The sequence below is a fragment of the Engystomops pustulosus genome, chromosome 3 (assembly GCF_040894005.1).
Source record: "Engystomops pustulosus chromosome 3, aEngPut4.maternal, whole genome shotgun sequence".
Lineage (NCBI taxonomy): Eukaryota > Metazoa > Chordata > Amphibia > Anura > Leptodactylidae > Engystomops > Engystomops pustulosus.
In genome coordinates, this window is record NC_092413.1 from 222,254,217 (window position 1) to 222,326,305 (window position 72,089).

General features: G+C 46.1%; 3 protein-coding genes across 14 annotated transcripts in view; 1 reads left to right on the forward strand and 2 right to left on the reverse strand.

The window, feature by feature from the left end:
- Positions 1–761: 761 nt before the first annotated feature.
- LOC140122970 (taste receptor type 2 member 110-like) lies at positions 762–1,679 on the reverse strand. Its single transcript, XM_072144218.1, has one exon. The coding sequence runs from the start codon at positions 1,677–1,679 to the stop codon at positions 762–764; it is 918 nt and encodes a 305-aa protein (XP_072000319.1).
- Positions 1,680–10,761: 9,082 nt separating this feature from the next.
- CCDC25 (coiled-coil domain containing 25) lies at positions 10,762–23,011 on the forward strand. 3 transcript variants are annotated; one of them, XM_072143885.1, is made up of 10 exons: positions 10,762–10,893; positions 11,934–12,015; positions 12,244–12,291; positions 12,392–12,431; positions 17,628–17,679; positions 17,893–17,968; positions 19,137–19,240; positions 21,566–21,768; positions 21,991–22,036; positions 22,887–23,011. In XM_072143885.1, exons 2-10 carry the CDS (start codon positions 11,991–11,993, stop codon positions 22,914–22,916), a joined length of 624 nt encoding a protein of 207 aa, XP_071999986.1. In that variant the 5' UTR covers positions 10,762–10,893; positions 11,934–11,990; the 3' UTR covers positions 22,917–23,011. The 3 variants fall into 3 exon arrangements, with proteins under 3 accessions (XP_071999986.1, XP_071999987.1, XP_071999988.1); XM_072143886.1 differs by having other exon boundaries at positions 10,848–10,925; XM_072143887.1 differs by lacking the exon at positions 10,762–10,893 and adding an exon at positions 11,289–11,490.
- Positions 23,012–70,147: 47,136 nt separating this feature from the next.
- Positions 70,148–72,089, reverse strand: part of SCARA3 (scavenger receptor class A member 3) — a 49,490-nt gene continuing 47,548 nt past the window's right edge. For 4 of the 10 annotated variants that reach the window (XM_072143892.1, XM_072143891.1, XM_072143889.1 and 1 more), the window contains exon 6: positions 70,148–72,089. This exon is cut by the window's right edge and continues 1,762 nt beyond it. The gene's annotated coding sequence lies outside the window, so the exon portion shown is untranslated. The other 6 variants (XR_011854364.1, XR_011854363.1, XR_011854367.1 and 3 more) reach the window with 6 other exon arrangements.

Sequence of the window (72,089 nt, forward strand, 5' to 3'; positions counted from 1 at the left end):
CTACAGTAAGAATAGAGGTGCTGGAGTAGAGAAGAAGGGGGTATGTGCTGTGGTAATCTTCTCAGTGTGTCAGTGCCAAAAAAGATTATCATAACATACGCCCCTTCCCTGCCCCTTCTCTACGACAGTGGAGAGGATTAGTACAATAAAATCCCCTCCTCATTTTCTCCAGCACCTCCTCTCTGACAGTGGAGAGGATTATAATGGTCAGATACTGGGACTGATATCTCAACAACAACGGGGGTTAGAAAAAAATGTAAAGTGCCCCTTACTCTGTGAAGTAGCCCATAGTAGGAGGAGGTGCTGGAGCAGAGAAGGATGGGGTGTGCTATAATAATCTTCTTTGACATGGAGAAACTCAGAAGATTGTCATAGCATCTGCCTCCCCCTCCTCCATACCAGCACCTCCTCTCTGCCAGTGGAGAGGATCACAATGGTCAGATACTGGGACTGATATCTCAGCAACTCTAAAGGCTAGAAAGAAAATTCAAAGTGCACCTGAATCTGAGAAGCCACCCCCTACAGAATGGTTGATTCCTCACCACATGTGTTAGGTGGTGGAAGATACTTTTAAAGTAAACAAGTGAATCCCATTTATAGAACTGGTGCTCTGAAACCAGCATCAAAACTGAATGCAGTTCTCAAAGATGAAGCTGAGATGCAGTTTTAACTGCAATGTGTGAATGTATCCTCAGTTGCAACAACTAAACCACATGTGATATGAACAAATTATTAGTATCGTAATGTATTATCTATGTTATCTATGTTTGATTCCCGGATCTAGATTCAACTTTTCTACCGAGAAGACATTTGGTTCCACCACGTAGAGTTGTGAAAACGTGACTTCTAAGCCGAGCCGTCATGTAGATGATATAGATAGAATGTAACAATGGAAAACAGTTAAAGACTAACAATAATTCACAAGAATCAAGAAAATAACTTCCAAACACATTGGTCGTCACAAACAAAGCAAAGCAACAGAAGGAGGTAACAGTGAATTTTATGGTCTTGATATAAGTGTCCAGGTGACCGGTCACATTGTCCTCACGTCTCATCCGGTACATGTGACGGCACAAGGAGCCCAGAAGAGGAAACAAAGAGATGACATAGAAAAGGAAGGGAATAAAATTCCACACTAAAAACAGAAGAACCTTAAACGTCCTTCGTTGAACATTGTGAATAGTTGAATTTTTCCTAAGGTCTACATATTCCATCATGACTTCTACTGATGAGCAACCAATAGACAGCAGCACAGACACAACAATCACCCGAAGAAGTCTCTGTGAAATAATCTTCTTCAGATATAAAAAGAAGACATTGTAGAAGTTGCTTATCTTCAGGCTGTAGAAGACCGAGAGGAGAGCCGAAAGCCAAATGTTGCAATTTGTAGAAGAAATATCCAGAATTCCGACTACAATTAAAAAAGTTGTGGAAAATGTCTGATTGAAGGTTATCCAGAGGAGGAAAAGTAATGAAAGGAACTGAAAGATGATCCTGGACGTTGCGATGGAGGTGATCAGGAGGTCAGCGGGGGTCAGTGGTCGTCCTTTCAGTCGGTCGATGACACTGACCACTACCATGAAGGTCTGGATCATTAGTCCTATCATACACAAGATGCCAGTGATACTGACCAGGCACAGCTGCTGGATGAGGTCTGTGCTCACCACTGAGGTGCCCATGTCAGCGTAAACCGTGAAGGAGGACAATGTATCTGTTACACGGAGTAATCGCTTTTATCCCTATAAGCAATGCAAATCACGATATAATACCCAAAGTCTATAAATCTCCATACCAATCAGTAAAAAGCAGAATATTTGCATCAATGTCCCTGGAAACTTTGATTGAGCCACAACAAGAGATTTGTGATTGCAAAGTCTAGACAAGACCAGAACGTAAGCTGTCTCGTAGAAAAAAAGTCTTAGCAAAATGTATCAAAGGTGCAAAACCTAACCTTTGGAGAAAGTAGAATGGGTGCAGAGGATTTACATTTGTTGGCAGTTTCCTACAAGCTCCAAAATGCCTTGTGTGCACCTCCTTCTAATAACAGGTGGATGTGATGAACAAGGGAGATCGACATGTCAGATATTGTCCTGTTCATTAAAGAGAACCTACCACCACGAATCTACCTATAAAGGTAGATCGGGTGGTAGGTGGATGTAAGGGACGTGAGGATAGCTCTTTTTAGAGCTAATCCTCACGTCCCCGCTGATTTTAGGTACACTTTATTCCCCTGATATGTAAATTTAGTTATGCGGCTACTGGGGCGTGGAGTAGCCGGCACGAGGCTACACAGCGTGGCTACTCCACGCCCCAGTAGCCACATTACTCCTCCTACCCGGTTGTGTGCGGCGCGCAGCTCCTCGTAGCTGCGCGCCCTCGTCCGTCACGGCTGAGCAGTCCCAGCTCCGAGGCCGGAGCTACTGCGCATGCGCAGTAGCCGGCTTGTCGGACGAGGGCGCGCAGCTACGAGGAGCTGCGCGCCGCACGCAACCGGGTAGGAGGAGTAATGTGGCTACTGGGGCGTGGAGTAGCCGCGCTGTGTAGCCTCGTGCCGGCTACTCCAATCCCCAGTAGCCGCATAACGAAATTTACATATTAGGGGAATAAAGTGTACCTAAAGTTAGCGGGGAAGTGAGGATTAGCTCTAAAAAGAGCTATCCTCACGTCCCTTACATCCACCTACCACCCGATCTACCTTTATAGGTAGATTCGTGGTGGTAGGTTCCCTTTAAGCCACAACAGAACAATCCTTAGTTAAAAACAGAAGAAAACTTTTATATACTATGTATATATATGTACAGTGTGTACTGTATTGTCTAGTGTGCCCTCCCTTAGGGCAATTAAACATAAAATTTAACCTGTGTTGCTATTTTCCCTCGATCCACAAACCCCAACGTCTGTGTCTTGGTTACATACATGTTATCGGTCTGGTTCCTCACCCTATATAATGCTGTTACGGAGCGGGTCTATAATAAAGGAGAACTGGTGGAAGCTTATTTGGTTTGATAAGCTTATGTTTCACTGAGGCTAGTGAGAGGGGTCTTATAGCCATTCAGGGCTGTGATTTATTGTTGTGCCATATCCGGACATTGTGTGGACAACATTAAATCACTTCCTCCGCCTAAAATACTCGAGTGCTCGTTATTCAAGTCGAACTTTTCCCGATGCTCGAGTGCTTGTTTCGAATAACGAGCCCCATTGAAGTCAATGGGAGACTCGAGCATTTTTCAAGGGGACCAAGGCTCTGCACAGGGAAGCTTGGCCAAACACCTGGGAACCTCAGAAAATGATGGAAACACCACGGAAATGGACAGGAAACAGCAGGGGCAGCATGCATGGATGCCTCTGAGGCTGCTTAATCACACCATTATGCCAAAATTATTGGCAACAGCATGGCCATGACAGAGTGACAGAATGAAGCTATATAGCATCTAAAACATGCAATAATTGACCCTGACACTATAGGGGACGGCATGCAGAGGCAGCGGCAGCAGCGGCAGGCTAGAGAGTGTCATGACGACATACCCTAAATGGACTCAGGCTTCAAACCAATGGGTGGCAGAGAGGAACCAAAGGAGGTGAGCAAGAAGCGCTGAAATGATTTCCTATGTCAACAAAAGGTTGACAGTATATTTAGTCGATAACACAGCATGGTGGCGACATAGTGACCAAGTTCCATAATGTATCTGGTGAAACACCCGAAAAATGAGCCTGACACAGTTTGTTTGCTAAGGGGACGACATGTGGAGGCAGCTATGGAGACAACGTGTGGTGGCAGCTATGGAGACAACATGTGGAGGCTGCTATGGAGACGGCGTGTGGAGGCTGCTATGGAGACAGCATCTGGAGGCAGCTATGGAGACGGCGTGTGGACGCAACTATGGAGACAGCGTGTGGAGGCTGCTATGGAGACGACGTGTAGTGGCAGCTATGAGTGACCCATATAAAATGTCAGAAAATCACAGCCGGCAGAAGAAATCAGAAAGCAAACTGGAATGCGGATTGCTGAATGTCCCGATACTAATGTGAACATATTTGATTACGCCACACGTGACGTACAGTACACTTCACTGGCAGAGAAAATGTGGACTGGGATTTCTGGAGACTAGCTTGCTAAACAGTAGCAGGAAGACTAAGCTAGATGAAATTACATTTGCACCACTGACTGCACACAAAAGGATTTTGTGCTGTGACTTTCACTTTCACTTTTGAAAAAAAATAAATCAGCAGACTCTGCCTAATTCAATCAAACCCCTAATAAATTGTCCCACTTCGGTGTTTGAGGTGGATATGTGTGTCACTAAGAGCCAAAAATAACGTTCGCAAGTCTCCCTGCAAATTCCTCACAATATGGTACTAGCTGCACTACTAATGCCAGCAAGCCCAGCCACAGGCAAACAAAAAAAAAGTAAAATAAAACGTTATTGTAGCCCTAAGAAGGACTGTTGGGTTCTTGTAGAATCACTCCTGCCTAACACTATTCTAATAGAACAGCCTAACGCTTTCCCTGACCAGCAGCAGCTCTCTCCCTAGCGGCATCCAGACACAGAATGATCCGAGCAGCGCGGGCAGCGGCTAGTCTATCCCAGGGTCACCTGATCTGGCCAGCCAACCACTGCTATCGACATGTAAGGGTACCACGTCATGCTGGGTGGAGTGCAGAGTCTCCTGGCTTGTGATTGGCTCTGTTTCTGGCCGCCAAAAAGCAAAACGGCGGGAGATGCCATTTTCTCGAGCGGGCGAAGTATTCGTCCGAGCAACGAGCAGTTACGAGTACGCTAATGCTCGGACGAGTGTGTTCGCTCATCTCTAGTCAAGGTTCTTTGATTTATTCAAGGAAACCAATTCTGGAGTCCTTAGGCGAGCCATAACTTCTCCTCTACTTCATGAAGTCTCAATGTAGCATCTGTGTCGGCGCCATCCTCTGTCCTTGGTTTGGTGCTGATTTCACCTTTGTGTCTTTCTCTACCTCTGCAGTGTGGACAGGGGATTAGCCGGCTGCACTGTCTGGATTGATTAGTATCACACCCATCTCTTTCCTGCAGCTTTAGCTCTGGTTCTTGGTTAGTTAACCCATTGTGATTGACAGATTCTCACACTAATCACCTGCCCCGTTTTGTCCGGACCTCTGAGTTCTGGCCCAATCCAGTCTCTGAGATCACATAAGAATCCTGCCAGCCCTTCTTAAGGTGCTGTATATATATATAGCAAAGTCTCGGAATCCCTGAGACGGCCAGATCTACGCGTTTCCAACCATAAGGTCATGGTGAGTATATAGCGACTCTTAGCTCCATGCCTTGTGTGGGACTTTGTTGATTGTGTTTTTGGCATTCTGACCTTGGCTCCTGTTCAGACTTCTCTTCTATACATGTGACTTTGTACTTTGTTTGCTCTCTGTTGTGACTCGGCTTTGGCAACCATTCTTATCTGTCTTCAATGTTTTGTTCTTGTCTCTGTGTCAACGTTGTGTTTACAAAACGCATGTGTTAACCCGATGTGAATGCATGTGTTAGTGTTTTGTTAACATATATATATATATGTGTGTGCTTCATAAATGCATCATCCTACATATACTTAATAATTATTTTCATATTGAATTCTCCCTAATTCTATCCCATTGCAACAGCCGAAGAGAGATTTGCCTAACTAAGCAGCTGTTAACATATGTGTACAAAATGCAAATGTTAACACTTATGTTAGTGCATGCATTAACAAAGTGTTCACAGTTCCGTTTTGTAAACTAAAGTGTTAACAGCTGTTTGATGAGGTAATTCTCTCTTCAGCTGTTGCAATGCATTAGACTCAACCTGTAACTGCACCATCATATATAAATGTAGAGCTCTCTGGTGCATTTCTTTATTAACAGCGCCCTAATGACATTATTTACCCCAATTTTATTGTACTGAACCGCTCAAAGGGACTTTTATGGATTTCTGTTCCTCCTGCAGTACTACTCCCGGCCAGCAGATGGCGCTGTGTCCTGTATCTGCTCCTCCTGCAATACTACTCCCGGCCAGCAGATGGCGCTGTGTCCTGTATCTGCTCCTCCTGCAATACTACTCCCAGCCAGCAGGTGGCGCTATGTCCTGTATCTGCTCTTCCTGCAGTACTACTCCCTGCCGGCAGGTGGCGCTGTGTCCTGTGTATCTGTATCTCCTACAGTACTGCCCTGGACCGCCAGGTGGTGCAGTGTCCTGTTTATCTGTTTCTCCTGCAGTCCTACTCCCGGCCGGCAGGTGGCGCTGTGTCCTGTGTGCTGTTTCTCCTACAGTACTGCTCCGGACCGCCAGGTAGCGCAGTGTCCTGTTTTTCTGTTTCTCCTGCAGTACTACTCATGGCCGGCAGGTGGCGCTGTGTCCTGTGTATCTGCTCTTCCTGCAGTACTACTCCCGGCCAGCAGGTGGTGCTGTGTCCTGTGTGCTGTTTCTCCTACAGTACTGCTCCGGACCGCCAGGTAGCGCAGTGTCCTGTTTATCTGTTTCTCCTGCAGTATTACTCCCGGCCGGCAGGTGTCCTGTGTCCTGTGTATCTGCTCTTCCTGCAGTACTACTCCCGGCTGGCAGATGGCGCTGTGTCCTGTGTCTGTTTCTCCTGCAGTACTACTCTCAGCCGGCAGGTGGTGCTGTGTCCTGTGTATCTGTTCCTCCTGCAGTACTACTCCTGATCAGCAGGTGGCACTTTGTCCTGTGTATCTGCTCCTCCTACAGTACTAGTCCCGGTCGGCAGGTGGCGCTGTGTCCTGTGTATCTGTATCTCCTGCAGTACTACTCCCGGCCGGCAGGTGGCACTATGTCCTGTGTATCTGCTCCTCCTGCAGTACTACTCCTGATCAGCAGGTGGCACTGTGTCCTGTGTATCTCCTGCAGTACTACTCCCGGCCGGCAGGTGGCGATGTGTCCTGTATCTGTTTCTCCTGCAGTACTACTCCTGATCAGCAGGTGGCGCTGTGTCCTGTATCTGTTTCTCCTGCAGTATCACTCCCGGCCGGCAGGTGGCACTGTGTCCTGTGTATCTGTATCTCCTGCAGTACTACTCCCGGCCGGCAGGTGGCGATGTATCCTGTATCTGTTTCTCCTGCAGTACTACTCCTGATCAGCAGGTGGTGCTGTGTCCTGTGTATCTGTATCTCCTGCAGCACCACTCCCGGCCGGCAGGTGGCGCTGTGTCCTTTATCTGTTTCTCCTGCAGTACTACTCTTGATCAGCAGGTGGTGTTGTGTCCTGTGTATCTGTATCTCCTGCAGTACTACTCCCGGCCGGCAGGTGGCGATGTGTTCTGTATCTGTTTCTCCTGCAGTACTACTCCTGATCAGCAGGTGGTGCTGTGTCCTGTGTATCTGTATCTCCTGCAGCACCACTCCCGGCCGGCAGGTGGCGCTGTGTCCTTTATCTGTTTCTCCTGCAGTACTACTCTTGATCAGCAGGTGGTGTTGTGTCCTGTGTATCTGTATCTCCTGCAGTACTTCTCCCGGCCGGCAGGTGGCGCTGTGTCCCATGTATCTGTTCTTCCTGCAGTATTACTCCCAGCCGGCAGGTGGAGCTGTGTCCTGTGTATCTGCTCTTCCTGCAGTACTACTCCCGGCCGGCAGATGACGCTGTGTCCTGTGTATCTCCTGCAGTAACACTCCCGGCCGGCAGGTGGCGCTGTGTCCCGTGTATCTGTATCTCCTGCAGTACTACTCCTGGCCGGCAGGTGGCGATGTGTCCTGTGTATCTCCTTCTCCTGCAGCACTACTCCCGGCCGGCAGGTGGTGCTCTGTCCTGTGTATCTCCTTCTCCTGCAGTACTTCTCCTGGCCGGCAGGTGGCGCTGTGTCCTGTGTATCTGCTCATCCTGCAGTACTACTCCCGGCCGCCAGGTGGTGCTCTGTCCTGTGTATCTCCTTCTCCTGCAGTACTGCTCCCGGCCGGCAGGTGGCGCTGTGTCCTGTGTTTCTGTTTCTCCTGGAGTACTACTCCTGGCCGGCAGGTGGCGCTGTGTCCTGTGTATCTGCTCATCCTGCAGTACTGCTCCCGGCCGGCAGATGACGCTGTGTCCTGTGTATCTCCTGCAGTACTACTCCTGGTCGGCAGGTGGCGCTGTGTCCTGTGTATCTCCTTCTCCTGCAGCACTACTCCCGGCCGGCAGGTGGTGCTCTGTCCTGTGTATCTCCTTCTCCTGCAGTACTTCTCCTGGCCGGCAGGTGGCGCTGTGTCCTGTGTATCTGCTCATCCTGCAGTACTACTCCTGGCCGGCAGGTGGCGCTGTGTCCTGTGTTTCTGTTTCTCCTGCAGTACTACTCCTGGCCGGCAGGTGGCGTTGTGTCCTGCGTATCTGCTCATTCTGCAGTACTACTCCCGGCCGGCAGATGACGCTGTGTCCTGTGTATCTCCTGCAGTACTACTACTGGCCGGCAGGTGGCGCTGTGTCCTGTGTATCTGTATCTCCTACAGTACTGCCCTGGACCGCCAGGTGGTGCAGTGTCCTGTTTATCTGTTTCTCCTGCAGTCCTACTCCCGGCCGGCAGGTGGCGCTGTGTCCTGTGTGCTGTTTCTCCTACAGTACTGCTCCGGACCGCCAGGTAGCGCAGTGTCCTGTTTTTCTGTTTCTCCTGCAGTACTACTCATGGCCGGCAGGTGGCGCTGTGTCCTGTGTATCTGCTCTTCCTGCAGTACTACTCCCGGCCAGCAGGTGGTGCTGTGTCCTGTGTGCTGTTTCTCCTACAGTACTGCTCCGGACCGCCAGGTAGCGCAGTGTCCTGTTTATCTGTTTCTCCTGCAGTATTACTCCCGGCCGGCAGGTGTCCTGTGTCCTGTGTATCTGCTCTTCCTGCAGTACTACTCCCGGCTGGCAGATGGCGCTGTGTCCTGTGTCTGTTTCTCCTGCAGTACTACTCTCAGCCGGCAGGTGGTGCTGTGTCCTGTGTATCTGTTCCTCCTGCAGTACTACTCCTGATCAGCAGGTGGCACTGTGTCCTGTGTATCTGCTCCTCCTACAGTACTAGTCCCGGTCGGCAGGTGGCGCTGTGTCCTGTGTATCTGTATCTCCTGCAGTACTACTCCCGGCCGGCAGGTGGCACTATGTCCTGTGTATCTGCTCCTCCTGCAGTACTACTCCTGATCAGCAGGTGGCACTGTGTCCTGTGTATCTCCTGCAGTACTACTCCCAGCCGGCAGGTGGCGATGTGTCCTGTATCTGTTTCTCCTGCAGTATCACTCCCGGCCGGCAGGTGGCACTGTGTCCTGTGTATCTGTATCTCCTGCAGTACTACTCCCGGCCGGCAGGTGGCGATGTGTCCTGTATCTGTTTCTCCTGCAGTACTACTCCTGATCAGCAGGTGGTGCTGTGTCCTGTGTATCTGTATCTCCTGCAGCACCACTCCCGGCCGGCAGGTGGCGCTGTGTCCTTTATCTGTTTCTCCTGCAGTACTACTCTTGATCAGCAGGTGGTGTTGTGTCCTGTGTATCTGTATCTCCTGCAGTACTGCTCCCGGCCGGCAGGTGGCGCTGTGTCCCATGTATCTGTTCTTCCTGCAGTATTACTCCCAGCCGGCAGGTGGAGCTGTGTCCTGTGTATCTGCTCTTCCTGCAGTACTACTCCCGGCCGGCAGATGACGCTGTGTCCTGTGTATCTCCTGCAGTAACACTCCCGGCCGGCAGGTGGCGCTGTGTCCCGTGTATCTGTATCTCCTGCAGTACTACTCCTGGCCGGCAGGTGGCGATGTGTCCTGTGTATCTCCTTCTCCTGCAGCACTACTCCCGGCCGGCAGGTGGTGCTCTGTCCTGTGTATCTCCTTCTCCTGCAGTACTTCTCCTGGCCGGCAGGTGGCGCTGTGTCCTGTGTATCTGCTCATCCTGCAGTACTACTCCCGGCCGGCAGGTGGTGCTCTGTCCTGTGTATCTCCTTCTCCTGCAGTACTGCTCCCGGCCGGCAGGTGGTGCTGTGTCCTGTGTATCTCCTGCAGTACTACTCCTGGTCGGCAGATGACGCTGTGTCCTGTGTATCTCCTGCAGTACTACTCCTGGTCGGCAGGTGGCGCTGTGTCCTGTGTATCTCCTTCTCCTGCAGCACTACTCCCGGCCGGCAGGTGGCGATGTGTCCTGTGTATCTCCTTCTCCTGCAGTACTACTCCTGGCCGGCAGGTGGCGATGTGTCCTGTGTATCTCCTTCTCCTGCAGTACTACTCCCGGCCGGCAGGTGGTGCTCTGTCCTGTGTATCTCCTTCTCCTGCAGTACTACTCCTGGTCGGCAGGTGGCGTTGTGTCCTGTGTATCTCCTTCTCCTGCAGCACTACTCCCGGCCGGCAGGTGGTGCTCTGTCCTGTGTATCTCCTTCTCCTGCAGTACTTCTCCTGGCCGGCAGGTGGCGCTGTGTCCTGTGTATCTGCTCATCCTGCAGTACTACTCCTGGCCGGCAGGTGGCGCTGTGTCCTGTGTTTCTGTTTCTCCTGCAGTACTACTCCTGGCCGGCAGGTGGCGTTGTGTCCTGCGTATCTGCTCATCCTGCAGTACTACTCCCGGCCGGCAGATGACGCTGTGTCCTGTGTATCTCCTGCAGTACTACTACTGGCCGGCAGGTGGCGCTGTGTCCTGTGTATCTCCTTCTCCTGCAGTACTACTCCCGGCCGGCAGGTGGCGCTGTGTCCTGTGTATCTCCTTCTCCTGCAGTACTACTCCCGGCCGGCAGGTGGCGCTGTGTCCTGTGTATCTCCTTCTCCTGCAGTACTACTCCCGGCCGGCAGGTGGCGCTGTGTCCTGTGTATCTCCTTCTCCTGCAGTACTGCTCCCGGCCGGCAGGTGTCAGCGTAGCGCCAGCGCCGCTCTATGAACTTTTCATCAGCGATTATTGGTTTGTAGTTACGACGTCACTTCCGGTGTTTGAGCCGGGCAGGAAGTTGGCGGTTGCGGAGATCGCGGTGAGTGAGGGGAGACTGGCGCCGGTGTCATGGTAACCGCGGAGGGTCCTGCGTTTAGCGACTACAAGTCCCAGTATTTCCTGCAGTATCAGGGGTCAGGGATGGGCGGGACTTGCGGTTATCTCCTTTAGGATCCTTAGTGACCAATCATAGTTGGGCTACATTCCCTGCGCTGGGGCTGAGCAGCTGTAAGCTGCGCTGTGATTGGCTCTCCGCAGTGCTGGTCGCTGACATCTCGTGCAGGACTCACAGCTGGATTCTGTTACAGTGTATACGTCAGCGGACTCCTTACTGATACATTGTAACAAAGCTGCAGCTGTAGAGAACACCCCTGCCTCTGCCCCGTGTGCTGTCTGGTCCAGAGGGGTCAGAGACCACAATATCAATGGATTATCAGATCAGTGGGGGCCCCCCCAGACTCTAACCTGTCACTGACCATGAACACCCCCAGATAACTCTGAAATTCATCCCTCGGACACTGCTGCCCCCCTCTGGACCCCTGGCACCGCTCAGCTTGTGTGCAGAATAGGGGCGCACCCATTCCTTGCAGTGTGTTGGGCCCCCTGACACCCCGGGGCCCATAGCAGCTGCTCCCCGGTAGTTATTCCCCTGCTTCAGCTTTGTGTATTGTCCCTGCAGAGATGTGTAATCAGTGTAGCCGCTGTGGATGTTGTTAGTAGCAGCAGGACTGTGATATTCCATTACTGTAGTGCGCTGTGACACTATACTCACACTGCTGTGCTCTATCAAGCCAACCTTATTTATTGTCCCTGGGTAGATCTTTGTTAGTAGCAGCAGGACTGTGATAGATGGATCTATACACCAGGATTGTAGCCTCCCCAAGTGCCCTGGGGGTGTCCTCACACTGCTGTGCTCTGTGCCTACAGCTCTGTTCCAGTTCTCCTGGTTGGATAGTACAGCAGTAACTCGGAGCTTCAGCCCCTCTCAATCCTTGGGACCCGAGTAATCAGAACCTCTGTGTGAATGTGGAGTCATCGCCCCATTAACCCCTGATGAACCTGTGACTTGTTTTTTTGCAGATTTCCTTCTTCACCCTCTGGTTCACCTGAGAAGAGCAGAGTCCTCCGGGGGGCGCTATGGTCTTCTACTTCACTAGTAATGGTGAGTATCCACAGCTGACCACACGCAGGACACCCTCTTCCCTGAGTAGTGGGGGTCTCTGCTCTGTGACCACAAATTCTCCATCTCTGAGGTCAGAGGTCACAGGCCATTGGTTCTCCTGCCGTGCAGCATTGTGGGAGGATAGAAAGGGTCACTCCCCTGGCTCTGTGCTCCTCTCACTAACCTCAGCTGCATAACAGTCTCACCACTTCTCTGCCTCTCTTTCAGTGGTCTCCCCACCGTACACCATATACATGGGGAAGGACAAGTATGAAAGTAAGTCGCCCTCTGCTGGTGGGGGGAAGTACTGCAGGGAAAGCAAATATAGGAGAGAAATGTAATCTAAGCTCATTGTACTATGTTCTTTCCATTCCAGATGAAGATCTTATCAAATATGGCTGGCCCGAAGATGTATGGTATGTGCTAGGGGCAGTATTATAGTAGTTATATTCCTGTACATAGGGGGCAGTATTATAGTAGTTATATTCCTGTACATAGGGGGCAGTATTATAGTAGTTATATTCTTGTACATAGGGGGCAGTATTATAGTAGTTATATTCCTGTACATAGGGGGCAGTATTATAGTAGTTATATTCCTGTACATAGGGGGCAGTATTATAGTAGTTATATTCCTGTACATAGGGGGCAGTATTATAGTAGTTATATTCTTGTACATAGGGGACAGTATTATAGTAGTTATATTCTTGTACATAGGGGGCAGTATTATAGTAGTTATATTCCTGTACATAGGGGGCAGTATTATAGTAGTTATATTCCTGTACATAGGGGGCAGTATTATAGTAGTTATATTCCTGTACATAGGGGGCAGTATTATAGTAGTTATATTCTTGTACATAGGGGGCAGTATTATAGTAGTTATATTCCTGTACATAGGGGGCAGTATTATAGTAGTTATATTCTTGTACATAGGGGGCAGTATTATAGTAGTTATATTCCTGTACATAGGGGGGCAGTATTATAGTAGTTATATTCTTGTACATAGGGGGCAGTATTATAGTAGTTATATTCCTGTACATAGGGGGCAGTATTATAGTAGTTATATTCTTGTACATAGGGGACAGTATTATAGTAGTTATATTCTTGTACATAGGAGGCAGTATTATAGTAGTTATATTCTTGTACATAGGGGGCAGTATTATAGTAGTTATATTCTTGTACATAGGGGGCAGTATTATAGTAGTTATATACTTGTACATAGGGGGCAGTATTATAGTAGTTATATTCTTGTACATAGGAGGCAGTATTATAGTAGTTATATTTTTGTACATAGGGGGCAGTATTATAGTAGTTATATTCTTGTACATAGGGGGCAGTATTATAGTAGTTATATTCTTGTACATAGGGGGCAGTATTATAGTAGTTATATTCTTGTACATAGGGGACAGTATTATAGTAGTTATATTCCTGTACATAGGGGGCAGTATTATAGTAGTTATATTCCTGTACATAGGGGACAGTATTATAGTAGTTATATTCCTGTACATAGGGGGCAGTATTATAGTAGTTATATTCCTGTACATAGGGGGCAGTATTATAGTAGTTATATTCCTGTACATAGGGGGCAGTATTATAGTAGTTATATTCTTGTACATAGGGGGCAGTATTATAGTAGTTATATTCTTGTACATAGGGGGCAGTATTATAGTAGTTATATTCTTGTACATAGGGGGCAGTATTATAGTAGTTATATTCTTGTACATAGGGGGCAGTATTATAGTAGTTATATTCTTGTACATAGGGGGCAGTATTATAGTAGTTATATTCTTGTACATAGGGGGCAGTATTATAGTAGTTATATTCCTGTACATAGGGGGCAGTATTATAGTAGTTATATTCCTGTACATAGGGGACAGTATTATATTAGTTATATTCTTGTACATAGGAGGCAGTATTATAGTAGTTATATTCCTGTACATAGGGGGCAGTATTATAGTAGTTATATTCTTGTACATAGGAGGCAGTATTATAGTAGTTATATTCCTGTACATAGAGGGCAGTATTATAGTAGTTATATCCCTGTACATAGGGGTCAGTATTATAGTAGTTATATTCTTGTACATAGGGGGCAGTATTATAGTAGTTATATTCCTGTACATAGGGGGCAGTATTATAGTAGTTATATTCTTGTACATAGGGGCAGTATTATAGTAGTTATATTCCTGTACATAGGGGGCAGTATTATAGTAGTTATATTCTTGTACATAGGGGGGCAGTATTATAGTAGTTATATTCTTGTACATAGGGGGCAGTATTGTAGTAGTTATACTCCTGTACATAGGGGGCAGTATTGTAGTAGTTATATTCTTGTACATAGGGGGCAGTATTATAGTAGTTATATTCCTGTACATAGGGGGCAGTATTATAGTAGTTATATTCTTGTACATAGGGGGCAGTATTATAGTAGTTATATTCCTGTACATAGGGGGCAGTATTATAGTAGTTATATTCCTGTACATAGGGGACAGTATTATAGTAGTTATATTCTTGTACATAGGGGGCAGTATTATAGTAGTTATATTCTTGTACATAGGGGGCAGTATTGTAGTAGTTATACTCCTGTACATAGGGGGCAGTATTGTAGTAGTTATATACTTGTACATAGGGGGCAGTATTATAGTAGTTATATTCCTGTACATAGGGGGCAGTATTATAGTAGTTATATTCTTGTACATAGGGGGCAGTATTATAGTAGTTATATTCTTGTACATAGGGGGCAGTATTATAGTAGTTATATTCTTGTACATAGGGGGCAGTATTATAGTAGTTATATTCCTGTACATAGGGGGCAGTATTATAGTAGTTATATTCTTGTACATAGGGGGCAGTATTATAGTAGTTATATTCTTGTACATAGGGGGCAGTATTATAGTAGTTATATTCTTGTACATAGGGGGCAGTATTATAGTAGTTATATTCCTGTACATAGGGGGCAGTATTATAGTAGTTATATTCCTGTACATAGGGGGCAGTATTATAGTAGTTATATTCCTGTACATAGGGGGCAGTATTATAGTAGTTATATTCCTGTACATAGGGGGCAGTATTATAGTAGTTATATTCTTGTACATAGGGGGCAGTATTATAGTAGTTATATTCTTGTACATAGGGGGCAGTATTATAGTAGTTATATTCTTGTACATAGGGGGCAGTATTATAGTAGTTATATTCTTGTACATAGGGGGCAGTATTATAGTAGTTATATTCCTGTACATAGGGGGCAGTATTATAGTAGTTATATTCCTGTACATAGGGGGCAGTATTATAGTAGTTATATTCCTGTACATAGGGGGCAGTATTATAGTAGTTATATTCCTGTACATAGGGGGCAGTATTATAGTAGTTATATTCTTGTACATAGGGGGCAGTATTATAGTAGTTATATTCCTGTACATAGGGGCAGTATTATAGTAGTTATATTCTTGTACATAGGGGGCAGTATTATAGTAGTTATATTCCTGTACATAGGGGGCAGTATTATAGTAGATATATTCCTGTACATAGGGGGCAGTATTATAGTAGTTATATTCCTGTACATAGGGGGCAGTATTATAGTAGTTATATTCCTGTACATAGGGGGCAGTATTATAGTAGTTATATTCTTGTACATAGGGGGCAGTATTATAGTAGTTATATTCTTGTACATAGGGGGCAGTATTATAGTAGTTATATTCCTGTACATAGGGGGCAGTATTATAGTAGTTATATTCCTGTACATAGGGGGCAGTATTATAGTAGTTATATTCCTGTACATAGGGGGCAGTATTATAGTAGTTATATTCTTGTACATAGGGGGCAGTATTATAGTAGTTATATTCCTGTACATAGGGGGCAGTATTATAGTAGTTATATTCTTGTACATAGGGGGCAGTATTATAGTAGTTATATTCTTGTACATAGGGGCAGTATTATAGTAGTTATATTCTTGTACATAGGGGGCAGTATTATAGTAGTTATATTCTTGTACATAGGGGCAGTATTATAGTAGTTATATTCTTGTACATAGGGGGCAGTATTATAGTAGTTATATTCTTGTACATAGGGGGCAGTATTATAGTAGTTGTATTCTTGTGTATAGGGGGCAGTATTATAGTAGTTATATTCTTGTACATAGGGGGCAGTATTATAGTAGTTATATTCTTGTACATAGGGGGCAGTATTATAGTAGTTATATTCCTGTACATAGGGGGCAGTATTATAGTAGATATATTCCTGTACATAGGGGGCAGTATTATAGTAGTTATATTCCTGTACATAGGGGGCAGTATTATAGTAGTTATATTCTTGTACATAGGGGGCAGTATTATAGTAGTTATATTCTTGTACATAGGGGCAGTATTATAGTAGTTATATTCTTGTACATAGGGGGCAGTATTATAGTAGTTATATTCTTGTACATAGGGGCAGTATTATAGTAGTTATATTCTTGTACATAGGGGGCAGTATTATAGTAGTTATATTCTTGTACATAGGGGGCAGTATTATAGTAGTTGTATTCTTGTGTATAGGGGGCAGTATTATAGTAGTTATATTCTTGTACATAGGGGGCAGTATTATAGTAGTTATATTCTTGTACATAGGGGGCAGTATTATAGTAGTTATATTCCTGTACATAGGGGGCAGTATTATAGTAGATATATTCCTGTACATAGGGGGCAGTATTATAGTAGTTATATTCCTGTACATAGGGGGCAGTATTATAGTAGTTATATTCCTGTACATAGGGGGCAGTATTATAGTAGTTATATTCTTGTACATAGGGGGCAGTATTATAGTAGTTATATTCTTGTACATAGGGGGCAGTATTATAGTAGTTATATTCCTGTACATAGGGGGCAGTATTATAGTAGTTATATTCCTGTACATAGGGGGCAGTATTATAGTAGTTATATTCCTGTACATAGGGGGCAGTATTATAGTAGTTATATTCTTGTACATAGGGGGCAGTATTATAGTAGTTATATTCCTGTACATAGGGGGCAGTATTATAATAGTTATATTCTTGTACATAGGGGGCAGTATTATAGTAGTTATATTCTTGTACATAGGGGCAGTATTATAGTAGTTATATTCTTGTACATAGGGGGCAGTATTATAGTAGTTATATTCTTGTACATAGGGGCAGTATTATAGTAGTTATATTCCTGTACATAGGGGGCAGTATTATAGTAGTTATATTCTTGTACATAGGGGCAGTATTATAGTAGTTATATTCCTGTACATAGGGGGCAGTATTATAGTAGTTATATTCTTGTACATAGGGGACAGTATTATAGTAGTTATATTCCTGTACATAGGGGGAAGTATTATAGTAGTTATATCCCTGTACATAGGGGAGAGTATTATAGTAGTTATATTCTTGTACATAGGGGAGAGTATTATAGTAGTTATATTCTTGTACATAGGGGGCAGTATTATAGTAGTTATATTCTTGTACATAGGGGGCAGTATTATAGTAGTTATATTCCTGTACATAGGGGGCAGTATTATGGTAGTTATATTCTTGTACATAGGGGGCAGTATTATAGTAGTTATATTCCTGTACATAGGGGGCAGTATTATAGTAGTTATATTCTTGTGCCTTATATTTGCAGGTTCCATGTAGATAAACTCTCCTCTGCTCATGTTTACCTCCGGCTGCAGAAGGTAGGTGTAACCTCACACCCAGGACACATTTTATAGGAGGGGGGGGCAAATTGAAATATTCACTTTCTTTTCTATTCTCCTTTGTATATAAAGCTCCGCCCCTCTGAGTAGGAGGAGTCTCACATCCTCGTAGATAAGTCAGGGGGTCCTATTCTCCATGTCTTCTTCTTTTCTTCCATTGACCTTGTGACCCCTTCCCTCTCTATGTTACAGGGTCAGACGATAGACGATATCCCCAAGGAAGTCCTGACGGACTGCGCACAACTGGTGAAGGCCAACAGCATCCAAGGTACAGGGTGGCTGCTGCTTAGAGGGGTCGGCTGCGCCCCAGGACTTTCCGGCGATGCCACTGGTCGTCACATGTCACCAGGAGGTCATGTCCCTGTGATAGACATAGTAGTGGGTGGGTCCGTGCGCAATATTTGGCCTTTTAAAGGAGACTTCAATAGTTACAGGAAGTTTGGATGACCTGACTCCTCAAGGGGGCAGTCACTGTGTCACCATCTAGTCATGTCATCCTAATCAGAGGGAAACTGTCAGCATTTGGAGACATGTGTAACCATAACTTTGTGTATGTTGTTAGTAGCTGCAGGACTGTGAAAAATTGATTTATATAACAGTATTGTGGCTTCTCCAAAAGCACTGGGGGTCCTCACACTGCTGTGAGCTGTGCTCTCTGCGGCCAGTGTTAGGTATTGTTCCTGCAGGAATGTGCATTTATATTCCAGAAGTGTGGCTGCTTCCGATGCTCTGGGGCTGTATGCTCACCCTGCTGTGCTCTGTGCCCTCTGGATTTATCATCTTCATAGGGGATTTAAAGCTATAGCAGAATTCTGGTTAATAGGTTTACATAGCAGTCACACAGTGTGGGAATGACTGTGTTGCAGTTTATTGCAGAGGGCACAGCAGTGTGAGGACACTGCCCCATTGTACTTTAGAGAAGCTACAGCCCGGCAATATAAATCCATATATCACAGTCCTGCTGCTACTAACAACATATACAATTATCTGATTACACATCTCTCCAGGGACAAATACATAACTCTGCCTGCAGAATGCACAGAGCACAGCAGTGTGAGGACACACCCCCTGTACAATCCTGGAATATGAATCCATATTTTGCAGTCCTGCTGCTACTAACAGCATACACACAGATAAGATTACACATCTTTACAGGGGCGATACCATCTCTGGCTGCACAGAGCACAGCAGTGTGAGGACTCAAAAACAGTGTTCTTGGAGAAGCTACAATCCTGGAATAAAAATCCATGTATCACAGTCCTGCTGCTACTAACAACATACACAGCAGTGTGATTACACATCTCTCCAGGGATAATACAGAACACTGGCTGCAGCTGCTGACGGGTTCCTTTTCAGGACGCCGTGTGTATCTGGTCACATGATATGGGCGCCATGTCTGTTATCGCTGATGATGTGTTGTACTGATCCCTCCGCAGGCTGCAAGATGAGTAACATCAACGTGGTCTACACCCCGTGGGCGAATCTGCGCAAAACCGGAGACATGGACGTCGGGCAGATCGGATTTCATCGGCAGAAGGACGTAAGTTCCCGGAAATGAGGGAGGAATCACAGGTCCTGCGCAGGTGCGGATAATATACCGGAAACGAGACTGAATCGGGGGATTTATGATGTCACACGTGGCGCGTCACCGCCAAACTACAGTTACTTTAACCCCTTAGCGTCGCAGCCTTTTTTATGTTCAATTTTCTCTCCCCACCTTCTACATATATCCAAAAAATAGGCAGCACTGACAGAAGCGGCGATACCTCACATGCTTATGATTTAGTTCTAGGCAAAGGGGGGGATTTGAACTTTTAGGTTTTTGTTATTATTTAGACTATTTTTCAGACCCCCCGCGGGTACTTTAACCCTGTGTTGTCTGATTGATCCTTCCATATACTGCCGTAGTACAGTATAGCAGTCTATAGGGGGTTTTCCAGATTATTACAATGTACAAACTGCACATTGTAACAGATCTGCAGAAACGAGACAGCCTTGGGCCTTGTAACCTGTCATGGCGACAGATCATCCCCCCTTGATGATATTACGAGGAGCGACAATCAAAAGAAAAGATGGTGGCGCCCCCGCGCACTGTTGTCTTTTAAAGGGTTAACACCCGTGACCGGTGCTAGCACCAATCGCAGGTGTTAGCGGTGAGCGTTTGCTGCAGTGTTAGCCCTCTATGATTTGTTTTTTTTACGCTATATAGAGAGAACATTAAGGAGTTAAAAACCAAAAAGACATTAACTCCTTATACCCGCAAATGAAAAAATTTCATTTAAAAACCTTAAAGGAAAAGTAACAGCAGGATTGTAAACCCAGCACTGACATACTGGTGTGCGCCCCCCTGTGGCAGGGTCTGCTCTTCTTTTAGCTTCTTAGGACTTTTTAAAAATGATGCAAATGAATTTAAGGGGCTCCAGGCTTCATTGACATCTATGGAGCCCGGAGCCCCTTGGGCTCATTTGCATAGATTGTAAAACCTTTTTTTTTTTGTAAAAACAAGATTGTAAGAAGCTAAAAGAAGAGCAGATCCTGCCACAGGGGGGCGCACACCAGTATGTCAGTGCTGGGTTTACAATCCTTCATCCTGGTGTTGGAGGTCCTTTAAATCCTGAGGTGCTCCTCTTCCTAGAAAGGTCTCTTTTCCAAGTGATGTCTCGGCTTTGCCTCTCAGATCAGAAGAGATGGGGTGTATTCCGGGTAGTCTGGCCGATTATGTATCTTGGAATTTCTAATTGGAGTTTCTAATTAGAACACTAGGTGTCGTCCTTGCTGTGGTCACTTTTGGTGGCCGCACTTTGTGTTGGGGTGACCGTGTGTCCAGGTGCCCGGCACAGACCTAGAAGCTCCATGTATATATCTCCTGATGTGTATTCTGTAATGCGTCCAGCAGATGGCGCACAGGAGCTGTAAATCATGTTCCACCGTGTATATTATACGGACACCTGCATGGATGTATCCGATCCGATAAACCGGTTCTAATAAAGAAGAAGAATCTATAAATGGTTTACTGTAACCAGATGCTCTTAGGGGCACATTTATCACACGTATGAGGGTGCCGCCGGATCCATGATATACTGATGGTGCTGCACCGGCAGGCGAGACCTGGGGTAGAATTGCAGCATAGTCTGTGCAGGTTCCCGGCACTGATCCCCCTTAGAGTGAAGGTGGCGTAATGGGGAAAATGGGCGCAAATCTTGGCCAGGAATTGCACCTATTTCAGGCAGTATACACCACATGGTGAGCAGGAAGGGTAAGAGAACAATACACAATGATTAGTCAAAGGCACCAGTAACCTGAGGGTAACCAATCTGGACCAGGTGCAGAGGCCACCCTCCTGAGGCCTTGTGTAAGTGGTGGTGGGCTGAGCTCTGCCTACAACTCCCATCATTATAGCCCGCTCACAGGGCAGAGGGACACGTCAGCCTCACTGCATTGTCACCTCACACAATAGACCCCTGTACTGCTGCACAGACCCTGCACCCTGTCACCTAGAGTGACCCCACACATATACGCAGCGGCCTGCTCAGGGATATCCCAGGACCAGTCTACAGATGAGAGATATTAGACCAAACCCTGGAGAGGGTATTTCTACCTGTGAGACACATAAAAGAACATGATGTATTTCTCATGACTTTTAGTGGCGATGGCCGCCTCTGGCTGTCTGGTAGCGCACACGGCCGCCTCTGGCTGTCTGGTAGCGCACACGGCCGCCTCTGGCTGTCTGGTAGCGCTGACGGCCGCCTCTGGCTGTCTGGTAGCGGTGATGGCCGCCTCTGGCTGTCTCTGTACATGCAGGGCGGCAGCACCAGAGGACAAGGTTGTGATCGTCCCTTTAAGGATCTGTCTTGTCTTTTTCCAGGTAAAAAGTGTAAACGTCGAGAAGAAAGTCAACGAGATTGTAAACCGACTGGAGAAAACGAAGGACGAGCGCTACCCTGACCTGGCGGCAGAGAAGGAATCGCGAGACCGGGAGGAGAGGAACGAGAAGAAAGCTCAGATCCAGGAGGTCAAGAAGAAGGAGAAAGAGGAGATGAAGAAGAAGAAAGAGATGGAAGAGCTCAGGTGACGTCTCATCATCATCCTCCATAGCCTTTACAGCATCACACATGGGTGGAGCTAAGTGTGGGGGAGGGGCTTACAGCCAGGCAGTGGGACTGCTAAGCACTTACTGGCTGCAATGGATCTGTATATTGGGCAGGGCCTGGTTTTGGTCTTCCTGGGGTACGTGTATAATCACACTGCGGTCGCTCTCTCTGATACCTGTCATTCTTCCTCCTCCTCCAGGAATTACACCTCATTGATGAAATCAGAAAATATGTCAACTAATCAGGTAAGAAACAGCCCCGGACCTTTCCTCAAGTCGCCATCCTCCGTATATTCCAGAGTTAGGCTACATTCACACTACAGTATGGGGGACGTATATACGGCCGATATACGTCCCCCATACACTTCTATGGGCTCGCGGCGCCCTACGGGAGCGGTACGGTGCAGCACACGTGCGGCACCGTACCGCTCCGTAGCCCGGGAAAAGATAGGACATGTCCTATCTTTTCCCGTATTACGGCGCCACAGCCATACATCGCTATGGAGAGGGGCGGGGGTGAGCTGCGCTCACCTCCTCCTCCTCTCCCCGCGCTGCCGTGTGCCCGCCGTGCTACGGCGCGGCGGGCTCACGGCAGTGTAAATTTAGCCTTAGTTGGAGTTTGACAGAAGTTTGAACAAAGGTTTGGCTTTGAGCACTGATCGTGGGGGTTAACCCTTCAAACTCTGCTGCAGCAGCGTAAACTGGGGAGCAACGATCCTAGGGAAAATGGTGGCACCGATCACGGGAGTTATCAAAGGTGCCTTGTTGTAGCTCCCCAATTGGGTCTCTCTTAAACTGGGAAGATGTGAAAGGTAGGTATAATAATGTAGCCGAAAGCATAGAAACAACCCCCAATGTCCATGCTGCAGACAGGTGCAATGTGTTATTATTAGGGCTTAGCCCCTTTCCACCGTAATATTTTTGGGCTGGAGAGCACAACCATCCCCAGTATCATCCTCTCTGCTCAGATAAACTGTCTGTCTAGCCCCGCCCCTGAGGAACTGGGAAGACTGTATTTCCTTTACAGCAGCCGCACTACACACCGTAAATGGCGCAGTTTTCAGTGAAGACATTTTTTTTTTTTTTTTTCCTACAGGACGGCAACGACTCGGACGACTTTATGTAAAGCGGACTGGGCCCAATAGTCACAGACATATGGACTGATTCACATCGCTCTGGGGAACTTCTTCTCAATGCCAAAGTAAAGAGAACCTCTGCATTCAGTACCTGCTTTACTGCTCCAGCCTGACTCCTCTGCCACGGGTCCCTCCGGGGTGGATCGGCAGGGGCTCCATGTATCATGGAGAATTTGGGGACAGAGAAGTCTCTTCAGATAAGGGTGATGAGCCTGGTGACGGCCCTGTGCGTCGCGTTGTGCCAGAAGCCACCGGAAACTCTGTACATCCTGCCTTGACTCTATGATGGAAGGTTTTAACATTTTTATCCTCTCGTTCACCATCGGACATCTCGCAGAGCGTAGTCATTGTTTTTATCTACGCGCTCGGTCGCTCGTGTGGTCTTCTGGAAGATGTTCCTGGGCGTCACTGACAATATTGTCCTCTTCTCGCTGCATGTCTCTGTGTGGGTGCATGGATGAGCAAGTTGGCAAATAAACTAATAGCAGCAGCTCGCGTCGGCTCTCTGTGATATCTGTGATGTTTAGTGTTAATGGGAACCTATCATCAGCTTTTCACATTTAAGCCTAATGACTGGTGACTGAAACAATTTTCCTCCTTATTCCCAAGGTTCTTTTCTTATAAAAGTCCATTTTGCCTGTCACGTTAAAAAAAAAAAAACTTTGAAAATTTTCTTGGCTCCTTGTCGTCAAAGACAGAGTCTTGTGGGCGTTTCCCTCCATCCTCAAAGTCAAGGAGTCATGTGAAGTCATCTCTCACAGATCTCGTACCCCCCTCCCCCCTTATGACTATGATAATTAGATGTAGAATAAACCACATTGCTACTGCCCAGATATAACTTGGGGCTTTTCCTGAGGCTGTCCCTAAGTAGTCCCCAGAAATTCATCCTTTAAAGCCTTTTGCAAGGGCCTGAAGAAGAGCCTCCAGGTAGCTATGTGAACTTTCCACCAAAGGGTCCAGAGATGCCAATGCATGACATGGAGGGGGTCAGTGGACAGGCCATGGTAAGGGCAGGTAGATCGGTACACAGACTGCCGGTCAGGGAAGGAGGACCAGGGTCAATATAGTGATGAGCTAGAGGTCAGGACCTGCAGATTAGGTTTAGGGTTGGGTAAGAAGGCAGTGGGCAGACTCTGGTGACAAGGATAATCCATGACATGATGCTAAAGGTTAGGAACCTTATTGCTCAGGCACCTTCCTACTACCTTAGCCCTATTGCTCAGGCACCTTCCTACTACCTTAGCCCTATTGCTCAGGCACCTTCCTACTACCTTAGCCCTATTGCTCAGGCACCTTCCTACTACCTTAGCCCTATTGCTCAGGCACCTTCCTACTACCTTATCCCTATTGCTCAGGCACCTTCCTACTACCTTATCCCTATTGCTCAGGCACCTTCCTACTACCTTATCCCTATTGCTCAGGCACCTTCCTACTACCTTATCCCTATTGCTCAGGCACCTTCCTACTACCTTATCCCTGAGCATGTGGGATTGTTGTTACTGAAGACCAGGATCACTTGGATGTAGTTTGTCTTCTCTGGTAGGACTAGTATGTTCATCAAAGTAATGAAGCATTTAGTGCTATGTAATGGCCGTGCCGGTAGTCCATGTCCTAGTGATCTACTACATTGTATCTCCTAATGGGTAGTTCTGAGGTGGTCCATGAGTAAGATGGTGTAACTACCAACCATTCCATATCTTTGTGTGTTACTCCAAAACGCAGGACCCTTGAACTACTGCTCCTACCTCGCTCCTGGATTAGGTTTCTGTGCTGAGGCTTCAGTTATTTGGACCATCGTTGGATCCTCTGGAGCCACGTGACCCGGTTATCAGTGTCGCGCCGTTTCCTGAGAAGTAACTTGAAGAGCGAACTGATTGTCCCAAAGACCTTGACCTGAACTCCATTATTAGATGAAAGCGGCGCCCCCAGCAGGGAGTGCTGAGTAATTACTTCTCCTGACGAAGCTTCTCATCCCTTTCCAAGCTGTCCACACGTTTTGCTCTCCTGGACTATTATTTTTCATTTCCCTGACCCAAGTATTTGGGCTTTCTCTTATTTTGTGCCAAGGCTTTTGCGGTGCCGCTCCCAGGTCAGTCCTCGGAGGGTTCTCATTAATATTCCGGGCTGTTTTTGTTCTCGGTTGCTTGTCACGTGAGGTCCATTTTTACTTCTTTTTTGCCCATGTACACATCGTGTCTCACTGAAGTGCTATTTCCTCGTCTTTGTATCCCAAGGCGGAGCAGAAAATTAGAAGCAGATGAGGGGAGAGAGTGCAGCAGAGATACGGCCCGGCTATACAGCCCGCAGAGAGCCGTGTACGAGAGGATAGGAAGCTTTGGATGAGCTTCATAAGGATTAGCGTCCTCTACCAACAGATCATGGTTCTCTATGACATTATCCAGACACTTAAGAAGATCTGTCTATAGTAATATCACAGGTGAGGGGGATGCAGCTGCAGGATTAGTGGCTCAGCATCTGTATTGATTATTGAGTATATTCTTAGCTGGAGTAGAAAACACAGCCTTGGCATCAGATCAGGAAGAGCCCACTCTAAAGATACATGGGAAAGTCATTCAAAATATGCAGGTAACATGCACCAGCAGAATAGTGAGTGCAGTATCTTAGTGCAGTGTTTATATACAAAGGTTCTTCTTTTGTACACAGTTCTAAGTCTCTAGTAACTATGTAATAACTATGGAGCAGGCACTGGTGAGTAGTAGTGATGTGATGGCTCTGGCCTCCTGGTATGATAGTATGTGATGATTTCTATGACCTGCACAGGAAACCCCATAATCTGCAGGACTTTGCTGTACTTTTATAGAATATATATAAATATGAAAGAAGTTCAGGAATGTGCAAACTGGGGGGAAATGCAGGGATTTGGAAGCTCTTTGTATTGAGGACAGGTTCTGTGGCCAGTGATTGCTCTATGTGGCCTTAGAAGACAAGCAGTTTAGTAAGATGTGGCCAGTACCCTATTAGAAATGTGGTCTGGTTATGCTCTCTGTACAGTGGTAGATCGGGGAGTGTGGTCTGGTTATGGTCTCTGTACAGTGGTAGATCGGGGAGTGGGGTCTGGTTATGCTCTGTACAGTGGTAGATCGGGGAGTGTGGTCTGGTTATGCTCTCTGTACAGTGGTAGATCGGGATGTGTGGTCCGGTTATGCTCTCTGTACAGTGGTAGATCGGGGAGTGTGGTCTGGTTATGCTCTCTGTACAGTGGTAGATCGGGGAGTGTGGTCTGGTTATGCTCTGTACAGTGGTAGATCGGGGCGTGTGGTCTGGTTATGGTCTCTGTACAGTGGTAGATTGGGGAGTGTGGTCCGGTTATGCTCTCTGTACAGTGGTAGATCGGGGAGTGTGGTCTGGTTATGGTCTCTGTACAGTGGTAGATCGGGGAGTGTGGTCTGGTTATGCTCTCTGTACAGTGGTAGATCGGGGAGTGTGGTCTGGTTATGCTCTCTGTACAGTGGTAGATCGGGGAGTGTGGTCCGGTTATGCTCTCTGTACAGTGGTAGATTGGGGAGTGTGGTCTGGTTATGCTCTCTGTACAGTGGTAGATCGGGGAGTGTGGTCTGGTTATGCTCTCTGTACAGTGGTAGATCGGGGAGTGTGGTCCGGTTATGCTCTCTGTACAGTGGTAGATCGGGGAGTGTGGTCTGGTTATGCTCTGTACAGTGGTAGATCGGGGAGTGTGGTCTGGTTATGCTCTCTGTACAGTGGTAGATCGGGGAGTGTGGTCTGGTTATGCTCTCTGTACAGTGGTAGATCGGGGAGTGTGGTCTGGTTATGCTCTCTGTACAGTGATAGATCGGGGCGTGTGGTCTGGTTATGCTCTCTGTACAGTGGTAGATCGGGGAGTGTGGTCTGGTTATGCTCTCTGTACAGTGGTAGATCGGGGAGTGTGGTCTGGTTATGCTCTCTGTACAGTGGTAGATCGGGGAGTGTGGTCTGGTTATGCTCTCTGTACAGTGGTAGATCGGGGAGTGTGGTCTGGTTATGCTCTCTGTACAGTGATAGATCGGGGCGTGTGGTCTGGTTATGCTCTCTGTACAGTGGTAGATCGGGGAGTGTGGTCTGGTTATGCTCTCTGTACAGTGGTAGATCGGGGAGTGTGGTCCGGTTATGCTCTCTGTACAGTGGTAGATCGGGGAGTGGGGTCCGGTTATGCTCTCTGTACAGTGGTAGATCGGGGAGTGGGGTCTGGTTATGCTCTCTGTACAGTGGTAGATTGGGGAGTGTGGTCTGGTTATGCTCTCTGTACAGTGGTAGATCGGGGAGTGTGGTCTGGTTATGCTCTCTGTACAGTGGTAGATCGGGGAGTGGGGTCCGGTTATGCTCTCTGTACAGTGGTAGATCGGGGAGTGGGGTCTGGTTATGCTCTCTGTACAGTGGTAGATTGGGGAGTGTGGTCTGGTTATGCTCTCTGTACAGTGGTAGATCGGGGAGTGTGGTCTGGTTATGCTCTCTGTACAGTGGTAGATCGGGGAGTGTGGTCTGGTTATGGTCTCTGTACAGTGGTAGATCGGGGAGTGTGGTCTGGTTATGCTCTCTGTACAGTGGTAGATCGGGGAGTGTGGTCTGGTTATGCTCTCTGTACAGTGGTAGATCGGGGAGTGTGGTCTGGTTATGCTCTCTGTACAGTGGTAGATCGGGGAGTGTGGTCTGGTTATGCTCTCTGTACAGTGGTAGATCGGGGAGTGTGGTCTGGTTATGCTCTGTACAGTGGTAGATCGGGGCGTGTGGTCTGGTTATGCTCTGTACAGTGGTAGATCGGGGCGTGTGGTCTGGTTATGGTCTCTGTACAGTGGTAGATTGGGGAGTGTGGTCCGGTTATGCTCTCTGTACAGTGGTAGATCGGGGAGTGTGGTCTGGTTATGGTCTCTGTACAGTGGTAGATCGGGGAGTGTGGTCTGGTTATGCTCTCTGTACAGTGGTAGATCGGGGAGTGTGGTCTGGTTATGCTCTCTGTACAGTGGTAGATCGGCGGCCTGTGACCCGGTTATGCTCTCTGTACAGTGGTAGATCGGGGAGTGTGGTCCGGTTATGCTCTCTGTACAGTGGTAGATTGGGGAGTGTGGTCTGGTTATGCTCTCTGTACAGTGGTAGATCGGGGAGTGTGGTCTGGTTATGCTCTCTGTACAGTGGTAGATCGGGGAGTGTGGTCTGGTTATGCTCTCTGTACAGTGGTAGATCGGGGAGTGTGGTCTGGTTATGCTCTCTGTACAGTGATAGATCGGGGCGTGTGGTCTGGTTATGCTCTCTGTACAGTGGTAGATCGGGGAGTGTGGTCTGGTTATGCTCTCTGTACAGTGGCAGATCGGGGAGTGTGGTCTGGTTATGGTCTCTGTACAGTGGTAGATCGGGGAGTGTGGTCTGGTTATGCTCTCTGTACAGTGGTAGATCGGGGAGTGTGGTCTGGTTATGCTCTCTGTACAGTGGTAGATCGGGGAGTGTGGTCTGGTTATGCTCTCTGTACAGTGGTAGATCGGGGAGTGTGGTCTGGTTATGCTCTCTGTACAGTGGTAGATCGGGGAGTGTGGTCTGGTTATGCTCTGTACAGTGGTAGATCGGGGCGTGTGGTCTGGTTATGCTCTGTACAGTGGTAGATCGGGGCGTGTGGTCTGGTTATGGTCTCTGTACAGTGGTAGATCGGGGAGTGTGGTCTGGTTATGGTCTCTGTACAGTGGTAGATCGGGGAGTGTGGTCTGGTTATGCTCTCTGTACAGTGGTAGATCGGGGAGTGTGGTCTGGTTATGCTCTCTGTACACTGGTAGATCGGGGAGTGTGGTCTGGTTATGCTCTCTGTACACTGGTAGATCGGGGAGTGTGGTCTGGTTATGCTCTCTGTACACTGGTAGATCGGGGAGTGTGGTCTGGTTATGCTCTCTGTACAGTGGTAGATCGGGGAGTGTGGTCTGGTTATGCTCTCTGTACAGTGGTAGATCGGGGAGTGTGGTCTGGTTATGCTCTCTGTACAGTGGTAGATCGGGGAGTGTGGTCTGGTTATGCTCTCTGTACAGTAGTAGATCGGGGAGTGTGGTCTGGTTATGCTCTCTGTACAGTGGTAGATCGGGGAGTGGGGTCCGGTTATGCTCTCTGTACAGTGGTAGATCGGGGAGTGGGGTCTGGTTATGCTCTCTGTACAGTGGTAGATTGGGGAGTGTGGTCTGGTTATGCTCTCTGTACAGTGGTAGATCGGGGAGTGTGGTCTGGTTATGCTCTCTGTACAGTGGTAGATCGGGGAGTGTGGTCTGGTTATGCTCTCTGTACAGTGGTAGATCGGGGAGTGTGGTCTGGTTATGCTCTCTGTACAGTGGTAGATCGGGGAGTGGGGTCCGGTTATGCTCTCTGTACAGTGGTAGATCGGGGAGTGGGGTCTGGTTATGCTCTCTGTACAGTGGTAGATTGGGGAGTGTGGTCTGGTTATGCTCTCTGTACAGTGGTAGATCGGGGAGTGTGGTCTGGTTATGCTCTCTGTACAGTGGTAGATCGGGGAGTGTGGTCTGGTTATGCTCTCTGTACAGTGGTAGATCGGGGAGTGTGGTCCGGTTATGCTCTCTGTACAGTGGTAGATCGGGGAGTGTGGTCCGGTTATGGTCTCTGTACAGTGGTAGATCGGGGAGTGTGGTCCGGTTATGGTCTCTGTACAGTGGTAGATCGGGGAGTGTGGTCCGGTTATGCTCTCTGTACAGTGGTAGATCTGGGAGTGTGGTCTGGTTATGGTCTCTGTATAGTGGTAGATCGGGGAGTGTGGTCTGGTTATGCTCTGTGTACACTGGTAGATCGGGGAGTGTGGTCTGGTTATGCTCTCTGTACACTGGTAGATCGGGGAGTGTGGTCTGGTTATGCTCTCTGTACACTGGTAGATCGGGGAATGTGGTCTGGTTATGCTCTGTGTACACTGGTAGATCGGGGAGTGTGGTCTGGTTATGCTCTCTGTACACTGGTAGATCGGGGAGTGTGGTCTGGTTACGCTCTCTGTACAGTGGTAGATCGGGGTGTGTGGTCTGGTTATGCTCTCTGTACAGTGGTAGATCGGGGAGTGGGGTCTGGTTATGCTCTCTGTACAGTGGTAGATCGGGGAGTGTGGTCTGGTTATGCTCTCTGTACAGTGGTAGATCGGGGAGTGTGGTCTGGTTATGCTCTCTGTACAGTGGTAGATCGGGGAGTGTGGTCCGGTTATGGTCTCTGTACAGTGGTAGATCGGGGAGTGGGGTCCGGTTATGCTCTCTGTACAGTGGTAGATGGGGGAGTGTGGTCCGGTTATGCTCTCTGTACAGTGGTAGATTTGGGAGTGTGGTCTGGTTATTGTCTCTGTATAGTGGTAGATCGGGGAGTGTGGTCTGGTTATGCTCTCTGTACAGTGGTAGATCGGGGAGTGTGGTCCGGTTATGCTCTCTGTACAGTGGTAGATCGGGGAGTGTGGTCCGGTTATGCTCTCTGTACAGTGGTAGATCGGGGAGTGTGGTCCGGTTATGCTCTCTGTACAGTGGTAGATCGGGGAGTGTGGTCTGGTTATGCTCTCTGTACAGTGGTAGATCGGGGAGTGTGGTCCGGTTATGCTCTGTACAGTGGTAGATCGGGGAGTGGGGTCCGGTTATGCTCTCTGTACAGTGGTAGATCGGGGAGTGGGGTCCGGTTATGCTCTGTACAGTGGTAGATCGGGGAGCGTGGTCTGGTTGTGCTCTCTGTACAGTGGTAGATCGGGGTGTGGGGTCCGGTTATGCTCCGTGTGGTCTGGGCTTGCACCCTCTTCCATGATGGTGTTTGTTGATACCGGAGCTTCTGAGCATTCCTTGTAGCCGCCACTTCAGGATTTTTTCCCACACTCCCTGGGAGTTTTGTGGTTATCCGTGGACATTCTTCTTCTCAGGGCACTTGGCTGGATCTTTATTCTTGACTGTTTCTGTAACCACTTGGATGATGACTCTGCAAGAAACTCATAAAACCACAGAATTTTCTCATAAAAATAATATACATGACATCCCTGATTCTATGCGGGGGAGGATCTGATGTGAGGGGGGGCAGGGGCTCTCGTGTGGCCTCTGTGTAGCATTGCATAACTGCACCCCCCAGTCACCGGCAGCTTCCTATATGATGAGCACATCCTACGTGAGCCCCCTGTGTATGACCCTGCTGTGGGGCAGATGGTGGCCGTATATTATGTCATGACACCTGGCGATACACCGGGGACTATCACAGCTGCTCGTATCCCACCACATAATATGGACCATTTTATTACATTGTAAACTTTTACTTTGGATACTTCCACCACCGATGCAGCAGAGATGACCTCACGCGGGATGGAATCAGGTTAGATGTGGTGTCACCTATTAGACTGGAGCAAGGAACCTCCACATCTCCAACATCAATTTCGTTGACAATATACGCGTTTCTATCTCAGACCACCAGGGATTTTAGCATTACTCTCTTTCTGAGATAGTAACAATTCCCCTTTTATTACTGTAGACCATCAAAGGTATAAATAGGCTTCGCTTCACACCGCGGATGTCCTCAGATCTAAGGACTAAACTGTTTCCCTACTTTAAGCCACCACTGGACTGTAGGCTGTGTTAGCATTAACCATTTTACTACCCCAGCCCACCAGGGATGCTGTTAATAATCGCTCCACAACATTAGACCTCCAAGGATGTTGCCCCTTTTTTTGGCACATAGAGGGATGTCATTGGCTAATGTTTGAAAACATCAATAAGAAGCCATTATTCTGGACGCTAAATTCCATCAGACTACACATTTACGAAGAATCGCGTAGTCTTCACCGCGACTGCACACAAAGATTTCTTGTAAGACGATATATCGTTTTATTATTATTATTATTTCATAATTCAGTAAAAAAGGGGGAACACATCAGCAAACTTCTTCTCATTCATCGTCCATAGTGTTATGGTAACAAGTATTGAGTATAGCGTCCAGCAGTTCATGGGGCTTCACGGAACGAACAGGTGTGGACCGCAATGTTTCGCAGGTAACTCCTCCTCCTTTAGCCAGTGTTGACATAAACCCTTTCACTGCCCTAGTCCACCATATATTTTACCATTTACCCTCTTACAATACTAGACCTTCAATGATTTGGACCACCAGGAATGTTGGCGTGAACCCACTTCCAACCATAAACTTTTAGTCGGTCATTATAGAATTAAGCACCGACCCCCTACCGATGCTAAACTTTCCCTTTCACTAGTCTAAGCTAGAAGAAATTTTTCTAATCTTAGATCTTCAATATTGTTGACTTTAACCCTTCGTGGAGAATATGTGAAAGTAACATAGTCTTTCCAAGCTTGTCGGAGACAACTACCCCGGTAGGTGGTCCGGCCTTGAAGGCTCTGAGACAGGATTTTCCCAGCTTTGGCAGAATAACTGGAGCGGACCCTACAGAGTCCTACTTCAAAAGATCTCTCCAAGATGTAATTCCATATGGGAGTTATAGTACGTCCTACTTGTGTATTGGTCATATTTTGGGGCAAAGGCCCTCCTGGGTCTCAATCTGTTCTAGGACCCTGGGATGGGAGATCTGCAGAACCTCTAGTGGAAAGATTGAAGAGAAGCCATAATTAAGGTCAAGACGTGCGGGGGTGCTAAATCTTCTGGTAGCTGGACCGCTATGACCTTCCTACGGCACCCAAGATGAGGGAAACCAAGACCCTCCCAGAGGCACTCAGGGAATGTCCTACTAATGGGTTAAAATAACATGTGACCTAGGGGTCTCTATTCTCTTGGGATGATCACGTCATCATCGTACTAGAAGAAACCTGCATCCCCCTTGTTCCACTCATCTCCCAGAGGTCGTAGTACGGAGGACTGGTAGCTGACTTCTGTTGACTTGCTGAGACTTGTTGTACTAGCATCTATATTTGCACGTCCGAACATTGCGGCAGATCTGTTCATGACAGAATTTTGTGGTAATTTGTCTGCACCACATTTATCAAAGATTAAAGTTATTTTGTGGGACCAGGGAGTGTGGCCTATGATAGTCAGTGCGGCAAGAATAAATATAACCTGATTTTGTCCCAGTTTTCTGGCGTAAAATAAGCCAATTAGTAGTGCAAAGTCGTCTCACCGGGGCATCTCCTTTCAGTGCGGGGGCAGCTGAGTTCTCCTGGTACCTGAGTGGCTGAATTTGGCGTGGCCTGGCACTAGACCTGTCATGGTTGCTTGATTCATGTGTAACAGGTCTTGTCCACGCCGGGCAGATTCAAGGAGCGGATGCAAAAAGGGGGGAGGCCGCAATAAGATGGATGGTTATGGCTGTATATAGTGATTGCTGGGGAAACTAAATAGTGATTGGTGGGGGGGTTGTATATAGTGATTACTGGGGAAACTAAATAGTGATTGGTGGTGGGGGTTGTATATAGTGATTACTGTGAGGCTGTATACAGTGATTGCTGGGGGAGCTGTATATAGTGATTGCTGGGGGAGCTGTATATAGTGATTGCTGGGGGAGCTGTATATAGTGATTGCTGGGGGAGCTGTATATAGTGATTGCTGGGGGAGCTGTATATAGTGATTGCTGAGGGAGCTGTATATAGTGATTACTGGGGGAGCTGTATATAGTGGTTGCTGGGGGAGCTGTATATAGTGATTTCTGGGGAGCTGTATATAGTGATTACTGGGAGGCTGTATATAGTGATTGCTGGGGGAGCTGTATATAGTGGTTGCTGGGGGAGCTGTATATAGTGGTTGCTGGGGGAGCTGTATATAGTGATTGCTGGGGGAGCTGTATATAGTGGTTGCTGGGGGAGCTGTATATAGTGATTTCTGGGGAGCTGTATATAGTGATTACTGGGAGGCTGTATATAGTGATTGCTGGGGGAGCTGTATACAGTGATTGCTGGGGGAGCTGTATATAATGATTGCTGGGGGAGCTGTATATAGTGATTGCTGGGGGAGCTGTATATAGTGATTGCTGGGGGAGCTGTATATAGTGATTGCTGGGAGAGCTGTATATAGTGATTGCTGGGAGAGCTGTATATAGTGATTGCTGGGAGAGCTGTATATAGTGATTGCTGGGGGAGCTGTATATAGTGATTGCTGGGGGAGCTGTATATAGTGATTGCTGGGGGAGCTGTATATAGTGATTACTGGGGGGCTGTATATAGTGAATACTGGGGGGCTGTATATAGTGATTACTGGGGGCTGTATATAGTGATTACTGTGGGGGCTGTATATAGTGATTGTTGGAGACTGTGTATAGTGCTTACTTAAGGCTGTATATAGTGAATACTGGGAGCTGTATATAGTTATTACTGGGGAGGCTGTATATAGCGATTGCTGGGGAGGCTGTATATAGCGATTGCTGGGAGAGCTGTATATAGTGATTGCTGGGGGAGCTGTATATAGTGATTGCTGGGGGAGCTGTATATAGTGATTGCTGGGGGAGCTGTATATAGTGATTACTGGGGGGCTGTATATAGTGAATACTGGGGGGCTGTATATAGTGATTACTGGGGGCTGTATATAGTGATTACTGTGGGGGCTGTATATAGTGATTGTTGGAGACTGTGTATAGTGCTTACTTAAGGCTGTATATAGTGAATACTGGGAGCTGTATATAGTTATTACTGGGGTGGCTGTATATAGTGATTGTCCTACCCTGAGATTACATCAGGCAGAGGGAGGAGAAAGTTCAGAATAAGCAGAAGGGAGGCCATGGAAAGCAGATATAAGGAGATACCACAGTCCCGGTGCCTGGATCTATCAGTAATGTCCCTGATTTATCAGGATGGATTTTGATGGGAGATTTCTTTAAAATATGAAAAATTTCATGGGATGAGGGACTGTGTCTGTACAGGAGATCTACATATAGGGTTAAATGTGGAATGGAGACTTATGACTCAAGAGGAAATCGGCACATATTACCAAGGCAGGGAGCGGGCAGAGCCCCTGACCAGGCTGCGCGCTCCCTATATTCATCTCCCGGGAGCAAACACAAGTGTTAGGAGGCTTTTCTCTTACTTGTATTTACCACATAGGAGCCGGAACTAGAATCAGAGGCACCTCCAGCCTCTCACCACAGAGTGTATCTAGAGAAATGAAGAAAATAGTTTACTTGTTGGAGCAGAAGTTTGTGCTCCAGAACTGCAAATCCTACTGGCACTTTGGATGCTCATTATATAAACTCTACATTTAGTCTTTTTATAGTTGGATTCTACCAAAGTCATAATCCCCATCTACAATGGCTTGTACATCCAGAGGTCCCTCCATTCTGCTTTGTTCCTCTAGACCAGTGATGGCCAACCTTTTGGAGACGGAGTGCCCAAACTACAACCAAAACCCACTTATATGTCTCAAAGTGCCAACATAACAATTTAAGCAGTAACTTATTGATCCCTGCTGTATCACAGGTTTTAATCGTATGGGCGTCCTGAGTTCACCAATACATTAGAAAGATAATGGAGAAATTTGGATTGTAGCTTCCCTCCAGGATCCCCTGAAGAGGAAGAATCAGGGGAGCCAGAGCAGGAGCTCCAATGAGACAGCCTTGAGTCCTAGCTGGCAAACTTTGTGTTGGGGTGAAGGCCTGGGTGCCCACAGAAAGGGCTCCGAGTGCTACCTCTGGCAACCGTGCCATAGGTTCGCCACCACTGATCTAGAGGCTGGAGGTTCCCCCATTCTTCTCTGTACATCTAGAGGCCTGAGGTTCCTCCATTCTTCTTTGTACATCTAGAGGCTGGAGGTTCCCCCATTCTTCTCTGTACATCTAGAGGCTGGAGGTTCCCCCATTCTTCTTTGTGCATCTAGAGGCTGGAGGTTCCCCCATTCTTCTCTGTATATCTAGAGGCTGGAGGTTCCCCCATTCTTCTCTGTACATCTAGAGGCTGGAGGTTCCCCCATTCTTCTCTGTACATCTAGAGGCTGGAGGTCCCTCCATTCTTCTCTGTACATCTAGAGGCTGGAGGTTCCCCCATTCTTCTCTGTACATCTAGAGGCTGGAGGTTCCCCCATTCTTCTTTGTACATCTAGAGGCTGGAGGTTCCCCCATTCTTCTTTGTACATCTAGAGGCTGGAGGTTCCTCCATTCTTCTTTGTACATCTAGAGGCTGGAGGTTCTCCCATTCTTCTTTGTACATCTAGAGGCTGGAGGTTCCCCCCATTCTTCTTTGTACATCTAGAGGCTGGAGGTTCCTCTATTCTTCTCTGTACATCTAGAGGCTGGAGGTTCCTCCATTCTTCTCTGTATATCTACAGGCTGGAGGTTCCCCCATTCTTCTCTGTACATCTAGAGGCTGGAGGTTCCCCCATTCTTCTTTGTGCATCTAGAGGCTGGAGGTTCCCCCATTCTTCTCTGTATATCTAGAGGCTGGAGGTTCCCCCATTCTTCTCTGTACATCTAGAGGCTGGAGGTTCCCCCATTCTTCTCTGTACATCTAGAGGCTGGAGGTCCCTCCATTCTTCTCTGTACATCTAGAGGCTGGAGGTTCCCCCATTCTTCTCTGTACATCTAGAGGCTGGAGGTTCCCCCATTCTTCTTTGTACATCTAGAGGCTGGAGGTTCCCCCATTCTTCTTTGTACATCTAGAGGCTGGAGGTTCCTCCATTCTTCTTTGTACATCTAGAGGCTGGAGGTTCTCCCATTCTTCTTTGTACATCTAGAGGCTGGAGGTTCCCCCCATTCTTCTTTGTACATCTAGAGGCTGGAGGTTCCTCTATTCTTCTCTGTACATCTAGAGGCTGGAGGTTCCTCCATTCTTCTCTGTACATCTAGAGGCTGGAGGTTCCCCCATTCTTCTTTGTACATCTAGAGGCTGGAGGTTCCCCCATTCTTCTTTGTACATCTAGAGGCTGGAGGTTCCTCCATTCTTCTCTGTACATCTAGAGGCTGGAGGTTCCTCCATTCTTCTCTGTACATCTAGAGGCTGGAGGTCCCCCCATTCTTCTCTGTACATCTAGAGGCTGGAGGTTCCCCCATTCTTCTTTGTACATCTAGAGGCTGGAGGTTCCCCCATTCTTCTTTGTACATCTAGAGGCTGGAGGTTCCCCCATTCTTCTTTGTACATCTAGAGGCTGGGGGTTCCTCCATTCTTCTCTGTACATCTAGAGGCTGGGGGTTCCTCCATTCTTCTCTGTACATCTAGAGGCTGGAGGTTCCCCCATTCTTCTCTGTACATCTAGAGGCTGGAGGATCCCCCATTCTTCTCTGTACATCTAGAGGCTGGAGGTTCCCCCATTCTTCTCTGTACATCTAGAGGCTGGAGGTTCCCCCATTCTTCTCTGTACATCTAGAGGCTGGAGGTTCCCCCATTCTTCTCTGTACATCTAGAGGCTGGAGGTTCCCCCATTCTTCTTTGTACATCTAGAGGCTGGAGGTTCCCCATTCTTCTCTGTACATCTAGAGGCTGGAGGTTCCCCCATTCTTCTTCGTTCATCTAGAGTTGATGGATAGGCCGTATTGTTAATGATGGCACCGCTGCTCTCTAGTGATGGATAGGCTGTATTCTCAGTGATGGCACCGCTGCTCTCTAGTGATAGATAGGCTGTATTCTCAGTGATGACACCGCTGCTCTCTAGTGATGGATAGGCTGTATTGTCAGTGATGGCACCGCTGCTCTCTAGTGATGGATAGGCTGTATTCTCAGTGATGGCACCGCTGCTCTCTAGTGATGGATAGGCTGTATTCTCAGTGATGGCACCGCTGCTCTCTAGTGATGGATAGGCTGTATTCTCAGTGATGGCACCGCTGCTCTCTAGTGATGGATAGGCTGTATTCTCAGTGATGGCACCGCTGCTCTCTAGTGATGGATAGGCTGTATTCTCAGTGATGGCACCGCTGCTCTCTAGTGATGGATAGGATGTATGCTCAGTGATGACACCGCTGCTCTCTAGTGATGGATAGGCTGTATTCTCAGTGATGGCACCGCTGCTCTTCGAGTGATGGATAGGCTGTATTCTCAGTGATGGCACCACTGCTCTCTAGTGATGGATAGGCTGTATTCCCAGTGATGACACCGCTGCTCTCTAGTGATGGATAGGCTCTATTCTCAGTGATGGCACCGCTGCTCTCTAGTGATAGATAGGCTGTATTCTCAGCGATGCCGCCGCTGCTCTCTAGTGATGGATAGGCTGTATTCTCAGTGATGGCACTGCTGCTCTCTAGTGATGGATAGGCTGTATTCTCAGTGATGGCACCGCTGCTCTCTAGTGATGGATAGGCTGTATTCTCAGTGATGGCACCGCTGCTCTCTAGTGGTGGATAGGCTGTACTCTCAGTGATGGCACCGCTGCTCTCTAGTGATGGATAGGCTGTATTCTCAGTGATGGCACCGCTGCTCTCTAGTGATGGATAGGCTGTATTCTCAGTGATGGCACCGCTGCTCTCTAGTGGTGGATAGGCTGTACTCTCAGTGATGGCACCGCTGCTGTCTAGTGATGGATAGGTTGTATTCTCAGTGATGACACCGCTGCTCTCTAGTGATGGATAGGCTGTATTCTCAGTGATGGCACCGCTGCTCTTCGAGTGATGGATAGGCTGTATTCTCAGTGATGGCACCACTGCTCTCTAGTGATGGATAGGCTGTATTCCCAGTGATGACACCGCTGCTCTCTAGTGATGGATAGGCTGTATTCTCAGCGATGGCACCGCTGCTCTCTAGTGATAGATAGGCTGTATTCTCAGCGATGCCGCCGCTGCTCTCTAGTGATGGATAGGCTGTATTCTCAGTGATGGCACTGCTGCTCTCTAGTGATGGATAGGCTGTATTCTCAGTGATGGCACCGCTGCTCTCTAGTGGTGGATAGGCTGTATTCTCAGTGATGGCACCGCTGCTCTCTAGTGATGGATAGGCTGTATTCTCAGTGATGGCACCGCTGCTCTCTAGTGATGGATAGGCTGTATTCTCAGTGATGGTACCGCTGCTCTCTAGTGATGGATAGGCTGTATTCTCAGTGATGGCACCGCTGCTCTCTAGTGATGGATAGGCTGTATTCTCAGTGATGGCACTGCTGCTCTCTAGTGATGGATAGGCTGTATTCTCAGTGATGCCGCCGCTGCTCTCTAGTGATGGATAGGCTGTATTCTCAGTGATGGCACTGCTGCTCTCTAGTGATGGATAGGCTGTATTCTCAGTGATGGCACCGCTGCTCTCTAGTGATGGATAGGCTGTATTCTCAGTGATGGCACCGCTGCTCTCTAGTGGTGGATAGGCTGTACTCTCAGTGATGGCACCGCTGCTCTCTAGTGATGGATAGACTGTATTCTCAGTGATGGCGCCGCTGCTCTCTAGTGCTGGATAGGCTGTATTCTCAGAGATGGCACCGCTGCTCTGTAGTGATGGATAGGCTGTATTCTCAGCGATGGCACCGCTGCTCTCTAGTGATGGATAGGCTGTATTCTCAGTGATGGCACTGCTGCTCTCTAGTGATGGATAGGCTGTATTCTCAGTGATGGCACCGCTGCTCTCTAGTGATGGATAGGCTGTATTCTCAGTGATGGCACTGCTGCTCTCTAGTGATGGATAGGCTGTATTCTCAGTGATGGCACTGCTGCTCTCTAGTGATGGATAGGCTGTATTCTCAGTGATGGCACCGCTGCTCTCTAGTGATGGATAGGCTGTATTCTAAGTGATGGCACCGCTGCTCTCTAGTGATGGATAGGCTGTATTCTCAGTGATGGCACCGCTGCTCTCTAGTGGTGGATAGGCTGTACTCTCAGTGATGACACCGCTGCTCTCTAGTGATGGATAGGCCGTATTGTTAATGATGGCACCGCTGCTCTCTAGTGATGGATAGGCTGTATTCTCAGTGATGACACCGCTGCTCTCTAGTGATGGATAGGCTGTATTCTCAGTGATGACACCGCTGCTCTCTAGTGATGGATAGGCTGTATTGTCAGTGATGGCACCGCTGCTCTCTAGTGATGGATAGGCTGTATTCTCAGTGATGGCACCGCTGCTCTCTAGTGATGGATAGGCTGTATTCTCAGTGATGGCACCGCTGCTCTCTAGTGATGGATAGGCTGTATTCTCAGTGATGGCACCGCTGCTCTCTAGTGATGGATAGGCTGTATTCTCAGTGATGGCACCGCTGCTCTCTAGTGATGGATAGGCTGTATTCTCAGTGATGGCACCGCTGCTCTCTAGTGATGGATAGGATGTATGCTCAGTGATGACACCGCTGCTCTCTAGTGATGGATAGGCTGTATTCTCAGTGATGGCACCGCTGCTCTTCGAGTGATGGATAGGCTGTATTCTCAGTGATGGCACCACTGCTCTCTAGTGATGGATAGGCTGTATTCCCAGTGATGACACTGCTGCTCTCTAGTGATGGATAGGCTCTATTCTCAGTGATGGCACCGCTGCTCTCTAGTGATAGATAGGCTGTATTCTCAGCGATGCCGCCGCTGCTCTCTAGTGATGGATAGGCTGTATTCTCAGTGATGGCACTGCTGCTCTCTAGTGATGGATAGGCTGTATTCTCAGTGATGGCACCGCTGCTCTCTAGTGATGGATAGGCTGTATTCTCAGTGATGGCACCGCTGCTCTCTAGTGGTGGATAGGCTGTACTCTCAGTGATGGCACCGCTGCTCTCTAGTGATGGATAGGCTGTATTCTCAGTGATGGCACCGCTGCTCTCTAGTGATGGATAGGCTGTATTCTCAGTGATGGCACCGCTGCTCTCTAGTGGTGGATAGGCTGTACTCTCAGTGATGGCACCGCTGCTGTCTAGTGATGGATAGGTTGTATTCTCAGTGATGACACCGCTGCTCTCTAGTGATGGATAGGCTGTATTCTCAGTGATGGCACCGCTGCTCTTCGAGTGATGGATAGGCTGTATTCTCAGTGATGGCACCACTGCTCTCTAGTGATGGATAGGCTGTATTCCCAGTGATGACACCGCTGCTCTCTAGTGATGGATAGGCTGTATTCTCAGTGATGGCACCGCTGCTCTCTAGTGGTGGATAGGCTGTATTCTCAGTGATGGCACCGCTGCTCTCTAGTGATGGATAGGCTGTATTCTCAGTGATGGCACCGCTGCTCTCTAGTGATGGATAGGCTGTATTCTCAGTGATGGTACCGCTGCTCTCTAGTGATGGATAGGCTGTATTCTCAGTGATGGCACCGCTGCTCTCTAGTGATGGATAGGCTGTATTCTCAGTGATGGCACTGCTGCTCTCTAGTGATGGATAGGCTGTATTCTCAGTGATGCCGCCGCTGCTCTCTAGTGATGGATAGGCTGTATTCTCAGTGATGGCACCGCTGCTCTCTAGTGATGGATAGGCTGTATTCTCAGTGATGGCACCGCTGCTCTCTAGTGATGGATAGGCTGTATTCTCAGTGATGGCACCGCTGCTCTCTAGTGGTGGATAGGCTGTACTCTCAGTGATGGCACCGCTGCTCTCTAGTGATGGATAGGCTGTATTCTCAGTGATGGCACCGCTGCTCTCTAGTGATGGATAGGCTGTATTCTCAGTGATGGCACCGCTGCTCTCTAGTGGTGGATAGGCTGTACTCTCAGTGATGGCACCGCTGCTCTCTAGTGATGGATAGACTGTATTCTCAGTGATGGCGCCGCTGCTCTCTAGTGCTGGATAGGCTGTATTCTCAGAGATGGCACCGCTGCTCTGTAGTGATGGATAGGCTGTATTCTCAGCGATGGCACCGCTGCTCTCTAGTGATGGATAGGCTGTATTCTCAGTGATGGCACTGCTGCTCTCTAGTGATGGATAGGCTGTATTCTCAGTGATGGCACCGCTGCTCTCTAGTGATGGATAGGCTGTATTCTCAGTGATGGCACTGCTGCTCTCTAGTGATGGATAGGCTGTATTCTCAGTGATGGCACTGCTGCTCTCTAGTGATGGATAGGCTGTATTCTCAGTGATGGCACCGCTGCTCTCTAGTGATGGATAGGCTGTATTCTAAGTGATGGCACCGCTGCTCTCTAGTGATGGATAGGCTGTATTCTCAGTGATGGCACCGCTGCTCTCTAGTGGTGGATAGGCTGTACTCTCAGTGATGACACCGCTGCTCTCTAGTGATGGATAGGCCGTATTGTTAATGATGGCACCGCTGCTCTCTAGTGATGGATAGGCTGTATTCTCAGTGATGACACCGCTGCTCTCTAGTGATGGATAGGCTGTATTGTCAGTGATGGCACCGCTGCTCTCTAGTGATGGATAGGCTGTATTCTCAGTGATGGCAGCGCTGCTCTCTAGTGATGGATAGGCTGTATTCTCAGTGATGGCACCGCTGCTCTCTAGTGATGGATAGGCTGTACTCTCAGTGATGGCACCGCTGCTCTCTAGTGATGGATAGGCTGTATTCTCAGTGATGGCACCGCTGCTCTCTAGTGATGGATAGGCTGTATTCTCAGTGATGGCACCGCTGCTCTCTAGTGATGGATAGGCTGTATTCTCAGTGATGGCACCGCTGCTCTCTAGTGATGGATAGGTTGTATTCTCAGTGATGACACCGCTGCTCTCTAGTGATGGATAGGCTGTATTCTCAGTGATGGCACCGCTGCTCTTCGAGTGATGGATAGACTGTATTCTCAGTGATGGCACCACTGCTCTCTAGTGATGGATAGGCTGTATTCCCAGTGATGACACCGCTGCTCTCTAGTGATGGATAGGCTCTATTCTCAGTGATGGCACCGCTGCTCTCTAGTGATAGGCTGTATTCTCAGCGATGCCGCCGCTGCTCTCTAGTGATGGATAGGCTGTATTCTCAGTGATGGCACTGCTGCTCTCTAGTGATGGATAGGCTGTATTCTCAGTGATGGCACCGCTGCTCTCTAGTGATGGATAGGCTGTATTCTCAGTGATGGCACCGCTGCTCTCTAGTGATGGATAGGCTGTACTCTCAGTGATGGCACCGCTGCTCTCTAGTGATGGATAGGCTGTATTCTCAGTGATGGCACCGCTGCTCTCTAGTGATGGATAGGCTGTATTCTCTGTGATGGTACCGCTGCTCTCTAGTGATGGATAGGCTGTATTCTCAGTGATGGCACCGCTGCTCTCTAGTGATGGATAGGCTGTATTCTCAGTGATGGCACTGCTGCTCTCTAGTGATGGATAGGCTGTATTCTTAGTGATGCCGCCGCTGCTCTCTAGTGATGGATAGGCTGTATTCTCAGTGATGGCACTGCTGCTCTCTAGTGATGGATAGGCTGTATTCTCAGTGATGGCACCGCTGCTCTCTAGTGATGGATAGGCTGTATTCTCAGTGATGGCACCGCTGCTCTCTAGTGGTGGATAGGCTGTACTCTCAGTGATGGCACCGCTGCTCTCTAGTGATGGATAGGCTGTATTCTCAGTGATGGCACCGCTGCTCTCTAGTGATGGATAGGCTGTATTCTCAGTGATGGTACCGCTGCTCTCTAGTGATGGATAGGCTGTATTCTCAGTGATGGCACCGCTGCTCTCTAGTGATGGATAGGCTGTATTCTCAGTGATGGCACCGCTGCTCTCTAGTGATGGATAGGCTGTATTCTCAGTGATGGCGCCGCTGCTCTCTAGTGATGGATAGGCTGTATTCTCAGTGATGGCACCGCTGCTCTCTAGTGATGGATAGGCTGTATTCTCAGTGATGGCACCGCTGCTCTCTAGTGATGGATAGGCTGTATTCTCAGTGATGGTACAGCTGCTGTCTAGTGATGGATAGGCTGTACTCTCAGTGATGGCTCCGCTGCTCTCTAGTGATGGATAGGCTGTATTCTCAGTGATGGTACAGCTGCTGTCTAGTGATGGATAGACTGTATTCTCAGTGATGGCACCGCGGCTCTCTAGTGATGGATAGGCTGTATTCTCAGTGATGGCACCGCTGCTCTCTAGTGATGGATAGGCTGTATTCCCAGTGATGACACTGCTGCTCTCTAGTGAGGGATAGGCTGTATTCTCAGTGATGGCACCACTGATCTCTAGTGATGGATAGGCTGTATTCTCAGTGATGTCACCGCTGCTCTCTAGTGATGGATAGGCTGTATTCTCAGTGCTCTCTAGTGATGGATAGGCTGTATTCTCAGTGATGGCACCGCTGCTCTCTAGTGATGGATAGGCTGTATTCTCAGTGATGGCACCGATGCTCTTTAGTGATGGATAGGCTGTATTCTCAGTGATGGCACCGATGCTCTTTAGTGATGGATAGGCTGTATTCTCAGTGATGGCACCGCTGCTCTCTAGTGATGGATAGGCTGTATTCTCAGTGATGACACCGCTGCTCTCTAGTGATGGATAGGCTGTATTCTCAGTGATGGCACCGCTGCTCTCTAGTGATGGATAGGCTGTATTCTCAGTGATGGCTCCGCTGCTCTCTAGTGATGGATAGGCTGTATTCTCAGTGATGGTACCGCTGCTCTCTAGTGATGGATAGGCTGTATTCTCAGTGATGGCACCGCTGCTCTCTAGTGATGGATAGGCTGTATTCTCAGTGATGGCACCGCTGCTCTCTAGTGATGGATAGGCTGTATTCTCAGTGATGGCACCGCTGCTCTCTAGTGATGGATAGGCTGTATTCTCAGTGATGGCTCCGCTGCTCTCTAGTGAGGGATAGGCTGTGTATTGTGTATTCTGTAGTGAACACATTTTGACAGTGCGGTTTTGTAGTCTGGATCATTTTCTCCAGGTTTATAATGTTCCTCCCTGTGCGGAGAACCTGACACTTCAAAACAAATTAACTTTTCTGAACAGTTTGTGCTGTGAACATTTACTTTACTTTGATCCGATTCGACTCTGCACAAACAAACTCTGTTTACCTTGTGCCTTCAGCGGAGAGTAAGTCCGGTCTCTGATGTTAGTGATGTCGGCCCCTCGGGGTTCCTTGGTGATTTCTCTGATGTTTCCGTGGTCCCTCTTTAGTCGGTGGCTGATTCCTGTTGTGTTTCGGTGCATAAGAGCAGACGGAACGTTCACATCTGTGTCTGCCATGAGACGTTCTACGCCTGAACCTATTATGCGGAGCTACAATTTCCTCGGAATGTTCTTCCCTCCGTCAGACTTATTATATTTCTTTCCTTGACATTTACATGTTTGGATTTACACCCCAAGACATAACAAAAGTATGGAAGTATTAAATGACTTCTATAACCAAGTTAACAATGAGGTTTGCGTTCCTGTAGCTTCAGGATTTGAGTACTCCCAAGTTTTTTTAAAAGGGAAAACTCTTTTTTTGACAATAGTTGTCCCGCATCCAGCTGTGATCAGCCCCCAAGCTTTTGCTGGACCCCAAACAGGAAGAACTTTCTTGCGATGTATTAAAGGTCAAAACCTTGAGGGGTCCAATCACCTGCCTCTCAATCATCATAATTAAAGCTTTTTTGGAGCTGGATTTCTCTGCCAGTGGGGTTACATACACTTATATACTCACATGTTTCCTCTGTCTGACTATATCATCTGCGCCTCTTCTGGCTTCAACTCAATCCTCTGTAAATTGCAGCTGATAAAGTGTGAATTTGTTTCATTCTGTCCTTACTAGTCTGAACAATGCTTTACTCCGGTGATGGCCAACCTTTTGGAGACAGAGTGCCCAAAGTACAACCAAATCCCATTTATATGTCGCAAAATTTAAGCAGTAACTTATTAATCCCTGCTGTATCTCAGGTTTTAATCGTATGGGCGTCATGTGTTCACCAATACAATAGAAAGATAGTGGAGAAATTTAGGTTTTAGCTTCCCTCCAGGGTCCCTGAAGAGGAAGAATCAGGTTACCCAGAGCAGGAGCTCCAACAATAATCTGTCTCTATCCACACCTGCTTGTTCCTGCTGTAACCCTGGCAGCCAAAGATGTTGCTTTAAAATGGCAAATCCTGGGCTGTATTGGACCACAGGAGGAAGCCTTGAGTCCTATCTGGCAAACTATGTGTTGGGGTGAAGGCCTTGGTGCCCACAGAAAGGGCTCTGAGTGCCACCTCTGGCACCTGTGCCATAGGTTCGCCACCACTGCTTTACTCCATTCCTGTCTATATTAATTGATTCCTACCACACCTTTCAGTCTCCTGTGGATTTCTCTGGGTTGCCCACAGTTATCTATTTTCTTTTCATTTGTACTGCTTTTGTCCTCCTGGTACTGACCCACATGATGTCCAATAATCTTTTGTGTTTGTATTGTCCTGTCTTTGTCTCCATGTTTGCACTTTGACAGATTAAGAGGCTGTCAACCAGTAGTCACCTGACACTTAAGGCAGGCTGGGCAATCAGGAAGGGACAGCTGAGAAGGGAGTTATTGCCCTAAGTCATTTCTGTCCCTCCAGTCCTTTCCCTTACAGGAGCAGAATACTGGCTTTCTGCTTTGTTCCTGACTATACCTTACCCTGTGATTCTGTACTGCGTTGCCAACTGATTTTAACCTTCGTTTATTTGATTTTTTTTCTATAGTTTATTTTGTCTTGGCATACTCCCTTCATTTATATTTAGCTTACTACGGTTTTGTCTCCATTTTCTACATCCTTCACTTTTTTCAGTGTAGGGATTATCCCCCCACTATTTAGGGCAATTATTTAGCTAAGTTGAGTTACTATCAGAGCTCTCCTTACCTTTCCCCAAACAGCTGATTTGCAAAATTTAGGTGAGGGGTCTAAGGATTTACGCTTTACGGTCCTTTCCAGTTGGCTTCCTAGATGATAATCTTCAAAGTAGTTACTTTATTCCAAGGAAAACCAGTGGTCCTCATCTAGAAAGCAGCCCAGATTCTAGATGCTGTGTATAGAGGCATTAATATATAACGTTTAAGGAATTTATACAAAGCCAAGGGTAAAAACATCTATAGTTGTGTTGTTCTAAAAACATTTGGCAACTGCACTATGGCAATCGTAGTACCCAAAAAAAAGTGCATGGTAGACCATCCCTCAACTACCACAAATATTGTACTACTGGCAAAAGGTGTACAATACTTAGGTCTTAAGGGTCTTCTACGCTCATTCAGTACCGTGTCTGCGATCTGGACCACTGTCCTCTATGGTGCAGCGACTCTGCTGGAACACTTCTTGTACCCTTTTAGCTCCTGCTGTATCCTCTGATGAAAGGTCCAACCTTGTTAGCCATAAAAATGCCATTAAAATCATGAATCTAGGGTGTAATAATAATCCTTTATTTATATAGTGCACACAGATTCTGCAGCGTTGCACAGAGTTTTGCAGTGTTGGAGGAAACCGGAGGACCCGGAGGTAACCCATGAAAACAGGTAGAGAACATACAAACTCTTTGCAGCAACATCCAGGGGCAACTGTGGGGTGAGAGTCCAGGTGAAAATTAAAGTGCAAAAGTACATTATACACATCCAAGGGGGACCAGTTTCTTCCTTGTTTGGACCAGAATTCCAAGAGACTAAAGCATCCACAGTTGTGTAGAGAGGAGAGGGGACGCCTGACCTCCAATGATCAGACACAAGCAGTAGTTGATTTGCAGCAGTGGAAAGGTACAGCCTTGTACAGAGATGCGGATAAAACCAATTGTGGTGTGCCACCTTCTACGGCTATAAGACATTTAGTCTCATTACGAGCATAATTGGTTCTCCACTTTGGACAATCTTGACTTGTTCGTTGGGTTGATCAAAAATAAGCTGATCTTAACATATCCACCTGCTGGGACACCAGAGAATATCTATCATCCATGGAAGAACTTGGCAGTGTACTTTACATTTCCCTCCACAGTCCCTGTTGATATCAATGGGATGTCTATGTAGGGCAGGAGGGGACAAGTCCTCCAGACCAAGGATGTGAGGAATGTAACCACCCTCTGGTCAGGAGATGATGGCAACGATGAAGGAACATTTGGCATTGTAGGATCCAACCCTCGGAGTAACAGATGCTTACTGTCTCACCAATAGTGTAGGGAAGCTGTATGAAGAACCACTGAGGACCAGATATGAGACCATTGTTGGGACAAGTAATTTTTAAGGTCGATAGTTGTGTTCTGGTGCATCAGAGCTGCAGTAGCATGTGGACGAGTAAGCGTCCAGAGCTTCTAAGAAGAGACCTTCATATTTTGATACCACCCTGGGTGTCACGTGTTCTGTATCCCTGACCCGGGCACGGAGCACTCATTCCCCGGCCGCTCGTAGACATGGAAGCCCTGCTCCTTCTCCTGTATATTTTCCTTTCGTGCACCTGCAGTATTTCATGGTATCACAGAGACTTGTGTTGGCGGTAGATTCTGCAAACCTGACATTTCCACCTGATCTTGTGACTTGGAGAAGTTTCCTCTGCAGACAAAGGGCCTTGTGTAACGGTGAGCGCAGCTCCAGAAGATGTATTTTCCTTCCATGTGGAAGAGTGCATGAGTGAGCACATGGCGTCTGCTGGCAGGACCCTCCCCGGCCACCTCAAAGTTAACAACCCGCCCTGCACGTCTCTCAACTCTCTTCCATGGACAGGACTGTGGTCTACCAAGCGGCCGGCCAAGCCAAACACATCCCGCTCAGACCCAGCTCAGATCCAGCTCAGATCCAGCGCCGCAAGAACTCTCTATTTTTTTCTTGTTATTAAACTGAAAAACACGGATTAGGCAGATGTTTATTTGTGGAGGATGAGGGAACATTTCGGCGAGCTCCGGGCGGCCATGTACCGGCAGTGTCACCCCCACCACAGCTTTGTTATATTAAAGAAGACTTAACTACATGACATGCAAAACGCATCTGAGCGGACTCTTCCTTGTATCGAGGGGAGTAGTCACAACCAATATGGCTGCCACAGTACCGGGTCACCACCATAGAGTATACAGTACCGGGTCACCATGGTGGTGTCCTGGTACTGTATACTCTATGGTTGTGTCCTGGTACTGTATACTCTATGGTTGTGTCCTGGTACTGTATACTCTATGGTGGTGACCCGGTACTGTATACTCTATGGTGGTGTCCTGGTACTGTATACTCTATGGTGGTGACCCGGTACTGTATACTCTATGGTGGTGTCCCGGTGCTGTATACTCTATGGTGGTGTCCTGGTACTGTATACTCTATGGTGGTGACCCGGTACTGTATACTCTATGGTGGTGTCCTGGTACTGTATACTCTATGGTGGTGACCTGGTACTGTATACTCTATGGTGGTGACCCGGTGCTGTATACTCTATGGTGGTGTCCCGGTACTGTATACTCTATGGTGGTGACCTGGTACTGTATACTCTATGGTGGTGACCCGGTACTGTATACTCTATGGTGGTGTCCCGGTGCTGTATACTCTATGGTGGTGTCCTGGTACTGTATACTCTATGGTGGTGACCCGGTACTGTATACTCTATGGTGGTGTCCTGGTGCTGTATACTCTATGGTGGTGACCCGGGACTGTATACTCTATGGTGGTGACCCGGTACTGTATACTCTATGGTGGTGTCCTGGTACTGTATACTCTATGGTGGTGTCCTGGTACTGTATACTCTATGGTGGTGACCCGGTACTGTATACTCTATGGTGGTGTCCTGGTACTGTATACTCTATGGTGGTGTCCTGGTACTGTATACTCTATGGTGGTGTCCTGGTACTGTATACTCTATGGTTGTGACCCGGTACTGTATACTCTATGGTTGTGTCCTGGTACTGTATACTCTATGGTGGTGTCCTGGTACTGTATACTCTATGGTGGTGTCCTGGTACTGTATACTCTATGGTGGTGACCCGGTACTGTATACTCTATGGTGGTGTCCTGGTGCTGTATACTCTATGGTGGTGACCCGGGACTGTATACTCTATGGTGGTGACCCGGTACTGTATACTCTATGGTGGTGACCCGGTGCTGTATACTCTATGGTGGTGACCCGGTACTGTATACTCTATGGTGGTGTCCTGGTGCTGTATACTCTATGGTGGTGACCCGGTACTGTATACTCTATGGTGGTGACCCGGTACTGTATACTCTATGGTGGTGACCCGGTACTGTATACTCTATGGTGGTGTCCTGGTACTGTATACTCTATGGTTGTGTCCTGGTACTGTATACTCTATGGTGGTGACCCGGTACTGTATACTCTATGGTGGTGTCCTGGTACTGTATACTCTATGGTTGTGTCCTGGTACTGTATACTCTATGGTGGTGACCCGGTACTGTATACTCTATGGTGGTGTCCTGGTACTGTATACTCTATGGTGGTGACCCGGTACTGTATACTCTATGGTGGTGACCCGGTGCTGTATACTCTATGGTGGTGACCCGGTACTGTATACTCTATGGTGGTGTCCTGGTGCTGTATACTCTATGGTGGTGACCCGGTACTGTATACTCTATGGTGGTGACCCGGTACTGTATACTCTATGGTGGTGACCCGGTACTGTATACTCTATGGTGGTGTCCTGGTACTGTATACTCTATGGTTGTGTCCTGGTACTGTATACTCTATGGTGGTGACCCGGTACTGTATACTCTATGGTGGTGTCCTGGTACTGTATACTCTATGGTTGTGTCCTGGTACTGTATACTCTATGGTGGTGACCCGGTACTGTATACTCTATGGTGGTGTCCTGGTACTGTATACTCTATGGTGGTGACCCGGTACTGTATACTCTATGGTGGTGTCCTGGTGCTGTATACTCTATGGTGGTGACCCGGTACTGTATACTCTATGGTGGTGACCCGGTACTGTATACTCTATGGTGGTGACCCGGTACTGTATACTCTATGGTGGTGTCCTGGTACTGTATACTCTATGGTGGTGTCCCGGTACTGTATACTCTATGGTGGTGACCCGGTGCTGTATACTCTATGGTGGTGTCCTGGTACTGTATACTCTATGGTGGTGTCCTGGTACTGTATACTCTATGGTGGTGTCCTGGTACTGTATACTCTATGGTGGTGTCCTGGTACTGTATACTCTATGGTGGTGACCCGGTACTGTATACTCTATGGTGGTGTCCCGGTGCTGTATACTCTATGGTGGTGACCCGGTACTGTATACTCTATGGTGGTGACCCGGTACTGTATACTCTATGGTGGTGACCCGGTACTGTATACTCTATGGTGGTGACCTGGTACTGTATACTCTATGGTGGTGTCCTGGTGCTGTATACTCTATGGTGGTGACCCGGTACTGTATACTCTATGGTGGTGACCCGGTGCTGTATACTCTATGGTGGTGTCCTGGTACTGTATACTCTATGGTGGTGTCCTGGTACTGTATACTCTATGGTGGTGACCCGGTGCTGTATACTCTATGGTGGTGACCCGGTACTGTATACTCTATGGTGGTGACCCGGTGCTGTATACTCTATGGTGGTGTCCTGGTACTGTATACTCTATGGTTGTGTCCTGGTACTGTATACTCTATGGTGGTGTCCTGGTACTGTATACTCTATGGTGGTGACCCGGTGCTGTATACTCTATGGTTGTGTCCTGGTACTGTATACTCTATGGTGGTGACCCGGTACTGTATACTCTATGGTGGTGACCCGGTACTGTATACTCTATGGTGGTGACCCGGTACTGTATACTCTATGGTGGTGACCCGGTACTGTATACTCTATGGTGGTGACCCGGTGCTGTATACTCTATGGTTGTGTCCTGGTACTGTATACTCTATGGTGGTGACCCGGTACTGTATACTCTATGGTGGTGACCCGGTGCTGTATACTCTATGGTGGTGTCCTGGTACTGTATACTCTATGGTTGTGTCCTGGTACTGTATACTCTATGGTGGTGACCCGGTACTGTATACTCTATGGTGGTGACCCGGTACTGTATACTCTATGGTGGTGACCCGGTGCTGTATACTCTATGGTTGTGTCCTGGTACTGTATACTCTATGGTGGTGACCCGGTACTGTATACTCTATGGTGGTGACCCGGTGCTGTATACTCTATGGTGGTGTCCTGGTACTGTATACTCTATGGTTGTGTCCTGGTACTGTATACTCTATGGTGGTGACCCAGTACTGTATACTCTATGGTGGTGTCCTGGTACTGTATACTCTATGGTGGTGTCCTGGTACTGTATACTCTATGGTGGTGTCCTGGTGCTGTATACTCTATGGTGGTGACCCGGTACTGTATACTCTATGGTTGTGTCCTGGTACTGTATACTCTATGGTGGTGTCCTGGTGCTGTATACTCTATGGTGGTGACCTGGTACTGTATACTCTATGGTGGTGACCCGGTGCTGTATACTCTATGGTGGTGACCTGGTACTGTATACTCTGTATACACATGTTCTGGTGCTGTATACTCTATGGTTGTGTCCTGGTACTGTATACTCTATGGTGGTGACCCGGTACTGTATACTCTATGGTGGTGACCTGGTACTGTATACTCTATGGTGGTGTCCTGGTACTGTATACTCTATGGTGGTGACCTGGTACTGTATACTCTATGGTGGTGACCCGGTACTGTATACTCTATGGTGGTGACCCGGTACTGTATACTCTATGGTGGTGACCCGGTACTGTATACTCTATGGTGGTGACCCAGTGCTGTATACTCTATGGTGGTGACCTGGTACTGTATACTCTATGGTGGTGACCCGGTACTGTATACTCCATGGTGGTGTCCTGGTACTGTATACTCTATGGTTGTGTCCTGGTACTGTATACTCTATGGTGGTGACCCGGTACTGTATACTCTATGGTGGTGACCCGGTGCTGTATACTCTATGGTGGTGTCCTGGTACTGTATACTCTATGGTTGTGTCCTGGTACTGTATACTCTATGGTGGTGACCCGGTACTGTATACTCTATGGTGGTGACCCGGTGCTGTATACTCTATGGTGGTGTCCTGGTACTGTATACTCTATGGTGGTGTCCTGGTACTGTATACTCTATGGTGGTGTCCTGGTACTGTATACTCTATGGTGGTGTCCTGGTGCTGTATACTCTATGGTGGTGACCCGGTACTGTATACTCTATGGTTGTGTCCTGGTACTGTATACTCTGTATACACATGTTCTGGTGCTGTATACACATGTTCTGGTGCTGTACACTGTGTGGTGATCTGGTGCTGTATACAGATGTTCTGGTGCTGTACACTGTGTGGTGATCTGGTGCTGTATACAGATGTTCTGGTGCTGTACACTGTATGGTGATGTTCTGGTGCTGTACACTGTGTGGTGATGTTCTGGTGCTGTACACTGTGTGGTGATGTTCTGGTGCTGTACACTGTGTGGTGATGCTCTGGTGCTGTATACACATGTTCTGGTGCTGTACACTGTGTGGTGATGCTCTGGTGCTGTATACAGATGTTCTGGTGCTGTACACTGTGTGGTGATGTTCTGGTGCTGTATACACATGTTCTGGTGCTGTACACTGTGTGGTGATGTTCTGGTGCTGTACACTGTGTGGTGATGCTCTGGTGCTGTATACACATGTTCTGGTGCTGTACACTGTGTGGTGATGTTCTGGTGCTGTATACAGATGTTCTGGTGCTGTACACTGTGTGGTGATGTTCTGGTGCTGTATACACATGTTCTGGTGCTGTACACTGTGTGGTGATGTTCTGGTGCTGTACACTGTGTGGTGATGTTCTGGTGCTGTATACACATGTTCTGGTGCTGTACACTGTGTGGTGATGTTCTGGTGCTGTACACTGTGTGGTGATGTTCTGGTGCTGAATGCTTTGGCAGCTCACAGTAACATCCTAGAAGAAAAGCTTGAGATGTGGAATCCTCGTTGTCTCCATGGTTGTGTAATATGAGTGTACATATCTGCCCTCCGGATTGTTCTGCCTGATCCTGACTGGATGTGACACGACTTTCCATGTTTGGCTCCTCGGGGCGCAGTGTGGGTGATCCAGAGCTGCCAAGGCGAATTGTTTCTGGAGAATGTAACAAAACCTCAGCTCTCAGGATGGGCGTAAATGTCATGTGTGTACAGAGCCCAAACCCATCCGCTCCAGCCACAGCGCGCCCTTAGGTGACTGTGCCCGACTAGGGGCTTCTACACACTTCCCCCTTAAAGAGAACCTGTCACCAGGGATGTCATTTTTAGCTGGTGACAGGTTCCAATAACGAATCATATTCTGATTTTAAAAATCCCTGCATTCAGAATAATTTCAGTACTTTACAAAACTTTTCCATTACCTGGTTCCCTGCCAACATCACGTGACGAGTCCTCTGGGAGGGGCATCTGCTGCCTGAGTCAGTCTCCTCATGTATTCTCCCTCCCCTCCTCACTGTCATGTGCATTGCGAGGGCAGGGATGTAGGGAGGGGGATGGATGAGTGTGGAGGAGAGGGGACTGAGACACACACAGGCTGCTGCATATCTCCACACTTCGCCTCTAAAATTATTACAGCCACTTCCAGTATGATGTCACCTGGATAACAATACTGGCTACAAAAGAATCAAAATGTATCCAAATGTGAATAAGCACCTGAGCTTCCTGCATTGCATTTGTGTGTATGTATATATGTGTTTATTATGGGATGTTTATTTATTGTGGGGGAATATAAATCATCTGTTACTATATAATATAAATATATATATGACACATAACACATACAGGGTTTCTAGTGCAAATGTGGAAAAAGACTAAATCAAAAAAATCTTTAATTGGTCTCAGAATAAAAATAATAAAACCACTTACCTTCCGGCGGTACCCCGATGCTTCTCTGCTTTCTTCCAGCGCAATGACACCATAACACAAGTCACATGGTGGGGCCTTCCTGATACCTGCTTCATAATGAAGTGGCGCTGCAGGGAGAAGATCCTGACATGCAGAGCCCATCACCGGGACAAAGCCTCCAGTAGTTCAGTACTCGAGCCCAGTCCCAGGCTCTGCACGGGGGGAACTGCTGAAGGTGTGGGCCCCTCTCTCCTGTGGGGCCCGGTCAGGGTCACACTCCCTATAATCACATATCAATAGACCTGCTGCATTTATTACAGAAGAAACACTAATGAAAATGTATCAAATACAGGAAAATAAGATAAAATGTGTCGTATATATAAACCTAAAATCCTTGTGCTGACACCCACAGACAGTCACTGGGTTCTGTTTGGACTGGAGCTGATTTGTATACTGGACCAGCAGACTATGGATTAATGGCGGATCACTTTATCCTGGTGGCTCTGGTTTCTGCGAGGTCATTGCTTGTCTTGGAGGAAGAGCTGGAGACCATTCAGCGTCTGCTAAGCAGCGATTCCCAGTATCTACTTCCAGATGTCTCTGTGGTCACCAGTCAGGACATAACTACCAGTCTCTACTCTACAAGCAGCGGCTACATCTCATTCTCACAGCCTCAGCCTGTGTCCTCCTCCGCCGGAGCCTGGAATTACTGCTCTATTGTTTATGGGTGGTCAAGAAGATGAAGAATATCAGAACATTGAGAAAGACCTGACTCAGCATTTCTAGACACAATCCTTACATCCTATCACATATATATATCAACATCCAGACGTAGTAACCCATTCCAAGTCTTCCCGTACCTCATCCCAGATTTACTCTGTCTTCTGCTCTCGGAGGATTATGAATCCAGACAAAAGATTAAAAAATCTTTACACAGTCCAACTTCATAAAGAAAACACTTCATATATAATATTAATATAAATACTATAATACTGCCCCCCATCTACAGGAATATAACTACTATAATACTGCCCCCTATGTACAGGAATATAACTACCATAATACTACCCCCTATGTACAGGAATATAACTACTATAATACTGCCCCCTATGTACAAGAATATAACTACTATAATACTGCCCCCTATGTACAGGGATATAACTACTATAATACTGCCCCCTATGTACAGGAATATAACTACTATAATACTTCCCCCTATGTACCGGAATATAACTACTATAATACTGCCCCCTATGTACAGGAATATAACTACTATAACACTGCCCCCTATGTACCGGAATATAACTACTATAACACTGCCCCTTATGTACCGGAATATAACTACTATAATACTGCCCCCTATGTACAGGAATATAACTACTATAATACTGCCCCTTATGTACAGGAATATAACTACTATAATACTGCCCCTATGTACAGGAATATAACTACTATAATACTGCCCCCTATGTACAGGAATATAACTACTATAATACTGCCCCCTATGTACAGGAATATAACTACTATAATACTGCCCCTTATGTACAGGAATATAACTACTATAATACTGCCCCTATGTACAGGAATATAACTACTATAATACTGCTCCCTATGTACAAGAATATAACTACTATAATACTGCCCCTATGTACAAGAATATAACTACTATAATACTGCCCCCTATGTACAGGAATATAACTACTATAATACTGCCCCTTATGTACAAGAATATAACTACTATAATACTGCCCCCTATGTATAAGAATATAACTACTATAATACTGCCCCCTATGTACAAGAATATAACTACTATAATACTGCCCCCTATGTACAAGGATATAACTACTATAATACTGCCTCCTATGTACAGGGATATAACTACTATAATACTGCCCCCTATGTACAAGAATATAACTACTATAATACTGCCCCCTATATACAAGAATATAACTACTATAATACTGCCCCCTATGTACAGGAATATAACTACTATAATACTGCCCCCTATGTACAAGAATATAACTACTATAATACTGCCCCTATGTTCAAGAATATAACTACTATAATACTGCCCCCTATGTACAAGAATATAACTACTATAATACTGCCCCCTATGTACAGGAATATAACTACTATAATACTGCCCCCTATGTACAAGAATATAACTACTATAATACTGCCCCTTATGTACAGGAATATAACTACTATAATACTGCCCCTATGTACAAGAATATAACTACTATAATACTGCCCCTATGTACAGGAATATAACTACTATAATACTGCCCCCTATGTACAGAAATATAAATACTAAAATACTGCCCCTATGTACAAGAATATAACTACTATAATACTGCCCCTATGTACAGGAATATAACTACTATAATACTGCCCCCTATGTACAGGAATATAACTACTATAATACTGCCCCTATGTACAAGAATATAACTACTATAATACTGCCCCCTATGTACAGGGATATAACTACTATAATACTGCCCCCTATGTACAAGAATATAACTACTATAATACTGCCCCCTATGTACAGGAATATAACTACTATAATACTGCCTCCTATGTACAAGAATATAACTACTATAATACTGCCCCCTATGTACAGGAATATAACTACTATAATACTGCCCCCTATGTACAGGAATATAACTACTATAATACTGCCCCCTATTTACAAGAATATAACTACTATAATACTGCCCCCTATGTACAGAGATATAACTACTATAATACTGCCCCCTATGTACAAGAATATAACTACTATAATACTGCCCCCTATGTACAGGAATATAACTACTATAATACTGCCTCCTATGTACAAGAATATAACTACTATAATACTGCCCCCTATGTACAGGAATATAACTACTATAATACTGCCCCCTATTTACAAGAATATAACTACTATAATACTGCCCCCTATGTACAGAGATATAACTACTATAATACTGCCCCCTATGTACAAGAATATAACTACTATAATACTGCCCCCTATGTACAGGAATATAACTACTATAATACTGCCTCCTATGTACAAGAATATAACTACTATAATACTGCCCCCTATGTACAGGAATATAACTACTATAATACTGCCCCCTATTTACAAGAATATAACTACTATAATACTGCCCCCAATGTACAAGAATATAACTACTATAATTCTGCCCCCTATGTACAGGAATATAACTACTATAATACTGCCTCCTATGTACAAGAATATAACTACTATAATACTGCCCCCTATGTACAGGAATATAACTACTATAATACTGCCCCCTATTTACAAGAATATAACTACTATAATACTGCCCCCTATGTACAGGAATATAACTACTATAATACTGCCCCCTATGTACAAGAATATAACTACTATAATACTGCCCCCTATGTACAGGAATATAACTACTATAATACTGCCCCCTATGTACAGGAATATAACTACTATAATACTGCCCCCTATGTACAGGAATATAACTACTATAATACTGCCCCCTATGTACAAGAATATAACTACTATAATACTGCCCCCTATGTACAGGAATATAACTACTATAATACTGCCCCCTATGTACAAGAATATATCTACTATAATACTGCCCCCTATGTACAGGAATATAACTACTAAAATACTGCCCCCTATGTACAAGAATATAACTACTATAATACTGCCCCCTATGTACAAGAATATAACTACTATAATACTGTCCCCTATGTACAGGAATATAACTACTATAATACTGTCCCCTATGTACAAGAATATAACTACTATAATACTGTCCCCTATGTACAGGAATATAACTACTATAATACTGCCCCCTATGTACAGGAATATAACTACTATAATACTGCCCCCTATGTACAGGAATATAACTACTATAATACTGCCCCCTATGTACAGGAATATAACTACTATAATACTGCCCCCTATGTACAGGAATATAACTACTATAATACTGCCCCCTATGTACAAGAATATAACTACTATAATACTGCCCCCTATGTACAAGAATATAACTACTATAATACTGCCCCCTGTGTACAGGAATATAACTACTATAATACTGCCCCCTATGTACAAGAATATAACTACTATAATACTGCCCCTATGTACGGGAATATAACTACTATAATACTGCCCCCTATGTACAGGAATATAACTACTATAACACTGCCTCCTATGTACAAGAATATAACTACTATAATACTGCCCCCTATGTACAAGAATATAACTCCTATAATACTGCCCCCTATGTACAAGAATATAACTACTATAATACTCCCCCTATGTACAAGAATATAACTACTATAATACTGCCCCCTATGTACAAGAATATAACTACTATAATACTGCCCCTATGTACAAGAATATAACTACTATAATACTGCCCCCTATGTACAAGAATATACTATAATACTGCCCCTATGTACAAGAATATAACTACTATAATACTGCCCCTATGTACAGGAATATAACTACTATAATACTGCCCCCTATGTACAGGAATATAACTACTATAATACTGCCCCTATGTACAAGAATATAACTACTATAATACTGCCCCCTATGTACAGGGATATAACTACTATAATACTGCCCCCTATGTACAAGAATATAACTACTATAATACTGCCCCTATGTACAGGGATATAACTACTATAATACTGCCCCCTATGTACAAGAATATAACTACTATAATACTGCCCCCTATGTACAGGGATATAACTACTATAATACTGCCCCCTATGTACAGGAATATAACTACTATAATACTGCCCCCTATGTACAGGAATATAACTACTATAATACTGCCTCCTATGTACAAGAATATAACTACTATAATACTGCCCCCTATGTACAGGAATATAACTACTATAATACTGCCCCCTATTTACAAGAATATAACTACTATAATACTGCCCCCTATTTACAAGAATATAACTACTATAATACTGCCCCCTATGTACAAGAATATAACTACTATAATACTGCCCCCTATTTACAAGAATATAACTACTATAATACTGCCCCCTATGTACAAGAATATAACTACTATAATACTGCTCCCTATGTACAAGAATATAACTACTATAATACTGCCCCCTATGTACAGGAATATAACTACTATAATACTGCCCCCTATGTACAAGAATATAACTACTATAATACTGCCCCCTATGTACAGGAATATAACTACTATAATACTGCCTCCTATGTACAAGAATATAACTACTATAATACTGCCCCCTATGTACAGGAATATAACTACTATAATACTGCCCCCTATGTACAAGAATATAACTACTATAATACTGCCCCCTATTTACAAGAATATAACTACTATAATACTGCCCCCTATGTACAAGAATATAACTACTATAATACTGCCCCCTATGTACAAGAATATAACTACTATAATACTGCCCCCTATGTACAAGAATATAGCTACTATAATACTGCCCCCTATGTACAGGAATATAACTACTATAATACTGCCCCTATGTACAGGAATATAACTACTATAATACTGCCTCCTATGTACAGGAATATGACTACTATAATACTGCCTCCTATGTACAAGAATATAACTACTATAATACTGCCCCCTATGTACAGGAATATAACTACTATAATACTGCCCCCTATGTACAGGAATACAACTACTATAATACTGCCTCCTATGTACAAGAATATAACTACTATAATACTGCCCCCTATGTACAAGAATATAACTACTATAATACTGCCCCCTATGTACAAGAATATAACTACTATAATACTGCCCCCTATGTACAAGAATATAACTACTATAATACTGCCCCCTATGTACAGGAATATAACTACTATAATACTGCCCCCTATGTACAAGAATATAACTACTATGATACTGCCCCCTATGTACAGGAATATAACTACTATAATACTGCCCCCTATGTACAGGAATATAACTACTATAATACTGCCCCCTATGTACAGGAATATAACTACTATAATACTGCCCCCTATGTACAAGAATATAACTACTATAATACTGCCCCCTATGTACAGGAATATAACTACTATAATACTGCCCCCTATGTACAAGAATATAACTACTATGATACTGCCCCCTATGTACAGGAATATAACCCCAACCAAAATGTTTTTGGTCTCTGTGACAATTGGATTTTTTATCTTTTGAGTTGTCATATGATCTACGATTAACACTAAAGCTTCATTACAGGCACCTGTGATAACTGTTACAGCTGATGATTGTAGCCTGGGCTAAAGTACAGTAAATTACAGACATCCAGAGGTCTGTATGTAACTAGGGGTCGTCTGTAAGTTGCCTGTACTACTATTATATAACACAGGATATATATTTGCAGTATTTTATATTGCGGGTGTTTGCACTTTCCCGGTCCTCGGTTGCGCTATGTTCTCCTGTTTTGTGCCCCTTTCCTCCAGGAGTCGGTGTTATGTGACTTACATTTGTATTAAACCCATAAATAATAAAATAAAAAAGTGAGAGGAAAAGGTGGGAGGAGGAGGAATCTGCTGCGCTCAGATTATAATCTGCAGAGCTGGAGGGAAGTACAGGAGAAGCTGATGTAGGCGGACACCTTACACCCATCCCAGGATCTGGAAGGACCTGTCCTCTGGCCTCCTCTCCTCATTTTTGATGCTCGTTTATGTTTTTTGTTATCTATTTGCTCCAAAAATATACAACAAAAAAAAAGTAAAATGATGCAATGATTTTACAGAGGACACGGTATTTGTGTAGACGTCTCACCTTCCAAAATCTTGTGCATCATTTACTGAAGTCTCCATGTTGTCTTCTCCGTGTCCATAAAACCTGTTTTTTTCCAGGTCTTTTCCTGAACATCTGCTGAGAGCGATCAGCTGTAAATGTGTGATCCCGCGACCTCTGCATGTTCTCAAACCAAACCGAGGCTAATAAGAAACATGTGTGTGAGAACCGAGCCAAGGCTTCCCCTGCAAACCACGAGGAGGCCACCAAGCCCAACCACCTTGTGTGCAGAACAGCAGCTACCAGCAGAGATGTCCCGTCACACCGAAAACCTGGAGAACGAGGAGATGATTCTGTGATTCCTTGTTTCTTATACAAAATTCCAGATAAATTATGGTGGGGCTCCGTAAGATACTGGACCATAGAGAATTCAAAACCCTAAAGAAAGTAAGGAAGTAACCTAGAAGAACCCAAAAAAGGACAACACCATGAAGAGTGGAACCTAGGAGAAACTAGACCCTAGAAGAAATGGATGATTCAAAGCTCCAAAGATCTATAGAAAGTGGGAACCATGGGGGAAAGGTTCTAGAAGAAGTGGACTGCGGATAGGCAGAGCACTGTAGAGGAGATGTAGAAAGAAACTAAGGGAAGAAAACCCTTTAAGAAATACACTGTAGGATACCCTATCCCCTATCGAAAGTAGGATCCCTGGAGGAACACGACCTTAGAAGAACCATACCATAGAGACACAAAACCCCAGAGATAGTGGGGCCAGAGAGGACGAAGGTTCCAATATTGTACCATACAGATACAAAACCCGAAACAAAGTGGGAACCTCGATGAACGATATCCTTAAAGAACCATAACATAGAGGTCCAGAACTCGACCAAGATAAGAAACTAGATGCAGAATTATGATACAGAACCGAATAGAAACTGGGAACCACAATGGAGGAAATGGACTGTAGAATTTGGGTTCTGAGAGGAACAACATCCCAGTAGAAATACAGTACAAACATACAGAGGCCTAGTAGAATGTGAGGTCCTAGTAGACCATTTCATAGTCATAGAGAACTCCATGGAAAGTAGGACCAAAGAGAATTCAGTAAATGTGCACTTGATATACATAACCCTATAGATAGTAGGACCCTAGAGGATATGACCCCAGAGGAACAATGGAATAGACCCACCAATCATGTAGAAATCAGAAGCTACTAAGAGTGGAAGAAGACTCTAGAAGAAACATAATGTAAGTATACAGAATCCTCTAAAAGTCAGATCTCAGAGGAAAAGAACCTAGAAGAACCATAACATAGATAAAACGAACCTCATAGTGAGTGGAAGAACACACTAGATCAGTGATGGCGAATCTCTTAGCGATCTAGTGCCCAACCTACAACCAAAACACCAACTTATTTATTCCAAAATACCAACACGCCAATAACTTGTTGCCAACTGATCTGCCACATCTTTAAATTGCATTTCCATCATAAGGAGGTCATCATTGTAGCTTCCCTTCAGGGTCCTCTTGAAAGGAAAGAATTGCGGGCCTGGAGAACAAGCTCCAATGCACATCCTGGGCTGTTGAGACCTGCTCAGGGGACTCTTTGCTGGGGCACTGTCCTAGGTTCCCAAAGAGAGGGATCTGAGTGCCATATGTTACACAACATCCCCCACCGAGGCCTAACCTTTTCGTGGCTTGGGGAAGCTGGATTCCTGGGTACCTGAGTGGCTGACTGGGTGTGGCCTAGTGCAGGTCTCTGGAAGGTGGAAGTAAAAGAAATGGAGGGAGAGGCTGAAGATGTAGAAGGTTTCTCCTTGGGACAAGCCCTGATGTAGATGGAGGGATCCCTGGTAGTGGTGAATGGGGTGCTCTTGGTAGTAACAGCCTTATACAGGGATCACTCAGAGGCAGGGAATGTCAAGTATTCAACTTACAGTTTGTTTATTTGGAACTCAGCAATGGCCACAAGAGGAGTAACATCAACTGGTGCAAGATGGCAGGTTGGATATAGTTCCACAGGAGGTGCTCACAGCCTGATAAATGTGGCCGCAGGCTGGGGAGGATAGTTGGCTACTTCAGCAGAAGGACGATGCAGACTCCAGAAGGTGGATTGGGCCTGGTCTCCACACCGGCCAAGTGTGCCAGGGCAGCGTGCCACAGACACATGCGCTTCCATGAAGCTCTCTAGATAAGACCTTTCTTTTCCTCTGCCTCAGGAAGGACTCTCCAACTGACCTCTTGTCTTCTCCTGGAACTTTCCAGCCACAAGGGGTTTTATTAACTCCAGACATTATCCAACCAGCATTCTATGTACATTGTGACAATAACTGTACATCTGATTGGAGTTTAGTGTTTATTTCCAGATACTGGAGGTCTCCCTAGGTTTATCAGGCCATAGAGAAACCCTCATTGAATGGAGAGGGATGTTGATTTTGCGACACTAGGTTTGCACTGCGTTGGCAGGGGTGTTGCAGTTCTTCACTATTGCCCTAGAAGAAACATACTGTATGTGTGATAGGGCAGGAGTCTCGAGAGGGCACCAGTCACCACCCACAAAAAATTATGTAACATCAGGTACTCAGGTCCTGATTACTCCGGCCTGGGTATTGTGTGTCAGTAGTATTACTGCATGTCATACAATATGAAGCCCCCACCACCCCTCCTCCCATCATCCACACAATGTGTTACTCTGGAGCCTCCACATAAATTGTTAAAAACCATCTGGATGAAAATCCACATTTATAAGTAAAGTTTAGAATGATTAAAATTCTTCCCGGCTGAGACCATTTATATTATGGTAAATGAAGTCACTGTATATAATTGCAATGGGGGAAGAAGTTATTATTATGTATCAGATGCAGAAACAGAACCCACCCTAATAACCTCCGCAGAGCCAGAACCACTCAGTGTCATCTCAGATGATGGAAGCCTCTGCCCAAGTGCGGAGCTGATTTACGGGGAACACAACACAGGCTCCACAAAACTAATAGCATAACCCCTCAATATAATAATATAATAATCCTCCAGAGCTGCGCTCCCTAATACATGGATTATAGTCCTAGTTGTCCTCTTCGTACACTTGGCTCATTATGTAGAAGTATTGTATATGTAACCTGCACAGACCTTTGTAGTTCCACATACCGTAAATGGACTCGCTTATTATGACTCCTCCTTCGGGCCCAGTATAATGTCCTGTGCTGTGTGGGAATGACTGGTTCTTATTATTAATAATATAATTTGCGGTCAGGCTGTGCCCAGTTTTGTCTTGGCCAGTGGTCCACCCTGGACACAGTTCAATCCCCCGCGGTAATGTTAGAGCTGACAACATGCACTTAGGGCGCGGAGTCCGGAGCGGCAGGGCCAGCTCTGCCATGACACAAGTGAGTGTGACACACATTATTCAGTAATCTGGCCGGAGGCGCACTAACAACGCTTGGCACATTGTGATTTTCCAGGGTTTCAGTCCAAGGGACAGATGGTTCCAGACCCGGTGCCAGGATCATATTTCCACCATAAAAATGCACATTTTTATTGATAATATTTACAAGTCTTAATGACTCGACCCCGGGGGGTTAGCAAACAAAAAACACATGTCTCTACAAAACCTAATCCACCTCAACATTTACCTTTGGGCCACCCATCCCCTAGATAAGACTTCTCGTCACCATCCATGAACCTTATGGACCATTGTGGATCCACTTCTACACAGCAGGTAGTAGAGGACCTCTTACCATCTCTACAACCTCTTGGGGCCTATAAAATGATGGAACTTTGCTGATTCCAGTGGAGTTGGCATTTTTTTCTTTATGCTATTTAGGGTTTCTACTGTCAGGTGGGTGGTGCTTAGAGGTCTTTTCCAGCATATGACCACCCCCTTGACATAAGAGAGCCTGATAAGCATATTAAATGCAGATACTGTGAAGGTAAATGCATGAATGGTGAGGACTAGAGACAAGAATCAAAAAATCGGATGTTTCGGTGAAGGTAGTGAATGTTACTCTTAAACCGCACAGAGAGACAGAAGATGTCCCTGCTGCTTCCTCCGAGATGAGTTAAGGAGAGTGAGTTCAAGTCTCCTATTGGTTTCCGGTGTTGATGGTTTCCTCCTAATTTTCCACATCCTGTCCTAAAGATAAAAAGGAAAGTCAAAGGGCTCAGACTGTGGCCACCATCCAGTCTTAACATGTGGTCACTCTGAAAAACCACAGGATCATTTTCTCAGGACGCGCAGTCTTGCTTGTGTTGACTGTGGAGTTATAAAACCACTGCTAACATGTCTCATGGTGAGCGGCATGTAGTAAAACTTAGCGGCAAAGACAATGGGGCTCATTTACTAAGGGTCCGTTGGACGCATCCCAATGATTTACGTTTTGCATCGAATTGCCCCGGGATTTTGGGCACATGATCGGATTTTGGCGCATAGGCACCGGCTTGCACGCAACAGAAATCGGGGGCCGTGGCCGTCGGACAACCCAACGCATTTGGACAACGAGCGGGATTTAAGAATTAGAAATGTGGCGCAAGACAAGCACTTACAAGCACCGGGAAGAAGAAGGTGAACTCCGGCGGACCTCAGCTCAGAAGCAACGGATGCAGGAACTCGGGCGCACGAGCCACATGTATCGCGCTGGACCCAAATCCTCGTCGGACAATGCACCGTGGGATCGCGACAACCACCAGGTAAGTAAATCTGCCTCGAATAGTCCCCGAGACCTTAGTGACACCAAAGCCTCCAAAAATCTAAGCAATCGGAAGGCCATGAGATGTGTAGATTCATCCGTTCGCCCTCATAGTCAGTTCCAGGAGAACCTTAAACCATCGATTAACATCACAGTTGCCTCTTTCATGATGAACTTATCTACAATGGAAGTTGTGTTAGAATTTACAACAGTCCAATAGTAGAACGAACGAAGGCCAAGAAATGTGAAAGGGAAAGTAGAAGCTGAAGAAAAGATGATTGATGAGAGGACAGAAGATAGTCAGACCAAACACCTGACCTCTTAGGGTGTTGGCATAGCAGGACACCCAGTGCAGGACTTTGTATCAAGCAAACAGGAGTCACATTTTGTAGTTTGGGGGAAGGAAAAACTAGTATACCGAAAAATAGTAATAGGAGGAACGGAGGATGTTAGGAACCAGAAGATATGGAGACCCAACTTTCACCTTAGTGAAGGCTTGTATCAGTTGAAGCAAATATATTGTAGACAAATATTTTGGCAGGACGGAGAAAAAAAAGTGATCATGGCAAGCAATGGTAGAAGGAATGAAGGGTGGGATTAAATGGAGGCATAAGGGAACCAACCAAAGCGGTAATTAGAAAATTTCTTAGAAAATTTGGATCAAATGTGTAGGAATTACATTTTTGAACTGGGTGAATCAAGGAATCTAATGATAGTATGAAAGTAAGATCCTAATCAGATCCTAAATAGACCAAAATTTGACCTCTCAGTAGGTTCAGGTGGTGGTGGGATGTCCAATGGGAGAAATCTTTTAAAAAATGCAGTTGATAATTCATGATTTCATACAGTAACAAGAACAAGGATGGTCAACAATGCAAACAGTCTCTTATGGGGAACATGAAGAACCTTAGATCTGCAAAGTCCTACTGAATGGAACATCACTTAGACTCCGTATCAGTTGTCCTGTCTTGGTTTTCATCATCCTGGCCTAGAGCTGATGGGAGAGAAAGTATTCTCGAAAAATCTGTAAGTTTCTCACTCATTTATTATACCGGCACACTGACGCGTTACCTTATAATTACCGTTTCCTTAACGAGCTCAACTTCAGGTTGAAGAAGTTTTACCCAAAAACTCCTAAACCTTTTATTTTCAATAACACCCAATAACGAGTTATAAAACCCATGCAGTATGGCAGGAGGAAGCTTTAGTTTATACACCACCTCGGAGACGGCGGAGGAGACGTTACCTCACAGGCCGAGAGCCGTCATTTACCAAGACAATGATGGAAAACATTATACATGAGACCACCAGCGTGTAACATGTCCATGGAAACGGATGTTATTGTGGATGTTGTGTTTTAGGATAAGCTCCATGAGGTTTCACGGAATGAGTGTATGGTGAATACTTAAAGATTTGAAGAGGAAACCTGGACAAAACGTATCATCTGATGTGAGAAGACAATATAGGAGAAGTCTATGATCTCAGAAGAGTTTCAATTTGCCTATTTTCACTCCCATGTTTCACTTTCTGCACCATGTTTTTGTCTACAAGAGTTCTTCTAATTTCGGACACTTCTGAGCCCCAACCTGGTCCTCCTGAAACAAAAGGGGCTTGTTTGCTAAGTGTCCCGCTGCCACATTTCCGTTGAGTTTTCCGACTTTTCGAGAATCGTGCCGCCGGGACAGGGATTTAAAAGGACATTGTGCTGCACACGATCGGATTTTGGTGCAATCGCGTCGGCTTTTACGTGACACAAAACGGGGGAGGGGGCCATCGGATGATCCGACTGATTTGAATTTAACTTTAAATTTGTGTCACAAGATCACGCACTTATGTGCAGAAGAAGGTGAACTCCGGTGGACCTGATCAGGGAAGTGACACATGTAGGAAATTGGGCACACGATCTACGTGAATCGTAGCAGAGTTGGCATTCTCGTTGGACACTCCGGATCGGGGATCACGCAGGATCGAGTAAGTAAATGTGCCCCAAAGTCTAAGCCTTCTTATGAGGGCAATTTTGAAGACCAAAGGAACATTTTAGACTCTGGTAATGATCGGACTGGTGTTTGGATTGAAGAATATTTACCTTGTGGGCCGGATCTAGCAGTTCCCATCACTTTTAGGGATATTGTTTACAGGGCTGTTCCCAGAGTCAGCTCCAGGTTTCAGTATGCCCACGTATGCCCAGTGCTGTGCTTGTCTAGCAATTCTAATACACAACATAGATATAGAAGCTGCATCCATCAGCAAGGATCATCACCTTGAAAGCAAACTACAGAGGCCTGGATCTGAGACCCCTCAGTTATACAGTAAATGTAGATGCTATGTAGTTGAAGAGCTTCTGGATTGCATCGGAACCGGGGGCCTAAAATGGGCCACCAAGGCTCCCACTTGTAAGCCTGTGCCTTAGCTAATGCCTTGTCCTACAGAAGTTTTGCTATAACTATAGAGGGGATCAAGTCCTGTAATTTAAGAGTGCAGAAAAAGATCAAAAACATTTTTTTATAAAACTTATTTCCTCTTATAAATGGTAGGATAACACTTTAACTATATATACAATTGGTTTGGCTGATGGACCATGCCAAAAAATTAGCACATTCTTTATTCTACACTGCGACTAATATCGGACCTTCCAAAAACTTGTAAAAGTTTTTAATAAAAAGTCCAATATAACTTAAAATGGAGCCAGTGTTAACAACAACTTAGCCCACAAAAAGCAAGTCCTCTAAAAAAAACCTCAAGGAGATATCAAAACTTTCCAGTGCTTGGATTTCAGAAGCCTAAATGGTTTGTTTTCTTGCCATAAAAACTACTTTTATCATGCAAACATCTTGCCCCTCCCAAAAGCATAAAAAGTTAATCAGTAACAAACTGGCACCAACATAAACTACAACTCTTCCCACAAAAAAAAACAAGTTCTCAGGAAATGACTTCATTGAAAAACCAAAACATTCCAGCTCTTCGAGTGCAGCAGAACCAAAATATTTTGTTTTACAATTTAAAAAAAAAGTGTGAAACAAATATCTCACCTACTTACCTCATTGTGGTCTTATGTACCGGTCGCTGCTGGATCTACTTTCTTGTATTCCACATTCGCACCATGTTTTGTCCCCAGTGCCCGTCTGGACCTTTGGATTGCACCGGATTGTGCCGGAAGTCATCTGAGACTATTCCCTACTGGACCCCCTAGTACTCTGCACCAGTATCTTCTGATCCATCTGGGCTGCTACCACCAATACTGGAACTACTCTAAGAGGCAGCATATGGGGTTCAACGGGTGGAAACTAACAAGGTCGCTCAGATTATGCTTTTACTGAAATCAGGGAAAGGAGCATCGAGAAGTGAGAGAAACTTCACAGGGAACACCCACTGAGCTCAGAGCCTGCAGCTTCACAGGGAACACTCACCGACCCCCAAAAAGTAACACCTATTTAGCTGTAAATGGGAGATTTCACTTGTCACCCCCACTAAGGTTTAAATCTGCTGCTTCACAGGAGACTACCACTGAGCTCTGAACCTGCAGCTCCACAAGTAACATTCAATGAACTTTGAACCTGAAACTTCACAGGGAACACACACTGAGCCTCTGCGCCTGCAGCTTCACAGAGAACATCCACTGAGCTCTGAACCTGCATATACAAAAGTAACACCAACTGAGCTCTATATGGGAAATTTCACTTGTAAAACCCCACTGAGGCTGAAATCTACTGTTCCACAGGAGACTATGATTTGAGCTTTGAACCTGCAGCGCCACAAGTGATATTCGCTGAACTTTAAATCTGAAACTTCACTGGGAACACCTACTAAGCTTCTGAACCCACAGCTTCACATGGAACATTTACTGAGCTCTGAACCTGCATATACACAAGTACCACCCATTGAGCTCTAAATGTAAACCTTCACAGGGAAAATCCACTGAGCTCTTATTGTGCAGCTCTGCAAGTAACACCTGCTGAGCTTTAAGCCTGAAACCTCTCGGGGTTCTTCCATTGAGCCTCTGAATTCACAGCTTCACAGGGAACATCCACTGAGCTCTCATTGTGCATCTCTGCAAGTAACACCTGCTGAGCTTTAGGCCTGAAACCTCACAGAGTTCTTCCATTGAGCCTCTGAATTCACAGCTTCACAGGGAACATCCACTGAGCTCTGAACCTGCGTCTTACTAAGCTCTAAATGTGAGATTTCACAGGGAACATCGACTGAGCTCTGAACCTGCATCTTACTAAGCTCTAAATGTGAGATTTCACAGGGAACATCCACTGAGCTCTTATCCTGCAGGTCTAAGGGAAAGTCCACTGAGCTCTGAACCTGCAGCTTCACAAGCAACACACAAGCTTGAGGACATACACTCAATCCATAAACATAAGTCATAAATGTTTAAACATTTTTTAATTTTTCTTTGTATAAACATGTAGATACTATGTAGATAATACATTGTAACCTACAGTAACACAGAAGCGCCCGCTACATCGGGAGTGCAATCCAGTTGCACTTTTACATAGAAAAACATACAAGAGCGAAATGATACAAAAAGAAGACGCAGCAGTAGTGCAATGAGCTGCAGATACATCTCTCTAGAAAATGTCTCTGTAGATGCCAACTTCTCATGTTTGTGTAGCACAATCCTCCGACACCTGGTTCTGTGCTTGTCTCTACTCTAGTTCCATACCGACCCCTTTAGTACTGGTACATTCTGGCCTCTTCCCTGGTAACATACTGATCTCTGTTACAGTAGTCTCCTTGTCTCTTCTCTGCCCTGGGACTCCATGCTCTCTTTTCTGGTAGTAGACTTCTCTCCGCTCTGGTACCACGCGATCATTCCTGCTGTAACACTTGTCTCTTCTCTGGTGCCATGACTGTCTCTCCTCTCATAACTTTATTTGTCTATTCTCAAGTACCTGGTCTTTTCTCTAGTACCTTGTCTCCTCTCTAGTACCTTGTCTCTCCTCTGGTACCTTGTATCTTCTCTAGTTTTGTGTCTCTCCTCCAGTACCTTGTCTCTCTGCTGATAATATATTTGCCCCTTTCCCAGTAGTATACTTGTCCTTTCTCTGGTACTATACTTCTCTCTTTTCCTGTACTATGAAACCATTCTGGTAACATAGTTGTCTCTCCTCTAGTACCATGTCTCTCCTCTAGTACCTGGTCTTTTCTCTAGTATTGTGTCTCTCCTCTGGTACCTGGTCTCTCCTCTAGTATAGTGTCTCTCCTCTAGTACCTTGTCTCTCCTCTAGTATGGTGTCTCTATTCTAGTACCCCGTCTCTCTGCTGACAATATATTTGCCCCTTTCCCAGTAGTATACTTGTCCTTTCTCTGGTACTATACTTCTCTCTTTTCTTGTACTATGAAACCATTCTGGTAACATACTTGTCTCTCCTCTAGTATTGTGTCTGTCCTTTAGTACATTGTCTCTCCTCTGGTACCTGGTCTTTTCTCTAGTATGGTGTCTCTCCTCTAGTACCTTGTCTCTTCTCTAGTACCTTGTCTCTCCTCTAGTACCTTGTCTCTTCTCTAGTACCTTGTCTCTCCTCTAGTACCTTGTCTCTCCTCTGGTACCTTGTCTCTCCTCTGGTACCTTGTCTCTCCTCTAGTACCTTGTCTCTCCTCTAGTACCTTGTCTCTCCTCTGGTACCTTGTCTCTCCTCTAGTACCTTGTCTCTCCTCTAGTACCTTGTCTCTCCTCTAGTACCTTGTCTCTCCTCTAGTACCTGGTCTTTTCTCTAGTACCTTGTCTCTCCTCTAGTACCTTGTCTCTCCTCTAGTACCTTGTCTCTCCTCTAGTACCTTGTCTCCTCTCTAGTACCTTGTCTCTCCTCTAGTACCTTGTCTCTCCTCTAGTACCTGGTCTTTTCTCTAGTATCTTGTCTCTCCTCTAGTACCTTGTCTCTCCTCTAGTACCTTGTCTCTCCTCTAGTACCTGGTCTTTTCTCTAGTACCTTGTCTCTCCTCTAGTACCTGGTCTTTTCTCTAGTATTGTGTCTCTCCTCTGGTACCTTGTCTATTCTCTAGTACCCCGTCTCTCTGCTGACAATATATTTGCCCCTTTCCCAGTAGTATACTTGTCCTTTCTCTGGTACTATACTTCTCTCTTTTCCGGTACTATGAAACCATTCTGGTAACATACTTGTTTCTCCTCTAGTATTGTGTCTGTCCTTTAGTACCTTGTCTCTCCTCTGGTACCTTGTCTCTCCTCTAGTATCTTGTCTCTCCTCTAGTACCTGGTCTTTTCTCTAGTATTGTGTCTCTCCTCTAGTACCTTGTCTCTCCTCTAGTACCTGGTCTTTTCTCTAGTATTGTGTCTCTCCTCTAGT

Excerpts from the sequence above, each read along its gene's own strand:
- LOC140122970 (XM_072144218.1), bottom strand. The coding sequence starts at position 1,679 with ATGGGCACCTCAGTGGTGAGCACAGACCTCATCCAGCAGCTGTGCCTG.
- CCDC25 (XM_072143885.1), top strand. The coding sequence starts at position 11,991 with ATGGTCTTCTACTTCACTAGTAATG. Across the intron at positions 12,292-12,391 it reads GGGGAAGGACAAGTATGAAA|ATGAAGATCTTATCAAATAT; the intron begins GTAAGTCGCCCT and ends TTTCCATTCCAG. Across the intron at positions 22,037-22,886 it reads AAAATATGTCAACTAATCAG|GACGGCAACGACTCGGACGA; the intron begins GTAAGAAACAGC and ends TTTTTCCTACAG.